Source organism: Rhinoderma darwinii, chromosome 4 (assembly GCF_050947455.1).
Source record: "Rhinoderma darwinii isolate aRhiDar2 chromosome 4, aRhiDar2.hap1, whole genome shotgun sequence".
NCBI lineage: Eukaryota > Metazoa > Chordata > Amphibia > Anura > Rhinodermatidae > Rhinoderma > Rhinoderma darwinii.
Window position 1 is genome coordinate 214,619,158 of NC_134690.1, and position 72,089 is coordinate 214,691,246.

The window sequence follows — 72,089 nt, forward strand, 5'->3', positions numbered from 1 at the left end:
GGCCAAAAATTTTACGAACACACTCCAAAATCTTGTAGAAAGCCTTCGGAGTAGAGTGGAAGCTATTTCAGCTGCAAGGGGCAGGGGGGCGACGACTCCATATTAATGACTATGGATTTAGAATGGGATGTCATAAAAGCCCCTGTTGATGTAATGTGTACAGTAGGTGTCCCAATACTTTTTTTCAAATAGCGTTTTTAGATTAATGATTGACTGTTTATGCAGTATATAATCACAACTATATTCTCTTTTGTAGAAATATATTTTTACTTACAATTAAACAAATACTTATATAAGAAACCATGGTAGAATATTCCTTATTTATATGTGCTGTATAATTATATTTTAGTCTTTTTTTTCATTTACTATATATGGGTAGAATGGGATATAAATTGTAACAAAGATTATCTGAGATTGCACTTTAACGCTTGAGAAGAGTTACACATAATGCACTTTATATTAGCATTAACATAAAGGTAGTCACATTTATTGCTTTTAGAGAGCACTTTTAATCTAGAGTTTATATGTGATAACACCTAATAGAACTGTATGTCCAATATTTGATAGCAAATTTCTTTAAACGCACAAGGGAACAGTAACTGTAGAATAAAATGATTCCCTTAGAGTATTTACAGTACATTTAAACACTTAAGTTATTGTAGACCCTTCTTCTTTACTGTTTGCTATTAACTGAGTGGCAGAGCAAATGTATTCTGCTTACAGCAGCAGTAAAATATGTTACCAAAAGCATAACACTTTGTTCTTTCTTTCCACACTAGTGAGCTTATTCAGAAAACAATGTGCAGCTATATCCATAGTTTAAAAACCTTGAAATGTGAGGTCATGATTGAAAGAGTTTTGACTTCCATTATTTCCAAAAAAGACTGAGGGCTATATTATACACCAGCAGATATTTCTTGAGCAAATAATGCAATTTTTGGTCAATAAAAAAGAACTGTAATAATGAATGGATAGAAAGAGAAACAATTTGTCTATTGGTAAACACATATAAAGCTAATTAAAAAATAAAATATATAAATTGTAAAGATGAGGCATGGAAATAAAAATTATACATTATGATATACAGTATATCCAAGCATATTGATGAAGCATTTTTAATGAAGTAATAGTATTTTAAAAAAAAAGTTTTATTTGTGCAAAAAAGAATATGTTAGTACCATATCTAAAACTATTATTGCGCTATCCATATATTTCAAAAGGCAGGTGTTAGGAAAATGCCTGTTCCGTTAAGATCACCATGACTATTGTTCTAGCTTCTGGGCGGTACTGTTTTACTTTGAGCCTATCTATTTTATCTGTCTTTCTGCCACTTAGGTGTGGGTTTGTATTTATATCTGGCTTCCTCCACCTGATCTTTGCTTGTGATTTTCCTAGTCTTCTGGTGTTCTGATCAAGCTCTAATTCTCCCTGTACTTCTGCACTTCTTGGAAACTGACCTCGGCTTGTCTCTCGTTAACCCCTTGTTTACCGATTTTGATTATCTGCTCCCGGCTGGTTCTAACCTCTGCTGTACCTGATTTCCGCTTGCTCTATTTTGGACTTTCTGTTTACCCTCTGGCTGGCTGATTCCTGTTCAGGTTTGCCTGCAGTGCACCTCTTTTCCAACACTGAACTCTGCTAAGACAACCTGGGTTCTATGCGGCAAAGACCATTCCACCTTGCGGTCGGCTCTGGCAAAAACCTTAGAGTAGCCTTAGACTCTGTCGATCAGAGTTGTGACAGATTTAAGGTATTTATAAAATAACTTTTCTTTATCTGATCTGATGCTACATAGAATTTAGTATTTAATTGAAGAATAGAAGCAAATCTTAGTAATTATTATTATTAATATTAATAACAATAAAATAATAAAAAAACAACTAAGTAAACGCATAAGGTTATATAATTCAGTGGGCTATGCAACTACTATGAAGCACCTATGGGGAGGGTACTGTACTCTGCAGGATCGAACAACTACTTTAGTAAGTGTTTGTCCATGTGACTTCACTGGTTAGCAAAGTCAACACCCCCTGCACCACATGTACGTAACTCCTGAATGGTAGAGTGGAATTGTCCCAGAACTTTAGAACCCGGATATTCTTGAAGTGAATGTCCATGCTTGAACACCATTTTTCTTTTTTATACCTGAACAGATCCAAAATCGTGTGCTGATTAATTGACATCAGTGCTCTGCAGCTATAGGCTGAAATTGACTCTGACTGTTTTGCACTTCATTAGATATATACAGTGTATATATTTATGTAATTCATGGCTGTAAATGAAAAAACATGCCCATAGTTTATTATTACCCAATCGTATGCCAAAATAGCATATGTCTAGTTGAACCCTGATTGATTGATTGATTGATTGATTGATTGATTGATTGATTGATATGAGCTGTTAGTTTTGATAAATGAGGCCCAGTGTATTTTTGAATGGTAGTCGATGGTAGGCATACACAACTGTATACTGATACAGTTGCATACATCTGGACATATATTCAAAAGACCCTGCCAAATGTAATTACTAAATGTGGTGTGAACCTACCCTTAACTTGAGTATGCTCAGAAAATAGTTTCCATAATATCAAAACCCTAAAGATGACATCATTATGTGTAAATAGGGTTACATCTGTGTACATCAGAAAACCTTATTCCTCAAATCAAACAACAATTCAGACACTTAGAACTCATGAACACGCAGGGCCAATAAAAGATTGGTAGAAGCTCCTGGGCAAAAAAAAATACTGGTGAGGCCACCTCCTTAGTAACTGTGTGGTTAACTTAAACTGGCCGTACACATTAGATAATTGTCAGTAGATTCCTCCAATAAATATGTGGGAGCACTTTACCCTGATGTCTACTGCAGGGGAAAACAAGGATTGGGAGGGTGGTGTTTTAACACATCTGGTCCATTGCTCCCCTGTAGGAAAGCAATGTGTAGGTGCATGGCAGTGGCTTATACCTCCTCTTCTTATGGCACAAATGCTTGGCCACTGTGTTTCTCCTACCCTTAGAAATATATGTTAATAAAAGCTACATAATCACATAATCATCTCTTCTGCTGCTATGTCTTGGTGCTGGGAATGTCTTGGAAGTGCTGTAAGAAACTAGGAGGTGAAGACCCATAGGCATTGGAGGCCATTTGGCAATCTTCCCTTTTGCTCTCCCTATAATCTTACCTGCAGACACACGTCCATGTGCTGCCGTATAGTGTCTTCATGAGGCACTGTATTGTCTCCTAATGGAAGAGCTACTAGGGGTGATTACCCTTGTAATACAGAATATGAACATGCCACAATTTTACTGAGTATATGGGCTCATAGCACACTACAGGCACTTTTTTTATGCATCCATACAACACAGACCTGTAATAAACCATGTGCATGAACGCTAAAGATCTTTACTTTATTGAAATTAACTTTTATTTCCAACATTTTTTTGCAATAAGTTACCAGTTAAACATACCTTAGAGGTGTGTAGACTGTTAGGGCCAGTTCACACAGAGTTTTTTGACACGTTTTTTGACGCGGAAACTGCGTCGGAAAACGCGCCAAAAAACATCCGAAAATGCCTCCCATTGATTTCAAAGGGAGGCGGAGGCGTTTCTCCCATGAGCGGAAAAACCGGCTCGCGGGAAAAAGAAGGGACATGCCCTATCTTTGGGCGTTTACGCCTCTGACCTCCCGTTGACGTTTTATGCCAGCGGCGCTCAATGACCGTGGGCGAAAATGCCGCAAAAACCGGCGTGCAGGCAGAGGAAAATCGGCCTCAAAATTCCAAACGGAATTTTGAGGTAGATTTTCCTTCTGCAAAAAACACTGTGTGTACCCAGCCTTAAAATACCTGCATATTGTAAACGTTACATAACAATATTTACATACAATCCGGGTCTGCCTCATTCATTTCCTAGATAAAGCAATTTAAAGTTTATTACCAGTGTGTAGTTAAATTATGTAATGTTAGCCCTGGGGAGATATTATATGTACATTCACTAATCTTGTTTCAATATTAATGTCATTTTGTGTTATTGGTGCTCACTATTACAATAAATAAGGCTTAACCATTGCAGATTGTGGAACATAAAGGCTAGTACTGTCTGACAACAACTAATGACATTTATAGCACAGCTCCTGAGGGTCATAATGACCATAATGTCAAGTTGAATGCACTTTTTATGTACCTCCCTGGCAAAGATTGAATGTTATGGAGGTTTCATCCTCGGTGAGAAAATGGCTATTATTCATATAAACTTTAAGAACAATTGAGTTGTTAGAGGGTAGATAATGAATGGTAAAATAAAATCAATACAAGACAGTAAATTATATAGCAAAAGATAAGTGAAAACTGTATTTATAATATAAATGACACCTTGTATAAGTTTTAGTTTGTTCAAAACATATTGCTTAATATAGATTTTTATGTGTTAAGAAAAAAAAATTATTCTGCCACAAAATAATGAATACAGTTGTGTTGTAGTACACTTTTAGCAATAAATAGGTAACTTTAATGCTTGAAACATTTTCAGTATAATAATTTAATGAGAATGAAAATGTCTCTGATGTATTAATAACAGCAAATTTGTTTCACAGAATAATGCAAAAATACATGTAAAGACATAATTATGGCGAAATCTAAAAACTCTTTGTGGAAGTCATTAATAAAATGTTTATTTTCAAAGAATATAGAAAATACTCTGTTACTCTGTATTTCATGTTCTTTAAGTATTTAAATGAAAGTTATAATATTATATGGAGAACACTGGAATAGAAGCATTTAAAAGACTTTTTGGTTTTAGAAAAAAAGAATTGGACAGTGTGTCCTATATATTTTTTTTAATTCTGAAGTTATTACAGCTAATTATCTGTTCTAAATGTTCATTTTACAGCTAAAGAGAAATTTTATTTAGCTTTTCAAATTGTGAAATATGAGCTGATATGGACTATGCAGTGTTTCTTAAAAGGGGTTGTCTAGTTTTGTATAAACCCTTTTTGTTAAATGAAAGCTCTGAAAATTAACTGATCACAGGTTTTCCTGCTGCAGGTACCCACAGTTTTATGCTGTAATCTGCAGGGAAACCTGGCAGGACTATGTGCTCAATTCTCCTTCATCACCGGCACAGGCAAAATCAAGCATTAAATGGTGCATTGAAATTCTTCAGAAAAAGAATGGTCTTTGTAGCTATTTTCTGCTCTGGCTAATTGATGTAGACCCTGAACCATGGACTCTCCACCTAATAGACAGGTTGCATAACCAGGAAGTGCCGTGCCCTGTGCCATCCCCTCCAGATCCTATATATATAGGTCCAGTAAAAAAATCTGTCGTTTTCTTTGCCCATGTCTAAAGCCAAGCGATGTTTCAGTTCCACCATGGAACTTTTTTCAAGCCATATATCCATATCTATAAAAAAGCTTTTACTCTTCGCTTGTCCGCAGGGGGTCTGCCCTGGATCCTCTCAGACCGCCACATCAGGTCTGGTATGTGCTGCAGCACATACAAGGTCCTGGTGCTGAACATTGTGTGGACAGTTGAGGTCTGCGTTTGGGGAAAAAATTATCAGCATGTTTGATTTTGTTTCTTCATTTAGCCAGGGACAGGCGTTCTTTGTTTACCTCCTACCAGGAAGGATATAATCGTTGCCACTGCAAGATTGTTCTAACTTAAGGATTCCTTTTGCCACTGCAAACTTGCTCTAATCGAGCTTTCCCTCGTGCAAGAAATGACAGCCGAGCAGCACATTGAAAACAACTGCTGCTTTGATTCAACATGCTCTAAGTTATTGAGCATTCCTCTCCATTAAGATTGACAGCCACATTTCAAGCAGCAAACCCTGACTTTGGACATCACTGCTTCATCGACCTATCTCCCCTGAGGAATTGCCTGGTCAGCAGGAAACGCGTAGGGAGAATTACCTGTCGTTTTCCACCATCCAAAGAGAGGATTCAATATATTTCGCTGGACACATTTACGTGGAGGACTACCAACCAAATACGGGGTAGGAGGGCAATTGCCCCACTGTTGTTTTTTACATTTTTTCCACATGTGATCCAAAAATCAAGCACCATTCATATTAGGAAACCACACAAAAGGCGGACTGATTTATTGCTGTTCATCGCTGTCAATAGAAATCTTGACAATATTCCGAAATGATGGAAAATAAATAAATATCTGTATGCAGTATTGGCAGATAGGATCCTCATGTTGTTTTACATGTTTGTTCATTATTTTTTACCTATACCAGTAAAAGTTATATTTTAGTACTCCGGATCTACTCTTTCTTTATTCTGATACTACGGAGAAGTGAATTTACAATAATCCAGGTGGGGGATATACAACACCACAAATAATCTATCAAATCTTTGATATGTCGTTAAATGAATACCTTGGGGGTCTACTTTCCATAAAATAATCTTTTTTGGGGTGTCAAAGGGGTTTTCCAGTCCACAAAAATTGATGGCCTATCCTCAGGATAAGTCATCAATATCTGATCGGTGGTGGCCCGTCTCACGCAGCCCCGCCGATCAGCTGTTTTGAAGGGGCCGTGATGCTTGTACGATCGTCGCTTCCCCTTCATTTCCTTTTCTGCTCACTCTGTGAATCGCGGCCCCACACTTGTAGCGGCGGTTGACAGTATTTTAGTATACACTTGAATGGGAGAAGGCTATAAAACTGTGAACTGCAGTAGGAGCGGAATACACGGCCAGATTGTTGCCGAAGCTGTGGCAGAGGATTCCTTGGTGACAGTGATGTCAGGGGCTACTCCTGGAGTGGAATGTTCTGCCAGAGCATTGGCAATGCTCTGGTTGGTGATTCCATTTCTAGAGGTAACCCCTGATGTCACTGTCTATAAGTCACCTCAGGGGCTCCCTCTAGGAGCAGAATCCCTGGCCAGAGCATCAGCATTCCGCTCCTAGAGGAAGCCCCTGACAACCCTGTCCATATGTGGACATTACATAAACAGAAGAGAAAAGGCAAATGCTACTAGAGTTGCAGATCCAAAACAATTTAAATTACTTTATTACAATAAACATGAAAAATTAGAAAGCGATCACAGCAGTATTCAAAGGGGAAAAAAGCATCTAAAATTAAAATCGAAGAAAAAAAAAAAAAAAGAGAGCACATGTCCCTGGCCTAAATATATACCAGTGGGACCCCCACTTTTGCCCTATAAGAATTTGAACAGAAAAAATGTCACTTAAAAGAAAGGACACTCGGAAAAATCTGCATTTGATAAATGAAAATGCAATGTCAAATATAGAATGCAAATGGATAAAGACAGTAAGAAAGATGGGAAAAGATGCGATTACCACACCATGCTGGTGGAATTAAAGACCGGGTCCTGTGAGGGCAAGAGTGGAGCTGAAACCCCATGCGCATCGCCGTTGGTACGGTGGGGCTGAGACCCCACACGTATCGCCATTGGTACAGCTTTGGGGTACGCGTGTAGTTGTTACACATTTGTTACGTCAGCACTCCAACCACATTTTTTTTACATATAGTGTCGTGCCCACCCTTTTTCTTTGTTTCCAATATATGGACATTGACGTCAGGGGCTTCTCCAGGAGGGGCGTTGGGTATCTACAGGTGGGCATGAGTGTCACTATATACAGGTGGGCATGGGCGGCAGCATCTACAGGGAGGCATGGGTGGCACAAACTACAGTAGGGGCATGGGTGGCACTATCTACAGGGGGCATGGCTGGCGCTATTTATACAGGGGCGTGGGTGGCGCTTTTCTACAAGAGGCTGTGTGGCACTATATACAGAGAACAGTGTGAAAGTATCTACAGAGGACACTGTGGCATTATCTACAGAGGGGTGGCATTATCTACAGAGGGCACAGTGGCATCTACAGAGGGCACTGTGGCACTATATACAGAGGGCACTGTGGGATTATCTACAGGGATTCTGTGGCACTATATACAGACAGCAGTATGGCACTATAGACAGAGGGCACTATGGCACTATCTACAGAGGGCACTATGGCATTATCTACACTATATACAGAGGAAAGTGTGGCACTATATACAGAGGGGAGTATGGCATTATCTACAGAGGGCACTGTGGCATTATCTACACATGAAAATCATCAATATTAAAAATGTACAGTGAAAACTGATGCACAACGGGTCACAACCGGCCGTCAAAAATGAAAACACAGACACGGAACGGATGCAAAACAGATGCAAAAGGCCATCAAAAAGGGACCGAGGTGGCCTTTTTAACGGCCCTACTGTGTGAATAGAAACAAAAGAAATCCCAGCATGGTGTGGGATATGTAGGAGATGTGGGGCCTCTGTATATAATGCCACAGTACCCCCTGTAGATAATGTCACACAGCCCCCCTGTAGATACGGGCACACAGCTCCCTTGTAGGTAGCGCCACACAGCCCCCTTGTAGATAACGCCACACAGCCCCCTTGTAGTTAGTGCCACACAACACAGTCCCATTGTAGGTAGCACCACACAACACAGTCCCCTTGTAGGTAGCACCACACAGCCCACAGCCCCCTTGTAGGTAGTGCCACAAAGCCCACAGCCCCCTTGTAGGTAGTGCCACATAGTCCCCTTGAAGATAGTGCCACACAGCCCACAGAAGGTAGTGCCACACAGCCCACATGTAGATAGCACCCTCTGACCCTTCCTGCAGACGGAGCAAAATCCCCATTTGGCCAGAGATTCCGCTCCTGGAGCGCTCCCCTTCATGTCTCTGTCCATATATGGACAGTGACATCAGGGGCAACTCCTGAAGCGGAATCCCCGTACAAAGCGTTGCTGACTCTGTGACCGGGGATTCCACTCCTGGAGAAGATTCATGCATATATGGACAGAGACATCAAGTGGAGCGCTCCAGAAGTGGAATCCCCAGCCACATGGGGACTCCGCTCCTTCAGGGAGCTACAGTGGCGCTAGTAGATAGCAGAGCAGGGAGGTACCTCCCTGCTCTGCTATAGTGGCTGCTATAGTGGCATCGCTACCGCTGTAGCAGCCACAGCGGCTGCTAGCGTCACCTCTGGCCATGGGGTGTCCCGTCCCGACGGGCACCCTCATGCCCGGTGTTGCCGCTAGCAGCCACGATGTCTGCTACAGCAGCAGCGACGTCACTGAGTGAAGAAGCGGCCTGGCGGAAAGGAGACTGCTGAGTCGTTGGGTCTGGGCGCTTCTGAAACAAGAAGGGGAAGGGAGCCAGCGCAGCACCCGCTTCCACCTGCTGGGGTGATGCGCCATGTGCAATGGCACAGGTCGCACACCCCTAAGGCCGGCCCTGGGTGGGAGGGTAGTCATCAGTGTCTCCGCCTGGAGCAGAATCCCCAGCAATGCAATGACCGTGGATTCCGTTCCTAGCTAGCATCCATCTTCCCGCCGGGAAGCACCCGTTGTTCATATGGCCACCATTAAAATAGATAGGATAGGGTGCCAGACCTCCCTGGGAGCCGGAACCAAAAACACTGCAGGTAACGTTTTTAGATCCGGCTCCCAGGGAGGTCTGGAGCCGTATAGCGCCACAACTGATGTCCTCCGTGACAGAACAGATCCCATAGAAACTATAGGATCCGTTCTAGCATCAGTTTGCCTCCGGCTTTTCTTCAACACGCCGGAGGTAAACTGAAGCACACGCCGGACATATGTGAACGGCTCCTAAAGAGACCGGCCCATAACCAGGAAGCACCAGAGAATCTATTTAGTCATCAGCGCGCTGTGTGGCAGTGGGGGCCCTGTGTGATGCACAAGTAAATTGGAGCAGTGATTAATAGACAGACAGACAGACAGATAAAACTTTATTCATCCCCTCAGGGAAATTAATTTGTAGTTGTGACCCCCAATTACAATATATCTCATACATTAACAAACCACAATACATCAACAATTAAAAAAAAGTACAAAAAACACAAATCAACATAACAACAACATTATGACAACATTGCAACATTTCTACACATACCCTCTATTCCATCATGCCCGTTAAAACCATAAAAATACCCAATTTAACTCTTTAATACGGACCTGTTATAAATTGTAATCACCGGCATAAAAGATCGTCTATATCTTTCCCTTCCACAACGAAATTGTAGGAGGCGATGACTAAAACAACTTTGGTTATTGATCAAAATATTATGCAATGGATGTGACTGCCAAAATAATTGCACTAATCTTCCCCAATATTATTTTTCTTAATACCTCATCAAATAACGGCACATTACTACCCATGATAGATCTTCACTTTTTAATCACCTTATTTAACTTATTCTTCTCAGCGTCCCTGATATTACCCCCCAGCAGACTGCACCATAAAAAAGAACACTCGCCACCTCAAACATTACCATCAGTTTGTTACACACATTAAAGGAGCACAAATTACGTAAAAAATACAACCGGCCCATTGCCTTTTTATACACCTTTTCCGTGTTCTCAATCTAATCAAAACTTTGATCCAAATATATACCCAAATATTTATACGATGCAACCCTTTTCACCGCCTGCCTGATAAAAAAAGAAAAAAATAGACACCGGCACCACTGTCTCTGCTTTTCTTCGTAAGTAAATAACCATTTTTTTTTTCATTTTACTATATTTAGGTCTAATTTATTTTCCAAACTCAAAATAACAAAAGCAGATATCAAATCCCTATATTCTTTTTCACAGCCCCCCTTTACCACCCCCATAATTACAGTATCATCAGAATACTTCTGTAGGTGACAGCTTTCTGACTGCTACCTAAAATCTGCCGTATATAACGCAAATAAAAATGGTGACAACACAGTCCCCTGTTGGTGATGGTGCCCCAATATCACTAATCTCCATCCGTGAAGTGCATGCTCCACTACGCACATACTGTGGGCGCCCCCTCAAGTAGTCAAATATCCAATTTGACACTCCACAATCAATATGCATTCTCTAAATTTTTTTCATTCGTTCAGGTCTTATTAAAGTGTAGCTAAACATTTGACAAACTTCTGATATGTTATAGTGACATGTCAGAAGTTTGTATTGGTGGGGGTCTGAGCACTGAGACCCCCGCCAATCGTTAGAACAAAGCAGCTGAAGGGCTCTTGCAAGTGCTCAGCCGCTTGGTGTCTGATCGGCTTTTTCCGGAAATAAATATATTGGTGTAAGGACTCAATAGAAAGTCTATGAGCCCGTACACCGATTCATACACTTCCTTACTTTCTCTGATTTTACGCCGCATTTCACATTGTACTATTTTAATCACCTCAACATCCCGTTCTCTATGGGCCTTTTCCTTTCTGTTCAACAACCCTTTAAGATTCTTTCCTACACACGGTTTGTTGTTTCCAGAACACTTCACCTGCACCTCAGGTACACAAAAGTCTGTGCAAAATTAATATAATCAATTACACAATCCGTAACGTCATTTAGATGACATCCATCAGCTCCTACTCTAAAAACTCCCCAGTCTGTTACCTCAAAGCAAGGGTAATAAGTGTTAAGAAGGTAAACCTTTTAAAGCCTCCCAACCCATGAGGAGTATGCCCATCATGAGCAGCAAACACTACTCTCATCATAACAAGCACACTCATCATGCTTTCATGCAGGCACTGTTACAGGCATAGTTACACCATCTATCAGGAGTGGAGGAACAGATGTAACACACAGCCGCAACCCCGTTCTGTCGGTGGAAATCAGAGAAACCTCTTATCTCTATTGTTTAATCCTTTATATGCTGTTAATCATGCATATAAAAAGGTATAGACTGCAGGGAATTTCTGTAATGCCATCTGCTTATTTTCCATATTTTTGTGAAAATTAAACTTAATATAAATTAAACACTAATGCAAACAATGGCACTTAAATAAAGTACAACTCTTCATGCAAAAACAAAGCCTCATACAGCTACGTCAAACAAAAAATAAAAAAGTTATGCAAATACGCAAAAAAAGGTGTTCTTGCCCTCAAGGTCAAAATTGTCCCAGTCCTTGAGGGGTTAATTGGGAAGAACATACTGGTATAGATAGACATATATACAAAGAAGAGCAGCATCAAGTAAAAATTAATTCCTTTTAAAGGAGGGTTGTGTGTGCAAGCCTCAGGGCCACGACCTCTGGTCCCACATTTTAGGCCCATGTTGTGGCTGAAAGGTTGCACTTTGCCATATGGGTAAATAAACTGTTTTTACTTTGATACTATGATGTGGATTGCTGCCTACCTTTTGAATTTATAGATAGATAGATAGATAGATAGATAGATAGATAGATAGATAGATAGATAGATGATAGATAGATAGATAGATAGATAGATAGATAGATAGATAGATAGATAGATAGATAGATAGATAGATAGATAGATAGATAGATAGATAGATAGATAGATAGATAGAGTTAGGACCAAATTATTTGGACAGTGACACAATTTTGGGCATTCTAGCGGTTTACCAAAACATATTAAATATACAGTTATATAATCAATATGGGCTTAAAGTGCAGACTCTCAGCTTTAATTTGAGGGTATTCACATCCTAATTTGAGGAAGGGTTTAGGAATTAAAGCTCTTTACTATGTAGCTGCCTCTTTTTCAAGGGACCAAAGGTAAATGGACAATTATCTCCAAAGCTATTTAATGGTCTGCATGGACTATTCCCTCGTTAATCCATCATCAATTAGGAAGGTAGAAGGTCTGGAGGTAATTCCAGGTGTGGCATTTGAATTTGGAAGCTGTTGCTGTGAACCCACAACATGAGGTCAAAGGAGCTCTCAATGCAAGTAAAACAGACCATCATTAGGCTGAAAAGAAAAAAAAAACATCAGAGAGAGGGCACAAATTTTAGGAGTGGCCAAATCAACAGTTTGGTACATTCTTGACAAAAAAAAAACCACCGCACTGGTGATCTCCAAAAGGCCTGGACGTCGAAAATAGAAAGGCCAGATTAGACTTTGCAAAACAACATCTAAATAAGCCAGCCCAATTCTGGAATGGCATGCTTTGGAAAGATGAAACTAGGATCAACCTGTACCAGAATGATGGGAGGAAGAATGTATGGAGAAGGCTTGGAACAGCTCATGATCCAAAGCACACCACATCCTCTGTAAAACATGGTGGAGGCAGTGTGATGGCATGCATGGCTGCCAAAGGCACTGGGTCGCTAGTGTTTATTGATGATGTGACTGAAGACCGAAGCCGGATGAATTCTGAAGTGTTCAGGGATATACTTTCTGCTCAGATTCAACTAAATGCAGCAAGGGTGATTGGACGTCGCTACACAGTACAGATGGACAATGAGCCAAGACATACTGCAAAAGCAACCCAGGAGTTTTTTTTTTAAGGCAAAGAAGTGGAATATTCTGCAATGGCCAAGTCAATCACCAGATCTCAACCCGATTGAGCTGCATTTCATTTGCTTAAGACAAAAAACTTAAGGCAGAAAGACCCACAAACAATCAACAACTGAAGACAGCTGCAGCAAAGGCCTGGCAAAGCATCACAAAGGAGGAAACCCAGTGTTTGGTGATGTCCATGGGTTCCAGACTTCAGACAGTCATTGCCTGCAAAGGATTCTCTACAAAGTATTTAAAAAAAAACCATTTTATTTATGGTAATGTTAATATGTCCAATTATTTTTGAGCCCCTAAAATGAAGAGGCTGTGTAGAAAAAATGGTTGCAATTAAACCTGAAAGTCTACACTTAAATTGCATCTCAGTTGTTTCATTTCAAAACAAATGTGGTGGCATGCAGAACCCAAATCATGAAGATTGTGTCACTGTCCAACTTATTTTGGACCAAACTGTAGATAGTTTGTTGGGAGTTGAAAGAGTTGGGGGATGGAGAAGATTTGTAAGTAGTATACAATGGTATATAGAATAAATTTATATAAGGGAAATGTGGATTTAGTAAAACTCGCAAAGTGAAGAAAAATAATTAGAATGGAAATTTACATTTCTTGACATTTGAACTTCACTGTTGTTTGAAGAGAACTTTTCCACCATTCTAGGAGGAATTCTCTGTTTGTATTCTGTTATCACATAGAGATGAGGGCAATTTGAATCAGTGTAAGAGGGCCATTTACAATCAGAACAGGTAAAAGAACATAATAGCTCTGTGTTTGCTCACAGAAATAATTCATCCAGTTCATCCTGCAGTATTCATTTGTTCCTGTGCCATCTTTTCTCTCAACCTTATCCATTTGTTGCCATTTAGACCACCTAGGCATGGGAATTCTCTTGGCTTCCCAGGGAAACAAACCTCATTTATTACTAGTGAAGCAAGACTGTCATGTCTTTATAACCCTATGCACAGCCAGAGGTGAAAGTAGTTGAACTATTAAACTTGGATCATGCAGATCCGCACAGTGTCTCATTTGCATGGCACTGCTTTTACCAATGTGTCTAATAATGTGCAAATTGTCTCATAGTCTGCAGAACATTAGTCAGTAATAGCTTCATAAATGTATTTATTTTGAGCTTTTACTTTCTGAACATCTGCTCTTTTTAAAGTAACCCTGTCGCCCAGAAATCTATTTTTATATGACAATGTATACTGTACACATAATTTAGTTCAGAAATGCTTAGGATTTGCTTCTGCGTCCAGAAGTAAAAACATTCTGCCTTCATTAGGTCACATTAATTCCACACAGAAATTCCCCTCATCCAGAGCCTGCTGTTCTGGCCCAACTTTTAAAGTGAAACTCTATTTTACAGGGACTTTAAATATTATATAAGGAATCTAATTGTCTAATATAATATTATTATTATTATCATCAAAATTGCTCCCTTCACAAGTGGAAGCATGTTGTAACAACCTCTGCAAGCAGTCAGATTGCGGACTACAGATTGGCGTGAAAATGTCCTGTGTGCTGCTCTTTGCACCTTTGGGCAGAAGTATTTTTTGGCTGCCCTGTGGGCTCAGAATCACTTTTGTAATGGAGACACTTTTAATAATAAAATAATTTAATTGTATAACTTCTTAATGTAATCATTAAAGTGTCCAATTAGAAAATAAATCAAAGCAAGTAAAGAGTCAATGAAAGTCCATGATTAAATATAGGGGAACATACTGTAAGTTTTCGAGATGTGTTAAATGGAATAATTGTTTAGTAGAATAATTAAATAAGAAAACAGAGTAGGAGAAAATGAATGTGCTATATATATATTTAGGCCGATTGTTGAATGTCAAAAATGTGATCGGATTTGGATTTTTTTGGCCAGCTGAAGTGTCAAGTGTATGGCATGAGCGTTCGAATTAGATTATTTACAATTTTGTCAGTCAACACCTTCAACTCTTTGTCATGATCCTCAAACCATTCCTTCCATTGCTCCATTGTCCAGTTCTGATGCTCATGTGGCCATTGTAGGCGCGTTTTGGAGTGGACAGGGACCAATGCAGGCACTCTGACCGTTCTGCTACTACGCAGCCCCAAATGCAGCAAGCTGCTATGCAATGTGTGTTCTGATACCTTTCTATCATAGCCATCATTAACATTTTTAGCAATTTGTGCTACAGTAGCTCTTCTGTGGGGTCTAACCTACGCTCCCCATGTGCATCGATGATCTTTGAGCGCCTATGACCCTGTCGCTGGTTGTCCTTCCTCTAACCATTTTTGGTAGGTACTAACCACTGCATACCGGAAACAGACCACAAGACCTGATGGTTTGTTAATGCTCTGGCCAAGTAGTCTAGCCATCACGATTTGGACCTTGTCAAACTCACTCAGATCCTTACTACTTGATTTGTCACATCTTATGACTGGGGAAGGCAGTCATTCTATTAACTAATGGTGGAAGACAGTTCTAGTAGAATTCTATTGGCCAAATATAAGCAATGTTTCAATTCACAGGGAACCTTTCCCAGGCAGAATTAAATAAATAAAAGCATTCCCTCCTACAGTGTAAAGAAGCATGTCGTGCTGAAGAGAAAAAAGGAAATGGAGATAGATCAACAGTTTCTTAATGCATAGTTATCATTATACTTCTTTTACAAGCAGAAGAGATTTGATAATAAGCTCTGCTTCTGGAGCATTATACTCATAGTGATACACTGAATAGTAAATTTATTAGAGACACCAGCACTTTCAAGATTGGAGCTTCCCCTTATGGAATTTAGGCACCAAAGTGCCTGCACAAAATCAAGTGAGGTCATTTTCTATGGATCAGTTTCAATGTGAATCCACATTACAATGGGAAAATCGAGCGATCTGAGTGACTTAGAGCGAGGCTTGGTCATCGCTACTATACTAGCTGGGGCGAGTATTTAAAAAACTGTAAACCTTGTGGGATTTTCTAATACAACAGTTTCGAGAATTTACCGATAATAGAGATTGAGAAAAAAGATCCAGCGAAAGGGGATCCTGTAGACGTAAACAACTGGTTGATGAAAGGAGTCAGAGTAGGATGTCAAGAATCATTCTGCCGAACAGACACTGCAAAGACAAGCAAATTGCAGCCAAATATAATGCTGGTGCTCCAACTAATATGTCTGAAGAAAAAAAACTCTTCATTCCTTAACTTGGATCGGCTAACAGCCAACGACCGGTTTGAGTGCCATTGCTGTCTAAACAGAAAGGCAAGACTACAGTGGGCAAAAGAATGCAAAATGAGCAGTGGAAAAACATCACTTGGTCAGATGAATCCAGATTTCTGTGGCACCATGCTGATAGGAGGACCAGAATTTGGCACAAGCAGCATAAATTGATAAACCATTCCTGTCAGGTGTTAATTCATTCCTGATCAGGCTGGCAGAGGTTTAGTAATGGTGTGGGAAATGTTTTCTTGGCACACCCTTGGTTCTCTGATATTTGTAAGTTTGAATCCTAGGACTTACTTAAGCATTTTGGCCGACCAAGCTGATCCGTTCTTGACCGCTGTTTACTTTATGGCACACGGACACTTTAGCGGCAATTGTAAGAAGCCATACTGTCCGCATGGGTCAATTTTCCTGCAGAACGATTGCAACATCTAGTAGAATCTATGCCACAGTGAATTGCTGTGGTTCGGATTCAGAACACACAGTGCATCGCAACTTGCAATATTATTAGCCTGAATATCCACAGAATGGTCAGAGTGCCCATGTTGACCCCTGTCCACAACCGAAAGCACCCACAATAGTCACGTGAGCTTCAGAACTGGACATTGGAGTAATTGAAGAAGGTAGTCTGAGTAATCTCGTTCTCATTTACATTATGTCGAAGACTGGGAAACGATGGCATAAGGATGCACTATAGGAAGAAGGCAAGCCAGTGAAGGCAGTGTGATGTCTGGGCACTGTTCTGTTGGGAAGCCTTGGACTCTGGCATACATGTGGATGTTACTTTGCCACATACCTACTACCTAAGCATTTCTGCATACCATATACACCCCTTCATGGCAATGCTATTCCCTAATATCAGTGGCCTCTTTCAGCAGGATAATGCACCCTATCACACTGCAAATATTGTTCAAGAATTGTTTTGGAACACAACAAAGATTTCAAGGTTTTGACTTTGCCTCCGAATTCCCCAGATTTCAATCCGATTTAGCATCTGTGTGATGTGCTGGAAAAACAAGTCCCCACCTCGCAGCTTACAGGACTTAACCCGTTAGTGACCGCCAATATGCCTTCCACTAACGGGCTTTATTCTGATGAATACGCCTTTTTAAAGCGCTACATCAGAATAAATCTGTGGCGCCGGTAGCATAGAGCTTGGGGCATCGCTGCTCGTGTGGGGGGATCGAAATCCGCTTGTTTAAGCCCTTAGATGCGGCGCTCAATAGCGAGCGCCGCATCTAAGTGGTTTTGGAGAGAAGGAGGGAGCTCCCTCTCTCACCCCACCAGCACCCTGCATGCGATCGTATTGTGCCAGTGTCTTCTATGGCAGCTGGGTTTCTAATAAAGGCCCCTAGGTCTGCCTGTAGTGAATTCCTGCTAGGCCATACCTCTGGCATGACTTAGCAGATGCCTGTCCGTTGTAAACGGACAGGCAGTAATACACCGCAATACAGAAATATTGCAGTGTATTATAAAAGTGATCGGACGATTGCATAGTGAAATTCCCTAGTGGGACTAGTAAAAAAGTTAAAAAAAAGTTAAACAAAGTTATTAATAAATAAATGGGAAAAAAATGAAAAACACACTTTGTCCTCTTACAAAATGCTTTATTATGAAAGAAAAAAGTAAAAAAGTTACACATATTTGGTATCGCCGCATCCGTAACGACCCCAACTATAAAGCTGTTATGTTATTTAACCTGCTCGGCGAAAGCTGTACAAAATAAAATAAAAAATAATGGCTTAAATTTTTTTCAATAAAAAGTGATCAAAAAGTCGCATGTGCTCTAAAATGGTACTGATAGAAACTACAAGTCGTCCCACAAAAGCAAAAGCCCTCATACAGCTGCATCGGTGGAAAAATAAAAAATAAATGGCTCTTCAAATACAGAGAGGCAAAAACACAATTTTTAAAAAAAAAAGTGTTTTTACTGTGTAAAAGTCGTAAAACATAAGAAAACCATATAGATTTGGTATCGTCGCAATCGTAATAGCCCCCTGAATAAAGTTGGTTTTAATGTTTTGATTGATTGGCATATATAATATATATATATATAAATACATACACATATAGTATGCATATACTGTATATTCTGTACATATACATTTGGATTTTTATTTTAGGTAAAAATATAGTATGCAGGAAAACATCTTAAGGGTGTGAGACCTGTGCCATTGTACAGGGCGCATCACTCCAGCAGGTGGAAGGGGGCGCTGCGCTTGCTCCCTTCCCCTGCTTGTGTTTCAGAAGCAGCGGGCCGGCGACTCAGCAGTGCTAGGTCGGCTCCTTCCCGACGGCGGCGCCAAATGTAATTATTTTTTTACAACCCCGTTCCTTGATTGCCGCTGGCCTAAGTAAAAAGGGGGCGGGGAGGGGGTTCACATACAGGCCACACATCAGAGAGGAGAAATGTTCCTTCATCTCCTTTGCATTGTGAAGTGAGCGCTGATTGGTGGAGCAGCAGGGGCCTCTGTCTGCTCCACCAATCAGCATGGCCTGTACTGCACAGCCACACAGACTCAGCGCCTCCCGCAGCTCTCCTCTGCTGCTGTCACAGTGAAGACTCCTCCACGGAGCTCCGGACTCTGGTAAGAGCAGCAGCTTTAGTGTAATCCATGTTCATGTATGTGCTGTGTGTGGGAGGAGGAAAGAGGGAGCTACAAATGATGTGTAACAGGATGGTTGTTTTTTTTTTGCATAGATCGATTTTGTAGGGGAGTGGATACTTGTTTATAGGTGCTATGTGGGGATTCTTTATAGATCGATTTTGTGGGGGAGGGGACATTGATTTTGTGGGGGAGGGGACATTGTCTAAATACTATAGGAGTTTGGGGGGGATTCTTTACAAATCTATTTTGTGGGGGAGGGGGACTTCTGTATAGTTTATTTTGTTGTGTAGGAGCTTATTATAAATGATATGTGGGGGCAGGGAAGTTGGCTGCAAATGTTATGCGTGGGGAGAAAGGATTCTTTTGAGATCATTTTTGTTGGGGAGAGCAACTTGATTATAGGGGTAAAGACACACAGGGCAGATACACGGCATAAAACTACACAGAGTATCTGTCCTGGAAACCGCAGGGAATTCCACCTGAAAAAACCGCACCAAATATTGGTGCAGTTTTTCGGGCGGCATGTCCGCTGCGGAAAGACTGCAGAAATAAAAATAAAAAAAGCTAATACTCTCAGCCGTATTCATAGCGATGCGTATTCTCTTCTGAGTTTATTCTGGCCTCCTGGGATGACGCTGCAGTCCATGTGACCGCTGCAGCCTTTGATCGGCTGCAGCAGTCACACAACTGAACAACTGAAAAGATGCAGCAGTCACATGGGATGAATTGTCATCCTGGGAGGCCGGGCTGTGCTTAGAAGAGAATATGTATCGCTATGACTACAGCCGGGAGTAAGAATAAACTTTTTTCTTCACATTTGAGATTTTCGGGGCGGAATCGCAGCATTTCTACCTCCCATTGAATTCAATGGGTAACTACTACAATACAAGAGCAGCGATTCCACAGCATAAATTGACATGCTGCAGATTATTAAAAAAAAACACCGCAGGTCAATTTATGTACAGTTTCTGTGTAGAGATGAGACTTGTTAAAATCTCATCCAATCTGCTGCTACTGTATTATGCTGCAAACTTTCCGCAATTAAATCCGTTGCGGAAAATCCACAGTGTTTACTCTATGTGCAACCGTATTGCAGCTTTATTTAATTTTGTGGAAATTGCATCAAAATATGAACGCAAAGTGTGAATACATCTTAAACAAAATATGTGGCGGATCGGGGTTTAGTTATAGTCTGCTTGTGTGTGTGGGGGGGAACTTGGCTATAAGGCTAGTTTTTATCATTAGGATGACATGCGCATCAATTTCAATGTTTCCCTATCAGACATTTTGAAATGTTTGCATGGTTGCGCACAACTTTTTTCTTCCCATAGTGTTATATAGTCATTTTATGGTGGTATTATTCAGTGTTTGAATAATACCACCATACTGTGACTAGATAATACCACCATACACTGACTGAATAATACCACCATATTGTGACTAGATACCACCACCATACACTGAATAATACCACCATGCTGTGACTAAATAATACCACCAAACACTGAATAATACGACCATACTGTGACTAGATAATACCACCAGTGTATGGTGGTATTATTCAGTGTATGGTGGTATTATTTAGTCACAGTATGGTGGTATTATTCAGTGTATGGTGGTGTTATCTAGTCACAGTATGGTGGTATTATTCAGTGTATGGCGGTGTTATCTCATCACAGTATGGTGGTATTATTTAGTGTATGGTGGTATTATCTAGACACAGTATGGTGGTATTATTCAGTCAGTGTATGGTGGTGTTATCTAGTCACAGTATTGTGGTATTATTCAGTCAGTGTATGGCGGTGTTATCTAGTCACAGTATGGTGGTATTATTCAGTGTATGGTGGTATTATCCAGTCAGTGTATGGTGGTGTTATCTCGTCACAGTATGGTGGTATTATTCAGTGTATGATGGTATTATTTAGTCACAGTATGGTGGTATAATTCAGTCAGTGTATGGCGTGTTATCTAGTTACATTATAGTGGTTTTATATAGTCATAGTGGTAATATTTAGTTATTGTAGTATTATAATAATTTGGGGGGTAAGGCTAATATATGTATGCAGATTTCATATTCTGGTACAGCGTAGTGTGCCCTGCATTTCCCAGTACAACTCATGAGTTTTGGGGAACTCAGTCTACACTACCTGACACCAGGACCGGACTGTGCACTAGGGAGCAATGCTGAGTGTAAATTTCACTATGAGCGGCATTTACATCTATCAATTGTGTCACTGATAACAATTATTTTACATCCCAATTGCAGAGCAACAATAAACAACGGTTTTATCATTGATCTTCTCCTTTGTTAACACTGACCAAATATCAGTATAATTGGTCAGAAAATAGGGCTTTAATGGGGGCGTATTCAGGCTTAGTGCCTAGGGCAGCGTGAGCTGTAAATACGGCCCTGCTAAGGACACAGATACTATTGAACACTATAGCAGAGCAGGGAGGTATCTCCCTGCTCTGATATTTACTAGGCCAGTGGTTCCCAACCAGGGTGCCGTGAAAACCCTCTGGGGGTGCCGCGACACTCTTCTGAACCACTGCCACGACCATGCTGTCTCTCCTCCTCATAGCGCAAAGTGGATGTGAGGAGGAGGAGATTTTTTGCAGCCCCCTTGTAGATAGCCCCACACCCCCCTTCCTGCACTGTGTACAAGGAGAATGTGGGAGGCTGTATGGCACTGTCTGCAAGGGGGAGGTGGGGTATGTACAAAATTGTCTACAAGGGGGAGGTGGGAGCTACTGTCTACAAGGCGGAGGTGGGGTGCACTGTGTACAAGGAGGAGGTGGGTGGCACTCTGTACAAGGGTGAGGTGGGGGGCACTGTGTACAAGGGGGAGTTGGGGGGCTGTATGGCACTGTCTACAAGGCAGAGGTGGGGGCTGTATGGCACGGTCTACTAGGGGGAGGAGGGGGCTGCATGGCACTCTCTACAAGGGGGAGGTGGGGACTGTATGACACTGTCTACACAGGGGAGATGGGGGCACTGTGTACAAGGAGGAGGTGGGGGCTGTATGGCACTGTCTACATGAGGGAGGTGGGGGGCCGTATGGCACTGTCTACAAGGGAGGTGGGGGCTGTATGGAACTGTCTACAAGGGGGAGGTGGGGGCTTTATGGCACTGTCTACAAGGTGGAGGTGGGGGCTGTATGGCACTGTCTACAAGGAGGAAGTGGGGGATTATGGCACTGTCTACAGGGAGACTGTATGGCATAATCTACAGGGGGGCACTATCTACAAGTGGGGCTGTGTGTGGCACCCAGGGCAGGGGGGCATTATATTGTGTGGGGGCCACTAAGTGGACATTATACTGTGTAGGGCTACTATAGGGTGCAATATAATGTGTGTGGCTTAGGGGGCATAATACTGTGTGGGCACAATTAGAGGACAAAATACTGTGTCCTTGAAGGGGTTATAATATATTATATTATTAAATATTATTATTATACTGTATGGGGGGCACTAAAGGGGCATTATACTGTGTGTGTGTGTGTGTGTGTGTGTGTGTGTGTGTGTGTGTGTGTGTGTGTATGTGTGTGTGTGGCACTAAAGGGGCTTGAATAGCAAGTGGTTTGTATATTAAGTGGAGTTCCAAAAACCGGATTGATTTACTGTGTTGTGTGTGACAAAGTGGGGGGTCATTGTATGTGATATATGTATTGATTGCTTGCTTGCTACAAAGTTTGCAAAAGTGACATAATTTGTAACCATTTTTCCTTTGCAGTTTCCTGAGTAGCTGAGTAAGGGGGAGGGGTTAGCTGCTACCAGGTGGTATAAATCAGGCCTCACTACTCTGTAGAGCCTGCTCTGTGGCTTGAATAGCAAGTGGTTTGTATATTAAGTGGAGTTCCAAAAACCGGATTGATTTACTGTGTTGTGTGTGACAAAGTGGGGGGCCATTGTATGTGATATATGTATTGATTGCTTGCTTGCTACAAAGTTTGCAAAAGTGACATAATTTGTAACCATTTTTCCTTTGCAGTTTCCTGAGTAGCTGAGTAAGGGGGAGGGGTTAGCTGCTACCAGGTGGTATAAATCAGGCCTCACTACTCTGTAGAGCCTGCTCTGTGGCTTGAAAAAACAAGTGGTTTGTATATTAAGTGGAGTTCCAAAAACCGGAGTTCAAAAGAGGAGTTAAAGCCCAAGTAAGTGCTCTTCTACTTCTTTATCTTTTTGATTAACACCTGTTCGCTGTTTTTTTTGTAACTGGGATAATGGACAGCAAGATTGGAGGTTTTCTTCAGTGCACAGTTTGCCATATGTATGCACGACTGGAGCCGGAGTTCCAGGGTGAATATCTCTGTGGCAGATGTGAGCATATTGTTCACCTGGAAGCTCGTATTAGAGATCTGGAGGAGCAGAATGCAACACTGAGGAGGATAGACAATTTTGGACGGAGCTTGCTGCTCACAGAGCATGCAGTTAGTGGGTTACAACTGGAGGGTGAAGACATGGGTGAGCAGGATCAGGTAAGTAGCTGGGTTAATGTAGTTAGGGGCAGTAGAAAGGGGTCAAAGACAAGGAAGGCCGATCCGGTTTCTGACATTCCAGGCAAAATTGCCAAGTTGGGTGATGATGCAAGGGTGTCAGTCTCAGAAATGGCAGCCCTAGTGGATACTGATCTCCCTAACAGCCGGGAGAACAGCCCAGCTAGTAGTCGGCGGGATGGTAATGCAGGTAAGCCAAGACAATTGATAGTCGTAGGGGATTCTATAATCAGGAAGACGGATAGAATTATTTGTCGCCAAGACCACCTCAACCGAATGGTTTGCTGTCTCCCTGGTGCCAGGGTTCGGCATGTGGTGGAACGGGTGGACAAATTGCTGGGAGGGGCTGGTGATGATCCAGCTGTCGTGGTCCATGTCGGTACCAACGACAGAATAAATGGTAGGTGGAGGAGCCTTAAGAATAATTTTAAAGAACTAGGCTACAAGCTGAAGGGAAGGACCTCCAAGGTTGTATTCTCAGGAATACTGCCTGTGCCATGCGCATCACAGGAAAGACAGCGGGAGCTTAGGGAGTTAAATGCATGGCTGAAGTCTTGGTGTAGAGGAGAAGGATTTGGGTTCCTAGAGCACTGGGCTGACTTTTCATTGGGGTACAAACTGTATTCTGCAGATGATTTGCACCTAAATGGAAGGGGGTCCGCTGTGCTGGGGGAGAGAATTCTAGCTGGGGTGGCGGAGTATTTAAACTAGGGCTGAGGAGGGAGGTCAATGTAGAAAAAAAAGGGGTAGCCAGGTTAGAGAGGGGTCAGACTATATTGGTGGGGGGAGAAACAGAATGTGGGGAGAGGACTAGACAACAAGATAAGGAGATCCTTTCGTTACAAAACATCAGTGTAAATAAAAAGGACCGATTAATGTCAAATCACATTTCTGATAATAAAAGTGAAAAACTGACAGGCAAGTTAAAGTGTATGTTCACAAATGCCAGAAGTCTAGCAAGCAAAATGGGGGAGCTGGAGGCCTTGATACTGGAAGAAAATATAGATATAGTTGGTGTTGCTGAAACATGGCTGGACTCTTCACATGACTGGGCTGTAAATCTACAGGGTTTTACACTTTTTCGTAAAGACAGGACAAATAGGAAAGGTGGTGGTGTATGTCTGTATGTGAGAAGTGATATGAAGGCGAGTGTGAAAGAGACAATAGTGGGTGAAGACTGTGAGGAGGTTGAAACCTTGTGGGTGGAACTAGAAAGGGAGGTAAACACTGAAAAAATTACTTTTGGTGTAATCTATAGACCCCCCAATATAACTGAGGAGATGGAAGGTCAGATATATAAACAGATGGAGCGGGCTGCACAGGCGGGTACTGTAGTGATAATGGGAGATTTTAATTTCCGGGATATTAATTGGTGTCATGGTTCGGCTTCAACTGCAAAGGGGAGACATTTCCTCAACCTGTTGCAGGAAAATTTTATGGGCCAGTTTGTGGAAGACCCGACTAGAGGTGAAGCCCTGTTGGATCTGGTCATTTCTAATAATGCAGATCTTGTTGGGAATGTCAATGTTCGTGAAAACCTCGGTAACAGTGATCACAATATAGTTACATTTTACCTATACTGTAAAAAACAAACGCAGGCTGGGAGGGCAAAAACATTTAATTTTAAGAAAGCCAATTTCCCCAGGATGAGGGCTGCAATTCAGGATATAGACTGGGAAGAACTAATGTCAAATAATGGAACAAATGATAAATGGGAGATTTTCAAATCTACTTTGAGTTATTATAGTGCAAAATTTATTCCTACAGGTAATAAGTATAAACGACTCAAATTAAACCCCACATGGCTTACACCTTCTGTGAAAGGGGCAATACATGACAAAAAAAGGGCATTTAAAAAATACAAATCTGAGGGTACAGCTGTAGCCTTTGTAAAATATAAAGAGCTTAATAAAATCTGTAAAAATGTAATAAAATTAGCAAAAATACAAAATGAAAGGCAGGTGGCCAAGGATAGTAAAACAAATCCTAAAAAATTCTTCAAGCATATAAATGCAAAAAAGCCAAGGTCTGAACATGTAGGACCCCTAGATAATGGTAATGGGTAGTTGATCACAGGGGATCAAGAGAAGGCAGAGTTACTAAATGGGTTCTTTAGCTCTGTATATACAACAGAAGAAAGAGCAGCTGATGTAGCCGGTGCCAGTGCTGTTAATATATCAGTTGATATACTGAATTGGATGAATGTAGAGATGGTCCAAGCTAAATTAAATAAAATAAATGTGCACAAGGCTCCGGGACCAGATGGGTTACACCCTAGAATTCTTAAAGAGCTTAGTTCAGTTATTTCTGTCCCCCTTTTCATAATATTCAGAGAATCTCTAGTGACTGGTATAGTGCCAAGGGACTGGCGCAGGGCAAATGTGGTGCCTATTTTCAAAAAGGGCTCTAGGTCTTCCCCGGGTAATTATAGACCAGTAAGCTTAACATCCATCGTGGGGAAAATGTTTGAGGGGCTATTGAGGGACTATATACAGGATTATGTGACAATAAATAGCATTATAAGTGACAGCCAGCACGGTTTTACTAAGGACAGAAGTTGTCAAACTAACCTAATCTGTTTTTATGAAGAGGTGAGCAGAAGTCTAGACAGAGGGGCCGCTGTGGATTTAGTGTTTTTGGACTTTGCAAAGGCATTTGACACTGTCCCCCATAGACGCCTAATGGGTAAATTAAGGACTATAGGTTTAGAAAATATAGTTTGTAATTGGATTGAGAATTGGCTCAAGGACCGTATCCAGAGAGTTGTGGTCAATGATTCCTTCTCTGAATGGTCACCGGTTATAAGTGGTGTACCCCAGGGTTCAGTGCTGGGACCACTATTATTCAACTTATTTATTAATGATATAGAGGAAGGGATTAATAGCACTATTTCTATTTTTGCAGATGACACCAATCTATGTAATATAGTTCAGACTATGGAAGATGTTCATGAATTACAGGCAGATTTAAACAAACTAAGTGTTTGGGCGTCCACTTGGCAAATGAAGTTTAATGTAGATAAATGTAAAGTTATGCATCTGGGTACCAACAACCTGCATGCATCATATGTCCTAGGGGGCGCTACACTGGCGGATTCACTTGTTGAGAAGGATCTGGGTGTACTTGTAAATCATAAACTCAATAACAGCATGCAGTGTCAATCAGCTGCTTCAAAGGCCAGCAGGATATTGTCGTGTATTAAAAGAGGCATGGACTCGCGGGACAGGGATGTAATAATGCCACTTTACAAAGCATTAGTGAGGCCTCATCTAGAATATGCAGTTCAGTTCTGGGCTCCAGTTCATAGAAAGGATGCCCTGGAGTTGGAAAAAATACAAAGAAGAGCAACGAAGCTAATAAGGGGCATGGAGAATTTAAGTTATGAGGAAAGATTGAAAGAATTAAACCTATTTAGCCTTGAAAAAAGACGACTAAGGGGGGACATGATTAACTTATATAAATATATTAATGGCACATACAAAAAATATGGTGATATCCTGTTCCTTGTAAAACCCGCTCAAAAAACAAGGGGGCACTCCCTCCGTCTGGAGAAAAAAAGGTTCAAGCTGCAGAGGCGACAAGGCTTCTTTACAGTAAGAACGGTGAATTTATGGAATAGCCTACCGCAGGAGCTGGTCACAGCAGGGACAGTAGATGGCTTTAAAAAAGGGTTAGATAATTTCCTAGAACAAAAAAATATTAGCTCCTATGTGTAGAAATTTTTCCTTCCCTTTTCCCTTCCCTTGGTTGAACTTGATGGACATGTGTCTTTTTTCAGCCGTACTAACTATGTAACTATGTAACTATGTAACTATACTGTGTGGGGGCACTATACTTTTTTATGGGGCATTTTTTTATGATGGGGTGGGTCGCCGAAAAATAAGACGGGGCACCATCTATCCTAAGGCCGGCTCTGACTGTGGGTGATAGGTAGAAGAGAAGTCCAGATTCACTTCCAAAAGAATACACAGGGCTCTCCAGAATTTAGATGTGAACTGTACACCCCGGTCAGAAACAAAATGAAGAGGTAGTCCATGAAGACGAAAGATGTGTTTGAATGAACAGATCTGCCAGACGAGGAGCTGAGGGAAGGCCCGTAAAAGGAACAAAATGTGCCATCTTTGAGAAACTATCCACTTCTACCCAGATCTTGGTACATCCAGCAGAAGGGGTAATGTCAGTGATAAAGTCCATAGCTATGTGTTGCCAGGGACCAGCAGCGGTGGAGTAACTACCGCTGTAGCAGCCATAGCGGCAGCTAATGGGCCCGGGGAATGAGGTGGCACGTGCAAGGTGGCTCCGCTAGCAGCTGCTATGGCTGCTACAGCGGTAACGACACCACAATCAATAGTATCTGCGTCCTTAGGATGCAGATACTATTGAACACTATGACAGAGCAGGGAGGTATCTCCCTGCTCTGCCATAGACTACAGGCCACATTCTGTCTGCAGCCTATCAGGCACAGGATCAGGATCCCTGCGCAGGCCGGAGTGATGACTTCATTGGATCACATCGGCGTTGAGGAGCTGGTCCGTTCGTCGGGCGTACGGGGCCTAGGTGGCTATATTTTTTTGTTTGTTAGGGGTGATATATCATACTATATAGAAGGGAGGTGGGAGGGCTATGTACAGGGGGCTGTATAGCACTGTTTGGGGGGTCTGTATAGCACTGTATGGGTGGGCTGTATAGCACTGTATGGGGGCTCTATAGCACTGTCTACAAGGGGGTTTGTATAGCACTGTCTATAGGGGGCTGTAAAGCACTGTTTACAGGGGGCTGTAAAGCACTGTCTACAGGGGGGCTGTAAGCACTGTCTACAGGGGGGCTGTATAGAACTGTCTACAGGGGGCTGTATAGCACTGTCTACAGGGCTGTAAAGCATTGTCTATAGGAGGGGCTATATAGCACAGTCTACAGGGGGGCCTTTATAGCACTGCCTACATGGGGGGCTGTATAGCAGTGTCTACAGGGGGGCCTGTATAGCACTGTCTACAGGGGGGGACTGCATAGCACTGTCTACAGTGGGGCTGTATAGCAATGTCTACAGGGGGGCTGTATGGCACAATCTACAGTGGGAGCTGTATGGCACAATCTACAGTGGGGGCTGTACAGAACTATCTACAGGGGGGCACTATCTAAAGGGGGCACTATCTACAAGGGGGGCTGTGTGTGGCACCCAGGGGAGGGGGGCTTAGTCAAAAGTTTGCTATGGGGCCCAGTGCATCAGGTTTAGATTAAGAGAACTTGTTTAGGGCACAGGAGGAATCACAGTCCAAGACATCTCTAGGTAGCGAGGGCCACCAATAATGACGAGTAATAAAGTCCCAAGTCTTGCGGGCACCAGAATGGCGGCCACTTTGCAATTATGGCCCTAGCGGAAAATTATTTTTCTGTCAGCAGGACAGACAAAACTCTTTCCAGGAGGAATGTCCTTGATCTGAAGAGGATTTACAGCAATAATCCTAGAAGGATCAATAATGTGTTGAGGTTTTTCTTCGGAGTCATCAGTTTCAAATGACCAAGACAGGGAAATCGAAATCTAGCGAAGAACAGTAACCATCTAGCGTGACGAGGCTCAGTCGCTTTGCAGACTGCAGATATGTACGATTTTTGAGATCGTGTAGATAATGATGAGGTGAGCAGACGCCTCTAGCAGGTGTCTCCATTCTTTCAAAGCCAACTTGACAGCGAGCAATTCTCGATCCCCAATCGAGTAGTTGCGCTCAGCAGGAGAGAAAAGTTTTGAGAAGAATTCGCAGGATACTGCCTTAGCCTTAGAATTCTTTTGAAACAAGAGTGCTCCAGCACCAATGGAAGAGGTATTAACCTCTACGGAAAACTGTTGAGTAATATCAGGATGACAAAGAGCAGAGGCAGACGTGAAGGCGCACTTGAGGTTGGAGAATGCTGACTCTTCTTCAGGGGTCCAGCCCTTGGCGTTCACTCCGATTATGGTAAGAGCCGAGATGGGAGCGGTAAGAGATAAGAAATTTGGGATAAAAATTAGCGAATCCAAGAAATCTCTGTATAGCACGGAGACCCTGAGTACGTGGCCACTCCAAGACGGCCTTCACCTTTTCCGGATCCATTTGAAGACCAAGATAAGAGAATATATAGCCCAAGAAGGCCAAGGACCTCTTTTCAAATACGCACTTCTCCAGTTATGCATACATTTTATTCCCCCTTAGCCGCAACATGTTTGGCGTACATGCTTCCGATACCTTGTCAGATCAGGTGAGTAGATCAAGATGTCGTCCATATACACCACCACACAGACATACAGAAGATCACGGAAGAAGTCGTTCACTAATTCATGGAACAAAGCTGGAGTGTTACACAGACCAAAGGGCATGACAAGGTACTCATAGTGACCGTCTCGGGTGTTAAATGCGTTTTTACATTCCTCACCCTTGCGTATACGAATCAGGTTATAGGCCCTGCGTAGATCCAGCTTAGTGAAAACCTTGGCTCCACGAATCCTGTAGAAGAGCTCGGAGATAATGGGGTACTTATTTTTTACCCTGACTTGGTTTAACCCACGGTAATCTATTCACGGTCGGCGTGACCTATCTTTTTGCTCCACAAAGAAGAAGACGGCTCCGGAAGACTTCCTGACGGTTGGGAAATGGATTCAAATTTTCAGACACATTGATGCAAAATAGCTATAAAAAACTGACAGTTGATCCGTTGTTGACTGACATATTTTTCAAGGTCGTGCATAAATAGCCCTCTTCACTGTCCCCTCACAGTGATCCAGGGTGAAAGAGAAAGAAGAGGAATAATTGTTACAGAGCTGTACAGTGTATGTATATGTATATATATATATATATATATATATATATACATACTTTATAGATAGATAGATAGATAGATAGATAGATAGATAGATAGATAGATAGATAGATAGATAGATAGATAGATAGATAGATAGATAGATAGATAGATAGATAGATAGACAGACAGACATTTTTAGTGATTTGTCTGCTCATGATAAAAATCAAAAAACACTGAATTAACTAAACTAATCTGGAAAATGAAAACCTCACAATTCTTGTAAAAACAAAACAAAGTAAAAATAGTTGTGATATTCAAAGCGGTTCCAAAGATATTATGGTTTAAAGAAGTGCATATGAAAAATGGAAAATTTGACCTATACACAGGGGCATCAATGACCCTTGGTCATGAAAGGGTTAATCTGCGGTCTGTGTACAAACAAAATCACTCAGAATAAATTTACTGTATGTCATACTATCCCGATCATATGCCTAAAATATATTGAAAGAATGATAGATTTATACCTTAGATTTATACCATGGATTCTCTTGTTAAAGGGGTTTTCCTGCTTCTGACAACTGATGACCTATCCACTGGATAGGTCATGAGTACATGACCTGCGGGGGTCCGACACCCGGGCCCCGCACAGATCAGCTGGTCCGGTGCCTCTGTGCACCGGACGTACAAGCCGGATGTAGTTCGCTCCGGCCTTGGAGTAGCGGCCGAGCTGCAGTACTGCAGCTCTGCTCCTATTCAAGTGAATAGGAGCAGACCTGCAGTTCTCCAGCATGGCCGATATGCTATGTACGGAGCCAACTGCTTCCGGGCTCCGTCCATAGCATTATGTGCCACAACATCCGGTGCCTGCAGACCACCGGAGCGGCTTACCCGCACCGAAGACATACTGATGACCTATCCGGTGGATAGGTCATCAGTTGCCAGAAGTTGTACAATCCCTTTAATCAGTATTTGCAGAAATGTAACACATGCAATAGGATTTCTGGAATATGATACCACTAAATACGTCAAATCTAATGTAAAATAATGATTTAACTTAAATTGAATCCAGCAGCACAGGCTTAAATGAAAGGTGGTACAAACCTTAGGGAACTGACCACTGTCTCTCTAGACAAAAAGTAGTAAATAGGCAGCACTCACAAAGGCTTATGGTGAAAGAAGAGGGTGCTTTAAATCCCCCCCCCCCCCCCCCCATTTTTCCTAACTGGCCAGATAAAATAAAGCAGCCGCAGCCTAGCATTACCGGGACGGGAAGGGCCACGGTTTTTGTCCCTTCCCAGCCTGATAATAGCAGCCTGCGGCCGTCCCTGGCAGTCACTTCAGATGATCATACCCAGCTCTTCCCGATACCCCTGGTGGCGATGGGTACCAGGGTAATGATGGGGGGTTAGTGCTAGCCTTTTTACTGGCCACCACTAAGCCCCAGCTTTAGTAATGGAATGCTGTCGATCAGACAACTGCCATTACCAAGGCGTTAATAAAGTATTAAAAAAAAAGCCAGACACATAAAAAAAAATTTATTGAAGTGGTCACCGCAATCCGGGCTCTGAAAAGATCCACGTAACACATGCTTTATAAACCATGGCTTGTCTTGTAGCACCATGCTTGAGAAAGATCCCAATGTGGGATTGAATCGTTGCACCTTTTTGATACTGTCTGATTAAAAAACAGTTTTATACATTGAATTTGTAGTGCTGCAAGATCTTCTTCATGTATATACTGTATATCTATATATCTATAGATATATATATTGTAGCAGCGCAGCTACTAAGGGCAGGATTTGGGCCCAGAATTATATATTTAAAAGGTCTGGGTTGCTGGAGTGGAAGAGAATAATAAGGCTGGATTCACACGAGCATGTTCAGTCCATAAAGGACGGAACGTATTTCGGCCGCAAGTCCCGGATCGAACACTCTGTAGGGAGCCGGGCTCCTAGCATCATAGTTATGTACGACGCTAGGAGTCCCTGCCTCTTCGTGGAACTTCTGCCCCTTACTGAAAACATGATTACAGTACGGCACAGTTGACCCACAGCGAGGCAGGGGCTCCTAGCGTCATACATAACGATTATGCTAGGAGCCCGGCTCCATGCAGTGTGTTCGGGACTTGCGGCCGAAATACGTTCCGTCCTTTATGGAACGAACATGCTCGTGTGAATCCCGCCTAAAAGTTCCACTCTGTCTTCAGGAAAGTCCAGGGTTTGGGCTGCCTTATGAGTCTCATTAGCTGCCAGCTGTGAGGACTCCTTTAACCCCTTAATGACCAGCCTATTTTGGACCTTAATGACCAAGCTATTATTTACGTTTTTCAATCGTCGCATTCCAAGAGCTATAACCTTCTTATTTTTGCGTCGACATAGCTGTATAAGGTCTTGTTTTTTGCGGGACAAGTTGTATTTTTTAATAGCACCATTTTTAGGTACATATTATTTATTGATTAACTTTTATTAACTTTTTTTTGGGGGGGAATAGAAAAAAATCTGAAATTTTGCCACTCTTTTTTGCGTCCTAAATCTACGTCGTTTACCGTGTGGTATAAATAACACAATAACTTTATTCAGCGGGTTGTTACGATTGCAACGATACCAAATTTGTACAGTTTTTGTATGTTTTACTACTTTTACACACTAAAAACGCTTTTTTTTCAAAATTATTTGTTTTTGTGTCTCCGTATTTGAAGAGCCGTAACGTTTTTATTTTTTCGCCGATGCGGTTGTATGAGGGCTTTTTTTTTGCGGGACGACTTTTAGTTTTTATTGGTACCATTTTGGAGTAGATGCGACTTTTTGATCACTTTTTATTACATTTTTTTAAAGTCAGTATTCACAGAAAACAGCAATTTTTCCATAGTTTTTTATTATTTTTTTTACGGCGTTCACCGTGCGGGTTAAATAATGTTATAGATTTATAGTCGGGGTCGTTACGGACGCGGCGATACCAAATATGTGTAACTTTTTAACTTTATTTTGTTTTTTTAATAGTAAAGCATTTTGTAAGGGGAAAAGCTGGGTTTTTCATTTTTTCACATTTTTTTTTAAATTAACTTTATTAAACTTTATTTTCACTTTTTTACTAGTTCCATTAGGGGACTATAATATGCGATTCTGCGATCGCATTTATAATACACTGCAATACTTTTGTATTGCAGTGTATTACTGCCTGTCCGTTTAACATGGACAGGCATCTGCTAGGTCATGCCTGCGGCATGATCTAGCAGGCATTCGCTCCAGGCAGCCTGGGGGCCTTTATTAGACACCCGGCTGCCATTAGAGACCCAGACACTCGGCGATCGTATCGCCGGGTGTCGGTGGGAGAGAGAGGGAGCTCCCTCCCTCTCTCCAAAACCACTCAGATGCGGTGCTCGTTATTGAGCACCGCATCTGAGGGGTTAAACGTGTGAGATCGATACTAATATCGATCTCACACGGCAGAGCAGGGACGCTCCCAGCCCTCAGCTGCCTCTAGCAGCTGAGAGCAGGGAGATCTGACAGCTCCCTGCTCTGTAAACTTATTCCGATGCCGCGACGTAAAAAGTCTATGGCATCGGAATAAGGCCCGTTGGTGACCGACGTAGAAACACGATGGGTCGGTCACTAACGGGTTAAGAAAGGTGTTATCTATTCACACAATGCTCCCAGTCTGAGGAAGACAGGCATTGCCAGCCTGTGGGAGTCAGAAGCTCTGGTCAGCACATGTCTGTTGTGAGGTGCTGGGCAGAAGGCCTAGGGAAGCTATATGTTTAATTAGAGGCTGGACGGCCTAGGGTTTATTTTGACTGTTTTGTAAAACTGCTTGATGTATTGAAGACAATTGTTAAGGATCTGCCAGGCACAGCTTCTGTATCTACGCCCATAGGTAATCAGTCTGCACCTGCTTCTATGTCGGTGAGACTGACTCCATCTTCCACCACTCAGGATGGCAGGCTTAGGAGTGGGAGAGCCTATCACAGCCTGGCCAGACGGAGCTAGCTCCCGCCCTCTGTCTATTTATACCTGCCTTTCCTGTTCCTCCTTGCTTGTGATTCTTCTCGTGTGGTTTCCTGGCCCTACTGCAGCTTCTTGATCTATTTGACCCTGCTTCATATTGACCCTTGCTTACTGACTACTCTCCTGCTCTATGTTTGGTACCTCGTACACTCCTGGTTTGACTCGGCTTGTTCACTACTCTCCTGCTCTGCGTTTGGTACTTCGTACACTCCTGGTTTGACTCGGCTCGTTCACCACTCTTGTTGCTCACGGTGTTGCCGTGGGCAACTGCCCCTTTTCCCTTGCTTCTGTTTACCCTTGTCTGTTTGTCTGTCGTGCACTTATTGAGCGTAGGGACCGTCGCCAAGTTGTACCCCGTCGCCTAGGGCGGGTCGTTGCAAGTAGGCAGAGACTAAGTGGCGGGTAGATTAGGGATCACTTGTCTGTTTCCTTACCCCCATCATTGCAACAATAAAGTGGATTGCGGCCAGTTTCATACCGAATCCTCTGTGTTGCAGTGGAAATTCTTGTGTGCCAACCATCTTTCCCTGGAGATGGCGATCCTGTGAGCTAAATTACCCCAAGTTGTCACAATATATATATATACATACTGTCACGTTAGGTACGTGGACCCACTGGGCCGTACCGCCTTAACGGTATGGCAGCTGGCCAACAGGACACAGGTAAAAGTCTATAGTTCATATAGGTGTACCTGTGGTTGCTTCAGACAGTAGCAAGGCAGGTTCAGAAGGGACTTTGGCAGCAGGCAGACACCAGGCGTGGTGTAACAGGACAGGTGTGGTACACAGCACAGCACGACTCCAACTCAATACGGTACTTGACCAGGACAGCACGGGTTACAGGTAGAAGGAACAGAAAACACTGGGAACTGGAAGACACTAAGAGACCATATGCAGAGACAAACTAGGGTAACGACAACAAGGCTCAGGCAATACAGGGAGGGTCAGAGCCCTTCCTATAGTCCATGGTGCTCTGGGAGCAATCAGCTCATTCACACCTGGCTCTTTAAGGCTGGACTGAGCTCGCGAGCGCAGGGTGGAAAAGGACGGCCGTATGTGCAGACATCTCTGGAAAGTAGGACGTCAGCGACCACGGACGTTACACAAACACCGTATATTTAATATCATAATTCAAGTTTCTAATTGTCAACAAAGGGACATATTTTTCAGCTTCTAAAATGCTGATGGTTTGCACATATAATTAGTCTGTTACGCAAAGGCCCTGCGGCAGACATACAAAGCACATTTCATCTATAGCACACCACAAGTGTGCGATTATAAAGCTAAATAATTGAGGACTTGACTCAATAGTCTTGCTGTCAGTGTATGACTGGCAGCTCTAATACACTGCACTACATAGGTAGTGAAGTATTATTATAGAAGTGCAGGCCTTCAAGACCCCTAATGGGACAAAAACAAAAGTTCAAAAAAGTTGATAAAAAATGTTGTAAAAATATAAAAGTTTTAAGTTGAAAAACCCCAAATTGCCTGTTTCCCATAATAAGTCTTTTATTATTGGAAAAAATAATAATTATATAAAGTTGGTATCTCCGCGTCCGTAACGACCCAAACTATAAAACTATTACGTCATTTATCCAGCATGGTGAATGCCATAAAAAAAACTAGAATCACTGTTTTTAGGTCCCATCTCCTCCCAAAACATGGAATAAAAAGTGATCAAAAAGTCACATTTACCCCAAAATAGTACCAATAAAAATAACAGCCTATCCCGCAAAAAAAAACAACCTGACACAGCTTTGTCCACGCAAAAATAAAAAAGTTATTGGTCTTAGAATATAGCGTCAAATATTGCTGTCAATCGTATCCGCAGAATAAAGTTAAAATGTAATTTATGGTTGGGCAATGGAAATCCTTGGTTGACAACAATGTTGTCCCATTTGAGAGAGTGGTGTACAGAAATAGGAAATGTGTTAATAAATTTGGGAAGATCTGGGATGGTTGGCTTGCATCATCAGGGACCTTAGGTATGGGAAACAATATGCATTCTCTATTAGGGCAGATTCAGACGAAAGTTGCGTTTTTGCGCGCGCAAACAACGCAGCGTTTTGCGCGCGCAAAAAACACTTGACAGCTGCGTGTGTCATCCGTGTATGATGCGCGGCTGCGTGATTTTCGCGCAGCCGCCATCATAGAGATGAGGCTAGTCGACGCCCGTCACTGTCCAAGGTGCTGAAAGAGCTAACTGATCGGCAGTAACTCTTTCAGCACCCTCGACAGTGAATGCCGAACACAATATCGAGAAACCTGTTAAAAAAAAAGAAAAAGTTCGTACTTACCGAGAACTTCCCTCCCGGCCGTTGCCTTGGTGACGCGTCCTTGGTGACGCGCCTCTCTTGACATCGGGCCCCACCTCCCTGGATGACGCGGCAGTCCATGTGACCGCTGCAGCCTGTGCTTGGCCTGTGATTGGCTGGAGCTGTCACTTGGACTGAATTGTCATCCCGGGAGGTCAGACTGGAGGAAGAAGCCGGGAGTTATCGGTAAGTCAGAACTTCTTTTTTTTTTTACACGTCCATGTATATTGGGATCGGAAGTCACTGTCCATGGTGCTGAAACAGTTTAACTCTTTCAGCACCCTGGACAGTGACTATCTCCTGACGTCGCGTACCGGAAATTTTTTTGCCGGGTTCGGCCAAAACGAGTTCGGCCGAACCCGGTGAAGTTCGGTTCGGTTGTCCGGGTTCGCTCATCTCAAAAGACACTCCGTTTGGATGTTTGGAAACAGAAAAGCACGTGGTGCTTTTCTGTTTACATTCATCCTTTTGACAGCTGGTGCGCTGTTTCAGTCGGTTCGCACGGAAGTGCTTCCGTGCGACCTGCGTGGTTTTCACGCACCCATTGACTTCAATGGGTGCGTGATGAGCGAAATACGCGGCGATATTGAGCATGTCGCGCTTTTTGCGCAGCTGACAAACGCTGCGGAAAAAGCACGGACTGTCTGTACTGCCCCATAGACTTGTATTGGTCTGTGCGTGGCGCGTGAAAACCACGCGGCCCGCACGGACCCAATACACGTTCGTGTGAATCCCCCCTTACATTGATCGTCGAGGAGGAGAGGAGAGAGAGGAAGGAGATATAGTGAACTAATGTGGTAAACAATTCAACGTTTGTACTTCTATTATCAATGTATGTATAATTGGTACTAACTTGACCTATATCATAAACACCTACCCATATAAGGGAAGATGCAATGTTTGAATTGTAATTTGTGATGTATATCATGTATGGAATACCATGTAACTACTTTGTATTCAATGTTCTGAGATATATAATACCAATGAAAAGTTATTTATTTTACTCTTGTACTGCAAGCTTGGAGTTCAATAAAACGAGTTTAAAAAAAAAAAAATAATTTAATTTATGGCACATGGTGAATGCCGAAAAAAAAAGCAATTAAAACAATTCCAAATTTGCTTGTTTTTGGTCATTTCCTCTTCCAAAAAATTGAAATAAAAAGTGATCAAAAAGTCATATGCGTCCCAAAATGGTACCAATATAATCTACAGCTTGTCTTGCAAATAAATAAGCCCTCATACATCTCCATCAACCAAAAATAATAATAATAATTAAGGCACTAGTAATGTGGGGATGAAAAAAATCCTGATGTGCAGGTATTGCCCTAGCATCTTATGAACTAGGAAGGGAAGGGACATAGCACATCTGCTGGAAGTAAGGGCATTATACCAGGGCAACACTTTCCCAGCAAAATTTCCCAAACTACAAACGAAGAAAAGTCCCCAAAAGTTGCAGAGTGTTACAAAAGGGGGATAAGCTAGAACCCGTTCTTCATCAGTGCAACACTGGCCTGTGCATAACTGATTGCTTCTCAGCATACCACACGTCTATGGATAGTTTTATTATTTACCCCATTATTATACCCTCTTATTATGCTCTGATGTACTTCGCACAGATTACATATGCCCCCTAATTATAAGCTGAAATACCAGTAATACTCAAACAAAACTACTAACAAGCAAATTCCACGCTCCAAATGGGGCTCCTTCCCTTCTAAGCCCTACAGTGTGCCAAAACAGCAGTTTACGTCCACATGTAAGGCATTGCCATACCCGAGAGAACTCACTTAACAATTTATGGGGTAAGATGCTCCAGTGGCACAAGCTGTGTACAACATATTGAGCGGTGAAATGGCATATCTGTGGAAAAATTGCAATTTTCACTTCTAAATGCTCACTACACCCCTTGATAAATGTCGTTTCTAAAATGGGGTAATTTTTTTGGGTACATCAGGGGTTTTGCAAATGTGATATGGGGTCTGCAAACCATTCCAGCAAAATCTACGCTCCAAAAGTCAAATACCACTCCTTTTCTTCTGACCCTCCCATATGTCCAAACAGCAGTTTATAACAACATATGGGGTATTACTATATTTAAAAGACATTTCTTTACAAATGTTGTGGTGTTTTTTTCTTCTTTATTCCTTGTGAAAATGAAAAATGTTGATCTGAAACTACATCTAATGGAAAAATAATAAATTTTTCCTTTTAACAGCTTAATTCTAATTAATTCAGCAAAAAACCTTTGGGGTCACAATTCTCACTATACCCCTAGATGATTCCTCAAGAGGTGTAGTTTCCCAAATGGAGTCCCTTTTGGGGTGTTTCCACTGTACTAGTACTACAGGGGCTCAGCAAATGAGACATGGCGCCCAGAAACCATTACAAAATGCAAATGGCGCTCTTTCCATTCTAAGCCCTACCATGTGTCCAAACAGCAGTTTATTGCCGCATATGGGGTATTTCTGTACTCAGGAGAAATTGCTTTATAAATGTTGGGGTGGTTTTTGTCCTTTAGTTATTGTGGAAATTAAAAAAAAAAAATTAAACCTACATTTTATGGGAAAAATGTAGATTTTCATTTGCACGGCGTGTTCCAATAATTTCTGCAAAAAAAACGTCGGGTCAAAATGCTCACTATACCACTAGATAATTTCCTTAAGTGATGTAGTTTTCCATTAACATGGTACCATGATCAGGGGCGTAGCTAAAGGCTCATGGGCCCCGATGCAAAAATTCTTACTGGGCCCCCCCCTGCAAACTTCTCATGGCCGATGGTCCGCAGCTTTCAGCTGCATCGCTGGGTCTCCTAAGTGATCCAACAATGCAGCACTAGCAGCCGGGGGCGTCACTAAGGCTGGGTTCACACACCTTATTTACGGACGTAATTCGGGCGTTTTAGCATTGAATTACGTCCGAAAATGCGGCTCAAAAGCGTTGGCAAACATCTGCCCATTCATTTGAATGGGTCTTACGATGTTCTCCATGACTAACCTCTGACTCCCGGCGTCTGCGCAGCTGAATAAAAATGAAAGGAGCGCTGGTCACGCATGCGCACAAGCGCGACCGGCGCTCCATTCATTTCTACGGAGCTGCCGACACAGACACCGGAAATCCGAGGTTTGTGATGGAGAACTTCAGGGGACTTTTGGTCCCCCGTTCTCCCTATTGCTGCCAGCGATCACACATGTATCCCCTATCCTGTGGATAGGGGATACATGTCTTTTGTAGGAACAACCCCTTTAATGGCAGAGCGGGGAGATACTTCCCTGCTCTGCCGTAGTGTTCAGTGGCGTCGCGCTGTAGTAGCCATAGCGGCAGCTAGCGGAGCCTCCGGCCATGGTGGGGGAGCGTGCCGGCGGACGACACGGGCCCCCTCTTGCCGCGGGCCCCGTAGCAGCCGCTACGGCTGCTACAGCGGTAGTTACGCCACTGGCTCTATCCTTATCTTTTAATCTTTACCCACCATTTCTAAGATTTCTGAATGTATCTTAAAGCTTCTAAGAAATTCCCTTGAAGTTTGATGATATTTAACAACTAGAGGTGAATAATGTGAAATCCCCCTAGTTGTATATTCTACTGTTTGAATCATTTACATACAAGTGTTATCGACTAGAGCCATATCTATACGGGAGAATGTGTTACAAGATTTTGAATAGCAAGAATATTGTTTAATTGAACGATTATACTGTATACTCTCCATACATCATCCCAACCAAATTCATATATAAGTCTAGAGAATGAAGAATGATATTTAGATAGCCCAGATGTATTCCATCTATCCAATTGATGGTCGAGCACAGTATTATAATCTCCTACCCCCGATATGGGACAACAGTTTTTCTCACACCATATAGTTTATCCCCTTCCCGAAACTTTCAGATTTAAATTTTAGTTTTTTCCACTCCACCTTACAAAAGGTTTATTTTTCCGTCGATATAGTCATATGAGGGCTTGATTGACAATTATATGTGGGGTAGAAAATGAAAAAAACAGCGATTCCTCCATTGTTTTTTGCGCTTTGTCTTTACGGAATTCATTGTGCAATTAAAACAACATGTTAACTTTATTCTGTGGGTCAATATAATTACGGCGATACCAACTATATATTGTTTTTTCTATATTTTACTACTTTTACAAGTAAAAAACGAAGTCTAAAATATAAAATTAATTTTGTGTCGCCAAATTCTGAGAGCCATAAGTTTTTTATTTTTCCATCGATTAAGTGATATGAGGGCTTATTTTTTGCGTGATAAGCTGACATTTTTAATGATATCATTTTGGTGTATATGCGACGTTTTGATCACTTTTTATTCCATTTTTTGTGGGAGATTAGGTGACCAAAAAATAGTGATTCTGGTGTTTACAAGTTATTTTTTCTACGGCGTACACCGTCCGGGTTAAATAATGATATATTGTAATACAGTAGATCAGACTTTTATGGATGCGGCGATACCATTTATGTTTATTTTATTTTTTACTATGCTCTAGGGTGAAAATGGGAAAAGTGGGTTTTTTGAATTTTGAATATTTTTTTTTTACTTTATTTTTCTCATTTTTACTTTTTTTATTAGTCCCCCCAGGGGACTTCAACCAGCGACCGTTGGATCGCTTGCACGATATATTGCAATAACAATGTATTGCAGTATATTGTCTTTCTGACAGTCTGCTATTAAGCCCTGCTGGAGGCAGCGCTTCATAGGAGCACAAAGATGGCGGACCTGGGGGCCTTCATTAGGTCCCCAGGCAGCCATAGCAACCATCGCCCCCCCATTAATTGCATTGCGGGGGCACGATGAGCTGCTAAAGGGGTTTGCCCCCTCTTTCTAATGATTTAAATGCCACGGTCGCTACTGACAGCGGCATTTAACAGGTTAAACGAACCGTCTCGCGCGCGAGCACGATAACGCTCGTTGCTCTGAAGTTGCTCTGAAGTGTCGGCTATAACATACAGCCGACACCCACATCGTGTGGAGTGGGTTCACTCCATGAGCCTGTTCCATACTTCTCCTACCCGGCTATGACATAACCATACGTCAAATGTCGGGAAGGGGTTAAATAAAATTTTTGGGTTGTATGGGGGAGGAATGTATATATTAGCTATTACCATAACCGTTCCACACACTCTCCAGTGTAGACAATGGCGAATCATCTTATGGGTGTTTTGGGCGGCCGCCTGGGGCCTGAGGCTCCCGGGGGGCCCATGGTTGCCCAAAGTACAATGCAGTTTTGTGGCGTTTATGCTGCGAATCGTGGCAAAAACCCAGAGAGAACTGCATTATGTATGTCCTGCAAAAGGACCTGCAAACATAAGGTCACATGACCTTATGTCTGCAGTTCTTGTTACTGATTAGAGACCTGCTGGTCACATGACCGCAGGTCCTAGAACAGCAGCAGGACCCCAGAGAGAAGACTGTGAGGTGAGCTGCTGATGCAAGTATTGGTATTAGTTTAAGGGGTATGTATTTAAGGGTTCTGGTCTGTTGGTCTGTATTCATTTAAGGGGTCTGGGGTCTGTATTTAAGGGGTCTGGCCTGGGGTCTGCATTAGTTTAAGGGGTCTCTATTTAGGGGCCTGTATTAATTTAGGGGTCTATTTTAGGGGGTCTGTATTAGTTTAGGGGTTCTGCCCTGGGGTCTGTACTTAGGGGTCTTGGGTCTGTATTCGTTTAGGGAGTCAGATCTGGTGGTCATTATTAGTTTAGGGGTCAGGTCTAGGGTCTGTATTTAGGGGGTCTGGTCCGAGGTCTCTATTTAGGGGGTTTGGTCTAGGGTGTGTATTTATTTAGGGTGTTTGTTCTGGGCCTGTATTTATTTAGGGTGCTTGTTCTGGGGTCTGTATTTGTTTAGGGGGATCAGGTTTTGGGACTGCAATAGTTTAGAAGGTCTGGGGTCTGCATGTATTCTTTCTAGGATTTGGTCTGGGGTCCAAATTTATTAGTCTGAGTAAAAGGGTTTGTCCGGCACATGGATAGGTCATCAGTATGAAAAACCAGTCTGTGCCCGGACTACCCCTTTAAAATATAGACCTGGGCCTTGGTGTCCGAATTTTTGTGTTTCTATAGAGGCTGGAAATTGCTGCAGAAGCGAGGGGCACAGTTGTCTCATCCGGAGAACTCACCATAATGGTCTGTGTCATATGGAGAAAAAAAGAGAACGAGTCCCAGCAGGGAAGACATCACTTGTGAGTCACTGAATCTATAGAGGATTTGTCCCCTCTTCTGACATGTCTGTTTTAGGAATTCCTTGTATTCCACATAAAGACTTTGTGTACCCAGGACTAATAGACAAATGCATGTTACCATTTCCATTTTCAAGAGGATGTGTCCTTACGCAGTGTGATACTGTGAGCGATGGATAGAGTCTGTCAGTATGTAGGGACACAGCCCTTTAACAAGGGGAATCGTAACACCCATTTGTCAATGCTCACACAGAAATGTTGTGTTCACTATAAACACAGCAGAGCGACGGTGCCCAAGTTTGAGGAACAGCCCAGGGCCTTTGGTCTACTTAATATGTCACGGCATGTAGAAATATATAACTGCCCTTCATATTGATTAACTTTGTATATAATTCAAATTGAAGGTTTTTATGAACCAGGATACATGCACTTCTACAGAAATTATATAAATTAGAAAATAAACTTTGACCAACCTATTTTTATATAACAAGATGTTCCATATTCTTTACCAAATGTGTTTCAAGCAAGCAGATTATTGTAGAAAGGTTGCAAGAAATTATTGAAGACTGCTAAACTTTTCAGTCTATCACTATGACCTCAGACGTTCCAAGACAGAACCTTAAGGCCCCATGCACACAACCATATTCGCAAATACTGACCGTAAATACGGTTCCGTATTGCTTTATAGTCATCAGCAAATCATCAGCAACATACCAATTTCTGCTGAATGGTATGGTCTGTAGTGCATCCGTATTGCATCCGTATATATACGGATCCACAACAAAAAAGAGGCCTGGTTGATGGGAAATCCCCTTTGTGTCGCTTAACAACACTTCTGTATTTGCGGATGGCTATCCGCAATTTTGGCTTCCCCCGTAGACTTCTATGGAGGAGTCCGTGCCGCAATTGCGGACCAAGAACAGACATGCTCCATAATTCCCGGCACAGCTCTGCGGTGATACGGAAAGGTTTACGCGTTCAATGTCAGTGAATGAGTCAGTTTTTACCTAAGGCCCCATGCACACGAACATGCTTTTGCGGCCACAATTCCCCCGAAAATCCACGGTTGAATTGCGGCCTCATTCATTCCTATGGGGCCATGCACACGACCGTGGTTTTCACGGTCCGTTCATGGTCTATGCTCATTAAAAATAATGGCCGCGGCCATGTGCGGGCGGCTCGCGGCTGACAGTCCGCTGCCGGCTGACCCGAAAATCACGGCCGTGCACATGGCTACGGTCGTGTGCATGAGGCCTAAGTATCATAATTTAATATAATATAAAACAAAATTAAAAAAATTAAAAACAAAAAAAAACACATCCTCCTCTAACTCCCCCTCTCTTGCATCCTCACCTTCAACCAAACCATTCCCCTCCCCATCACCCCCACTTTCAATTAATCAATTAATCAATCAATCAATCCAGGATTGAAATCCCTCAACCTGATTCCTAATCAAACACAGCTGCCATTCAGTTACCAAGCAATATAACTAAATTGAGTATTTCACTTCATTATCCTATACAGAATTAATCAAAGAAAAAAAAAGAAACAAGAGAAAAAAAAATAAAACAAAGAAGAAAAAGAAGAAAAAAATATCCACGTGTCTTTAAAATCCAGCCAGTCTGTAGCCTTCTTGACTGATACAAAAAAAACAGTCTCTGCTTTGTACACAATGCACAATTTTGCTGGAAAAAGTAGAGAATATTTCTTATCTGCTCTCCTCAATCTTTTTTTCACTTCTCAGTTTGTCATATGTTTTTTGGGGGGATTTCCCCAGCATAACCAAGAAAAGCCATGATTTGCTGGTCATTGTAGATAGGAGAATTATTATTTCTAAATGTTCTCAATAAAATGTCTCAACCTATAGAGCACAGAATCTTAATTACCAAATCCCTTGTCGGCCTCCTTGGTGGTAAAGACCCCTTTGGCACTTGATGTGCCCTCTCGCTCGATCCCATAAATTGTGACAACAAATCTCTCGTGACATGTATGAGTAACCAGTTCTGTATAAATTTTACTGTATCATCTCCTTCGCATTTTTCTGGGACCACCAGTCTTAAATTTGCTCTCCAAGAGTGATTTTCCAAGTCAGTGACTTTATCCTCCAGTGATCTATTTGTGTGTACAACATCAGGCACTTTCTTTTCCATACCAGCCAAATTGTCTTCATTGGCAGAAATTCTCGCCTCAGCCTCTGTTAGCCTCCCTCTAATTTGGACTAGGTAGGCTCTCATTATTAATACATCTATTCTTATACTCCCACACTGTTGTGACAAGTCAAAAAATTGAACATTGCAGATGTTTATTGCCTCAGTAATATCTGACAGGCTAGGTTCATTAGACACAGGCAAATCCAGCCGTGTGGGGGGGGGGGGGCATCAACATTAGTCAAATCATCATTTAAGTTGATCCAGTTCCACGGGTACACCTCCTGCAATAATACTATCTTTTAGTTGATTTGTCAACTCTATATTCAGCTAAATCGGCAGACATATTACTATCTGTTTTACTGTGTTGGCCAGATTTTCCGTCCTTTTAGTTATTGAAGGTAATTTCATGTGCTCCTCCATCTTTGTATCTGTTTTACTCTTTGTAGTATCTCTTGAAGTTTGAGTTGAAAAAAGGCCAAAAGACTTTCTTTCGTTGCCACCAAATATTTGGCTACCAGTATATTTCTTAGGCATTTTCTTTTCCTTTTCTTTTCCCTTTTGTCTTTTTCTTTCCCTGTTTCTTTGTTTTTACCTTCCCTCTCTCGCCTTTCTTTTTTTCTCTCGTCCTTATACTCCTCTTATAACAGCAAAGATGACCGCAGCCAGTTCCCAATCAATATAGATCAAAAATCTGTATATACACAGGTCCAGCTGTACAGTTCTTATATATACACCTGCTAATATGCAGAGATAGCAGCGACTAATTCTCGGTCAATTGATATATTGATACAAGTTGATTCAGAATTCATATGTATACACAGATCCAGAAACGCAGTACATATATATACGCCAATTAATAAGCAGAAGTCTCAGCATCTAGACAATTCATATATAGAGACCAGGCCTGCTAGAGGATGGAGCGGGACCGTGATCAAGTGAGTATGTAAAGTTGTGTTTTTTCTGTTAACAATGTGTGTGGCTCTATCTACAAGGGGCTATATGTGGGCCACTATCTACAGAGGATCTATCTGGGCCACTATATACAGGGGGACATATGGGGGCCACTATCTACTATCAAATATTCCGCTGTATGTTTTTTTCAGATGCAGCAAAATCTATAATATCAACTTTTAAAACGGAGCACGCTATATGTTAATTACTCTTTAAATGGTCATGCGGCGGTGCCTCTATCCTGAAGAGTCACATAGTCCTGCCTCCGCACCCACCTTTCCATGCTTGATTGACATCTTCCTTGCTGTTCTACATCACTACCAGTTTCCACCAACTTTCTCGGATGCACCATTGCCTTGTACTCTATGGGCACGGACCGTGCAGCTACGTGTACTCTGCCTGGCTTCATCGCTGCACCGCACATGTCAGAGCAGTACAAGGCAACGGAGCATCCGCAAGAGTTGGAGGAGGCTGCTAGTAATGTACAACAGCCAGGGGGATCTCAGTCAAGATCTGGGGGGTGCCATTTAAATTTTCCCTTTAGGCAGCAGAAAAGATAGAATTGGCCCTGTACAAACCTGCTAGTCAACAAAGCAGCAAAAAATTTAATTTCAGTTATGTTCAAACAGCTTTATCAAGACCAGCAAAATAGAATAGTTGAAAGTTATCTAATGTAAATTTACAGTATGTAAAAGGCCTTTAATTGATGTATGTAGAAGGTGTTTTACACAGGATTTCAGGCTGGGTAATATTTAAATGCTAAATAGAGGCAGGTAAATAACGTGTACAAAAAGCAAGTTGTTTTTTTTTTTATCAGTCACCACTCATGCAGCTGTTAGGGTATGTGCACACACACTAATTACGTCCGTAATTGACGGACGTATTTCGGCCGCAAGTACCGGACCGAACACAGTGCAGGGAGCCGGGCTCCTAGCATCATAGTTATGTACGATGCTAGGAGTCCCTGCCTCTCTGCAGGACAACTGTCCCGTACTGTAATCATGTTTTCAGTACGGGACAGTAGTTCCACGGAGAGGCAGGGGCTCCTAGCATCGTACATAAGTATGATGCTAGGAGCCCGGCTCCCTGCACTGTGTTCGGTCCGGTACTTGCAGCCGAAATACGTCCGTCAATTACGGACGTAATTAGTGTGTGTGCACATACCCTTAGATTGCAGTGCCTTGCCTTGATTTTTTTATCTCAACATTTTTAAATGATCACTAACATTTCAACAAACTTTGATTAATCATACATGTACATGTAAATATAAGAAACTTTGTAACTGATAGTATTAAAGGCAATGTACACCTTAGTAATTAATATTTTTTTTTATTTCATAAAATTGTGCATCAGTGTGATTGGTGCAACTTCTGAAACACTGTTTATTAAAAAATATTTGTACTATTTGAAATACAGCTGCTTTGTATTCTGTATACAGAGCAGCTGTATAGTTTGTGAAGACCTAAAACTGTCAGGTCCATAGGACTGACGGTTCAATGACTGTGGTGTCTCTGACATGAACATGGGTTATGAACTTAGATGTGATCGTTAACAGCTCGATCCTGCATGCCAGAGACACGCAGGACCTTCTGACACTGAACCCGTCAGTCCCGAGGACCTGGCGGATACAGGATTCAGCGCAATATACAGCTGCTCTGTATACAGAATACAAAGCTGCTGTATCTCAAAAAGTTAAAATAATTTTTAATAAAAATGTATTTATAAAATTGCACCAATCACACTGATGGACAATTTTATTAAAAAAATGAATAAATAAATCGATTTCAAAGGTGTACAAAAATAAATGTAAATTTTAAATTCTACTTATCCAGCACTGGTGACTCAATAACTGCAGAATTATTCACTCTCAATTTAAAGCTAAAATCCATTTTGAGAAACAAGGCAAATTATCAGATCACTGAGGGATCAGATTACAGCTGCCCATAAAAGGCTATGGAGAGGGGAGAGTGGGAGGAGCAGCTGCAGAAAGAGGCAGAGAGAGACACACAGAGATGCTGCCCTGGTGCTTGATTCACAGCTACACTGCTCAGTACTACTTATCACCTCGGTTCACTGTTAAAACATAATGAAAAGTAATGGTAGAAGACAAGCAAGCAAATCAAAATGTGTCTCTTTTCCATGCTGCTGCCGCTGCTGCTGCTTCTGAGTGTGTTCTACAAAGAGATTGGTGAGAAGGATTTTCTTTTCTCAGTGTTCAATGTATGGGAGACATGATAGCAGTTAGCCTCCACCCACTAACTCAGGGAAAAGTGAGAATTAGAGAGAGAGCATACAGAGGCAAAAACTGGTGAAAAATGCTATATATACAAGTCACATAATGGCCAGATATAGTGTTATTTTTTTATGTACACATATATGACAGCTTATTCTGAAAAGTTACGCTTTAACTCCTTAACGCCAAAGGACGGATATATCCGTCCTCAGCAGCTGCTAGTTCGCGCAGGAGGACGGATATATCCGTCCTGTGATGGCGCGGGTACTGAGACTGTACCCACGTGATCAGCGGCAGGAGCACGGCTGTTATACACAGCCTGGCTCCTGCTGCAACTGCCGGAATCGAAGAGCGCGCCGATTCCGGCAGTTTAACCCATTAAATGCCGCTGTCAATAGTGACAGCGGCATCTAATGTGTTTGACAGAGGGGGGAGCTCCCTCTGTCACCCGATCGGCGCCCCCGCAAACAAATCGCGGGTCGCCGTCGGGTTTCCATGACAGCCGGGGGTCTAACAAAGACCCCCAGGTCTGCCTTCAGCATCTGCCTGTTAGGCGATGCCGGAGGCATGACCTAACAGATTGCCTGTCAGTATTACACTGACAGGCAATAATGCTTTGGTATACGAAGTATACCAAAGCATTATATATGCGATCGGCACATTGCATAGTGAAGTCCCCTGGTGGGACTAAAAAAAATGTCAATCAGTTAAATAAAGTTTGTGAAATAAAGAAATAAATAATTACAGTCAAAGTCAAATAAAACTACTTTTTTGGCCCAAAAAGTGGTTTTATTTAGTAAAACGGTCAAAATAAATCACACATACACATATATGGTATCCCCGCGATCGTAACAACTTGACCAATAAAATGAACATATTAATTAAACCGCCAGATGAACGGCGTCCAAAGAAAACGCAAAAAACAACATCAAAATTCTCTCTTTTCTCCCATTCCCCCCATAAAAAATAAAATAAAAGTTAATCTATAAGTCCTATGTACCCCAAAATAGTACTAATAAAAACTACACATTGTCCCGCAAAAATCAAGCCCACATACGGCCACATCGACGGAAAAATAAAAACGTTACGGCTCTTGGAATGCGGCGATGCAAAAACAAGTAATTTTTTTCTAAAAGGCTTTTTATTGTGCAAACGTAGGAAAACATATAAAACCTTTACATATTTGGTATCCCCGTAATCGTGCCGACCCATAGAATAAAGTTAACATGTTATTTACGCTGCATAGTAAACGTCGTAAATTTATAACGTGAAAATTAATGCTGGAATAGCTGCTTATTTTCAATTCTCTCCTAAAATAAAGTTAATAAAAGTTAATCAATATATTACATGCATCTAAAAATGGTACAATTACAAAATACAACTCGTCCCGCAAAAAACAAGCCCTTATACGGCTATGTAGACGGAATAAAAAAAAAGTTACGACTCTTGGAATGCGACCGTGAAAAAACAAAAAATAATCCTTGGTCATTAACGTGCAAAATGGCCCGGTCATTAAGGGGTTAAGCTACTAGAAAGTAAATAGAGCTGGAGCTGAGTACAGCAAGTACAGTTGATAGCTTTAAAAAAGGCTTAGATAATTTCTTAGAACAAAAAAATTTCAGCGACATTTCATAGTACAGAATCCTTATTTAAATGTTGATCCAGTTTGGAATCAGGGGGGAAATTTTTCCTTTTTAGGCAAGATTGTTTAACTCCTTATGGTTATTTTTAAAAAAAAATACTTCTGGATTAACAGGGGCAAACAAAAGTTCTATATCCATATTCCATATCCCTTCCCATTCTCCTATCCGTTGGTTGAACTTCATGGACCTTTTTTAATAGTACTATCTATGTAACTATGTAATTCGATTTTGTGAGAAATATACATATTTCATACCCAAGAGATATTATTATGTAAACATTTCCAAATTACATAACATTTCCTCTCATCCTCTCAGATCGGCATGCAAAAAAAAAACAACTATCCAAACCTAAACTCAACCTAGAATCCACCATTACACTATCTTCAGGATCCATTGCTCATCAGTTATGCAACAACTCTGTGAAGTACACTACTACCCTCTATCAGACGACCTGCATCCTTCAACAAGTATTTTTGTAATCTTACACACGGGGTATTTTGCCGAGTTTTTTGACGCGGAAACCGCGTCACAAAACTCGGCAGAAACGGCCCGAGAACGCCTCCCATTGATTTCAATGGGAGGCGTCGGCGTCTTTTTCCCGCGAGCAGTAAAACTGCCTAGCGGGAAAAAGAAGCGACATGCCCTATCTTCGGGCGCTTCCGCCTCGGACCTCCCATTGACTTCAATGGGAGGCAGGAGAAAGCGTATATCTCGCTGTTTTATGCCCGCGGCGCTCAATGGCCGCGGGCGAAAAACGGCGCGATAATTGCCGCGAAAATCGGCGTGCAGGGAGAGGAATATCTGCCTCAAAGTTCCAAACGGAATTTTGAGGCAGATATTCCTCCCCCAAAATACTCCGTGTGAACATAGCCTTACAAGTTGCCTCAACAAGTAATTTCTTTAATTTATTTTCCAAATGTCTCTTTTCAGAAAAATAACATATTTTCCATAACGAACATGAAACCAGACTAATTTATTTATGTTACTTTTGGACTGCAGTTTGAGTCCCCTGGGAGAAAAGCACATTATACTTGTTTGTTGTTGCTGTTTTGTGATTTATTTCATTTTAGTAAATATATTATACTTTTCATATATTAACTCCAACACCACCTGTGTAGGAAAAATATTTCTGTCAGCAGCACATTCCGGCATCATATTTTCCAGACGGTTGTATGATTACTACAGGTTGTCATCTCTAACACATGTATCAAAATTAAAAACATTCTGGTTGTTAAATATATAATATATTTTTTTTATCTCTTCTCCTCACTTACTCAACATACAGATGTGTCCACCCTTACCTTTGCTTGAATTTGGTAAGGACTCCATCCAACATGCTAGCGAAAGCCTTGACAGGCTGATATTCACACCGCAACCACTGGATGGCCACACATAGACACATATAGCATAGACATCTCATGACCAAGAATCGCAAAATCTTGTGTTTGTTTTTTTTCAAAGCTGGTTATCTTGCATCACACATCTCAGGATATGTTGCGATAAAAGAAAAGGTATGAAAGGACATACGGTATCTGTACTAAGAAACAGAAACTCCAGCGAACTGTTTTAGATTAAATATTATATTTTGTTATTAAAACTTTGTGTAGAACATGTGTCAAAAAGGATGCTGAACACAGCAGCCTTTGTGATAGCAAAGTGATCATCATCTCTGTGTTTAGGTTTTGGTGTAATGTGGTAGTCACCTTGTTAGAAGAAATATTACATTATTTTGTCCTCAAAAGACAATTTACAGATAGTACAGCCTCCCTGCCTGTCCTGTAAATCATGTATGTACAGATAGGACTATCTACCTGTCTCTCTCTATAAAGATGTAGATACGGATAATACTGTCTCCCTGTCTCTTCCTTTTTTTTAAATATCTTTATTTTGTTCTACAGCAGTACAAAAGGGAAAGAAGTACATAGTACATACAAACATGTAATAAGAAAAAATATGCAATGCTATAGATACCCTTGGGGGGAGAGGAGGTCGGAGGGAGGGGGGAGGGAAATGAAGGAAAAAAAAACTAAAAAAAACAAAAAAAAAAAAAACTCATAATAAATAAAAATATGCCTCTTATCTCCATCTTACTTTTTACTCTGAGAACTTACCCTAGCCTATAGCCAGGTTCGTTCCCATTTAGCGATGTTGTTGGCATTGCCATACCATACCCTTTCATATTTCTTAATTTTACCAACCAAGCCCAGCCAGTTTTGCAGTGTTGGGTGAGAGCTAGACCCCCACAGTCTAGCAATCAGAAGACGGGCCAAGAAGAGCAATTTCCCCAATAAAGCTCTTTTGTCCTTTGACATCTGCAAATCACTTAAATTGCCCAAAATCAGGTACTCAACCTCTAATGGGACAACCAGTCCATAAGAACCACTGATCTCCGAGCAGATCTCCCTCCAAAATTGGGCTATTCCAGGGCAAGCCCAAATTAAATGCAAAAAGGCCGCCTGAGGGTGTTGGCAACGTAGGCAGAAAGAGTTTGCCTTCAAATTCATTGACTGAAGGGATATAGGCGTATAATACAATCTATGCGTTATATTGAATTGAACCATCCTATGGGCGGCACTGAGAGAGACCGTGCTAATACTCCTATAACAATGATCCCAGTGAGATTCATCCTTTGGTCCTAGATCTCTTTCCCATTTGGCTTGTGCTCTAAAGTGAATTTGCTTTCCAAATGTGCTCATAATAGAGCGGTAAATATGTGAAAGTGATTTTTTCCTTTGTAAAACTACTAATAAATAATCAATTACCCTGTGAGATTCAAGTTGAATCCGTGCTACATCAATTTGCTTACATGCGTGCTGAATCTGGTAATATCTAAATAAATACTTGTCTTCAATATGATACCATTCTTTTAAATTATCAAAAGTGACTATTTGTTTATCCATAATAATCTGTGAGATAAAAAAAATCCCTCTTTTTTTCCAGAAATTTATATCCGGAATTGTCCCAAATTCTCTAAAATTATAATTATCCCAAATTGGAGTAAACTTGAGAATTCCTTTAAAACCTAACATCTCTCTCAGTGCTCGCCATGAACGGGACAACATCAGACTCAGGGGCCATTTATTCAGTGGTTCCATCTCCAGTAGGCCTGTCTCCAATAACTCAAAAATATTTCCAGCTTTCTTTCCCACTGAATCAAGCAACCTCCTGAGGGCCGGGTCCTTCTCCCATTGAATCAGAAGCCTCAATCCGGTGGCCATAAGGTACCCCCGGAAGTAAGGAAAGGATAGTCCCCCTTCAGACGTATTCTTGCACAAATAAACCTGTTTCATCCTAACACGTTTTCTTCCCCAAATCAATTCATTTAGTAAAGATTCCAACATCTTAAATGTATTGTTGTCTATCCACACTGGTGTTGCGGTCAGTACATATAAGACCTGTGGGAGCACCGCCATTTTACCCAGACCAATCCTATCAGCCCTGGATAAGGGAAGTTTCTGCCATACCGCTATTTTTGATCTGACCTTCTTGATTACTGGTAGCATATTCAAGGCATTAAATCTCTCAACAACTCCTGGGACAGTTATACCCAGATATTCAAATGGCTGGCCAAATCTTAGGATAGTAAGATCTCCAAAAGGGGAGTCCTGTTCCTGATCCAATGGGAGAAGACATGATTTGGACCAATTGATTCTAAGACCCGAAAATCTACCATAGGTCTCCAGTACCTGCATCGTTCTATGAACGGAAGTTGGGGTTTCTTTCAAGCATAATAAAATATCATCAGCATACAGAACCATTTTATCCCCTTCACCACCACAGCCGCATCCCTTAATCTCTTTATCGCCCCTAATCAACATGGCTAATGGTTCTATAAAAATAGCAAATAGAAGCGGAGAGAGGGGGCAGCCCTGCCGTGTTCCCCGAGACAACATAATTGGTTCAGATAGTTCACCATTTACATTTACCCTGGCCAATGGGGCAGAATACATTATTTTAACCCAATTTATAAATGTATCCCCTATACCAAACCTTGTCATTACTCTCCATAGGAACCGCCACTCCACCCTGTCAAACGCCTTGATAGCGTCTAAAGACAGGATGGAGCCGAGCTCCCCCTCTCCCATTTGTATATTAGTGTACAGTCTATGCAGACAATTACTAGTACTTCGACCCGGAATAAAACCGTTCTGATCTGGTTGAATGATTCCTGGGATCACCTGCTGTAGCCTCCTTGCCAACACCTTAGTTAACAGCTTCACATCTGTATTTAATAAAGATATGGGCCTGTACGACCCTGTATCCGTCAAATCCTTATCCTTCTTAGGAATCAATACGATCGTGGCTTCCGACATAGATCTAGATACTCCCCCTACCGCATAGGACTCCTTAAAGACTTCCAAAAGACAGGGGAGAAGCAACTCTCCATAACGTCTGTACAGCTCAAAAGGTAATCCATCCTGACCGGGTGAGGAGTCCCCTCCAATCGACCCAAGTGCCTCCCTCACTTCCTCAACCATCAGGGGGGCATCCAATTGTACCCTCTGCACCTCCGTCAATCTTTCAAAATTCAGACCACCCAAAAATTCGTCTATGGACGCATCATCCTCAAGCAGTGTGGAGGTATAGACCTCAGAAAAAAAAGAGTTAAATTCCTTTTGTACAACGTGTGATTTATTAGAGAGAGTGCTCCGGCGAGTCCTGATCACTGAGATGTTATGATTACCTTTTTGATTCTGGACAATAGATACCAGAAATTTACCTGGTTTCCCAGACTCACAGAAATACTTCTGCCCAGAGAAGTAGATCCTCTGCTGGGCTTTATTAAACAGAAATTCCTTATAGCTTTGTTGGTTTTTATATAATTGTTGTTGGTTCAGCGCAGTCGGGTCGCCGGTGAACTCTCTCTCCGCATGAGAAGATTCCTCTCTCAATCTAGTTTCCTCTTTAGAAAAGTTTTTATGCAGGTGCTGGATTTTGTATCTAAACAAGACTCTTATATATGCCTTAAAGGCATCCCAGACAAAGTGAATATGGGCCGATTTCAAATTAATATCCAAGAACATAGCCAGCTCTTGTTTAATCTCGTCATGATCTTGGATTATCGAAAACCAATGTGCATTAAGTTTAAACCTAGGCAAGGAGTCTACAACAGTTCCAGAACCATTCCGAATGGTAACCACAACTGGAGAGTGGTCAGAGACTGTGTGTGGTTCATATGTCATCTTATCAATATCCGGCAAGAAGAAATCATTAGCCAAAGCCAAGTCAATCCTAGACATAACGTTCAAAGAACGACTAAAACACGAGAAAACCTTCTTGTCATGATATTTCATCCTCCAAATGTCTGATAATCCTACCTCCTCACAGAATATTGCAAGCCGAGATTTCCCCGGATTCCTGCCGGCCTGAACTCCCTGAAGGCTAAACCGATCCATACGACTATCCATAACGTTATTCAAATCACCAATAACCAACATCGGACAATCCTCATGATCATTCCTAAACTTTACCAAATTACTTAAAACATCTAATGAGAAAGGGGGGGGGGGGATATAAACAAAAGCCAGAAGGCAAGTACGCCGCTCCAGCTCTCCATACAAAAAAACAAACCTTCCATCCCTATCTATCCACTTTGAGGAGACCTGAAAATTAATTTTATTATGAATCAAGACGGTGACCCCACGAGAAAAAGTTGAAAAATAAGAGTGAAACTCCTGACCCACCCAACCCCTTCTAACCCATGACTTACGTTCCGCAATTAAATGAGTTTCCAATAAACAAATAATTGCTGGGAGATGTTTATTAATAATATCAAAGACCACCACTCTCTTAATTCTGTCTGCCAAACCTCTTATATTCCAAACCATTATTTTAGTCACTGCCATTTATAGTAAGAAAAGAGAAGGTGAAAAAAAGAGGAGAGAAAAAAAAAAAATATATAAAAAAAATTGGAAAAAATAAATTGGAAAAAAAAATAAAAAAATAATAAAAAATATATAAAAAAATAAATGAAAAAAACAAAAAAAAAACAAAAGCAACCGCCCCCTCCACGACCTCCCCACTGACCACCCATTCCTCTAATGACCTGCGATAATTCAGATCGCAGCTCCCTTCCTAGATCATACCTCACTCTCCCCAATCACCCCGCCCCGGCTACCCCGATGCACAGATAGTACCCAACTTAACCCAAACCCTTGGAGTCCAGCCAGACCCCAACTTTCTCCGTTGAATCAAAAAAGAATGTTTTTTCTTGGTATATAACCCGGAGTTTTGCAGGAAACAATAATAAATACGCCAGACCGGCCGAAATCAGCCGTTTCTTGATTGCCTTATAGCTACTCGTTTTCTTTTGGGTTTCATATGAATAGTCCGGATATAGTGCCACCTCTGCCCCATTAAACATCAGTGTGCCCAGCTCTCTTGTACTCCTCAGAATAATGTCCCGGTCTCTTGAACAATGAAGCTTCATCAAAATGGTGCGTGGGTGGGCGCCCGGGACAGGTCTTTTGGCTGGGACTCTATGAGCTCTCTCTATATGAAACACTTTGGAGAGAATCCGCTCTCCAAGAAGACCCCCAAGCCACTTTTGTATCCCTTCTGCCAGATCTCTTTCATCCTGCCCCTCCGGGCAGCCCACCATCCTGATGTTAGAGCGTCGGGATCTGTCCTCCATATCCACCATTTTGTTTTTCAAAATCTCCATCTCAATTAAAGCTCCTGCTAATCCCTTCTTCGCCTCCTTAACTTCTTTCTCCATGTTGTTAATTTTGCATTCAGCTTCTAGTTGTTTCTCCCGGATATTCTTAAGGTCATTCCTCATCAGTACCATCTCGGACTGAACTGCCCCCATCTGTGCTGTCACGTCCTCCAAACAGGCGTTAGATCTTGTAACAGCTACTAGAATTTCCGCCAGCATGCCTCCTGGATCTCCCAGAGTTCCTGTCGGTACTGAGGTTTCTTGGCAGCCAGGGGGTTCCTCACTCCTCCCTGCCCCCTTTAAGCCCTTCTCGGCCAAACGCGTTTTAACGGAGGGGGATTTCCATATTATCTCAAGTTTATTATTGAGATCACCTCTGCCCCCAGCGGCTTTTGGGGATTTGCCCCCAAATGAGCTTCTCTGTGAACCTTTCGGTGGCATAATCACAGACTTTATAGAGAGAGTTCAGACAGAAATAATACTTCAAAATAGATTGGTTCTTTGGATAAACCTGAGGGTTACCCAAGACAATACACCTCCGTCAATACAATTAATTATAAATGAGAACCACATAACAAATCATATCAAAATAGTGCTTTGCAGAAGTCCCGCATCTTACCCCTCCACGCATAGAACCTCAGGGAATAATCCTCCTATTCTCAACGCCAGGGGTGTGAATCCATTCTGGACGGCCGACTGCAAGCAGCCGAGTTCACTTTATAGAATAGTGCAGCAGAGGGGAGTAGCAAATCGACCAGCAACTGACTGGAGCTACTGGTCAGTGCAATATGAAAAAAGTTATACAGAAGCTGGAGACATCGTTAGCAACATCAGCAGGACAGCAGGGGCCAGAGAGGTCAGTCCAGAGCAGGGCTGGAGCAGCTGTAACAGACAGGCCAGCAGGATGCAAAGAGACAGAGCAGTCAATTCACCCCTCACAGTTCACAGTAGAGTCAACACCCGACAGCATCACTGAAGGCATCGGAGGGACGTCAGTAGTACAGCCAGGGTCTAACAGCTCGGTCATAGCAGCGGAGCCACAGAAACAGGTAAGCCGACGGGGTGGAGGGAACAGACCAGCTGACTAAGGGCTCACAGCTGAGGCCTGTGCTCAAGGCCGTCCTCTCACACTGGAAAGCAGCTTGTTACCACAGGGGGCCTGGAGAGAAGCTGAGTTGCTGACAGCTTTGCAAACTTCCTCCTGTCTGAGCAGTGTAGTCAGTGGAGTCAAGCAGGCAGGGGGCGCCTAAACATCGGCGTCTTCAATACAACGATGGCGCATCGAGGCGAGGTGCAGGAGAGAGGCGGCCAGCACGTCTTGACGTGGCTACGTCATACCGGAAGTGAACCACACCCGACTCAAAACCTGTCTCTTCCTTTAAATAATGTATACACAGACAGTATTGTCTCTCACAGTAAATTATATAGGCATGGATAGTTCGGTCTCCACGTCTCGACAAGTAAGGCTTCGTTCACATCTGCGTTAGGGTTCCATCTGAGCTTTCCGTTGGAACAGAGCCCTGACAGACACGTAGGAAACAATAGGTTTCCGTTTCCATCACTGTTGATTTCAATGGTGACGGATCCAGTGCGAATGGTTTCTGTTCGTCTCAGTTGTGCAAGGGCTCCGTCGTTTTGATGGAATCAATAGCGCAGTCGACAATGGTATTGTTCCATCAAAATGATGGAACCCTTAAACAACGATGACAAACAGAAACCATTTGCACCAGATCCGTCACCATTGAAATCAGTCAGGGTTCCGTTTGTTTCAGTCAGGATTCCGTTCAAGGGTTCCCCTGACGGAAAGCTCCAACGGAAACCATGAACGGAGCCCTGATGAAAATGTGAACAAAGTCTTAGTACTTCAACCCAAATTGCAGTGGTTCAATTGGTTCTTTACCTGTGAATCAAAGGAACTGCATCATCAAATGGGGACACTTAATTAGAGATGAGCGAACTTATCAAAAGTTCGGTTCGGCTAGTTCGCCGAATTTCACAGAAAAGTTCGGTTCGGACCGAACTAGTTCTGACCGAACCTGTCACTTACGTGCGCCGAGCATGCTACTGTCCGGGGTGCTGATAGAGTTAATGGGCTGCACTAACTCTTTCAGCAACCTTCACAGTACATGCTCGGCGCGCGGAAAATACAATTTTAATAAATGTAATAAAAAAATAAAAATTATACGTTCGTACTTACTTTCCTCCTGTCCGGCCTCCAGCGATGACGTTTCATCCCTTTCGCCGCTGCAGCCAATCACAGGCTGTAGTGGCAGTCACGCACGCCAGGATGACGCTTCATCCCACGTGACCGCCTCTGCAGCCAATCACAGGCTGCAGCGGCGACATGGATGAAACGTCATCGCTGGAGGCCGGACAGGAGGAAAGTAAGTATGAACGTATTATTATTTTTTTTGGCATGTATGTATGTATGTATGTTGGCATGTATGTATATCTGTGCATGTATGTTGGCATGTATGTATATATGTGCATGTTTCTATGTATATTTGCATGTATATATTTGCATGTATGTATGTATTTTTGCATGTATGTTGTCATGTATGTATGTATGTTGTCATGTATGTATGTATATATGTGCATGTGTGTATGTATATATGTATGTATGTATGTTTGCATGAATGTATGTATGTTTGCATGTATGTGTGTTTGCATGAATGTATGTTTGCATGTATGTATGTATGCATGTTTGTATGTATATTTGCATGTGTGTATATATATATGTATGTTGTCATGTATGTATGTATGTTGTCATGTATGTATATATGTGCATGTATGTTGGCATGTATGTATATATGTGCATGTGTGTATGTATGTATATTTGCATGTATATATTTGCATGTATGTATGTTATGTATGTATGTATATATGTGCATGTATGTTTGCATGTATGTTGGCATGTATGTATACATGTGCATGTTTGTATGTATATTTGCATGTATATATGTTTGCATGTGTGTATGTATGTTTGCATGTATGTATGTATGTTTGCATGTATGTATGTATGTATGTATGTTTGCATGTATGTATGTTGTCATGTATGTTTGTATGTATGTTGTCATGTATGTATGTATATATGTGCATGTATGTATGTTTGCATGGTTTTTTTTTGCATGTATGTTTGCATGTATGTTTATATATATATGTGCATGTATGTAATTATGTTTGCATGTATATTTGTGCATGCTTGTATATATGTATGTATGTATGTATCTTTGCATGTTTGTTTGTATGAATGTTGTCGTGTGTGTGTGTGTGTGTATTCATGTATGTATGATAGTTTGCATGTATATATGTGTGTATGTTTGCATGTATGTATATTTGCATGTATATATGTGCATGCTTGTATGTATGTTTGTATATATGTATGTATGGCCATGTATGATACTGTCTGCTGGCGCCCTGTATCTAAGTCAACTTCACGGCAGGCTTCTATACATGGTATAACAGTCAGTATCACACATTAAACTGAATCTAAGCCTACGACATGTTTTATTTAATTATTTTTTTCCACAGGTTTGGTGTTTGGACTACGTCGGTTTCGAGGACTACTTAGATGAAGTTTTTTTTCTACAATAAAATGGTTAATGAGGGTTGTGTTGGGGGTGCTTTATTTCAATAAAATATTTTATCTATATCTTTGTCTTTTTCTTTTCAAATTTTATTACTACCACTTTAGTAATGGCCGCTGTCTGAGTGACAACATCCATTACTAAGGCGAGGCTTAGTGTTAGCCGGTGCAGAGGCTACACTAACCACCATTATTACCCCGGTACCCACCACCACCAGGGGTGCCGGGAAGAGCCAGGTACGATCCAGTACCCGACCATCTGTTGTGACGGTCGGGCTCTGGGGCGGCCGCAGGCTGGTATTATGAGGCTGGGAAGGGCCAAAAAAAGTGGACCTTCCCACCCTTGTAATGCTAGGCTGCTGCTGCTGTGTTGTATCTGGCTGGTTATAAAAGTGGGGGGGACCCCACGTCATTTTTTTAAATTATTTATTTAAATTTATTTTTTTTTTAAAGACATGGGGTTCCACCCAATTTATCATAACCAGCCACATACAACACAGTGTTATTAGCCTGGGAATGGACAAAACCAGTGGCCCCCCCACCCGTGTAATGCCAGACTGCTGCGGCCTTGTATATGGCTGGTTATTAAAAATGTGGGGGACCCGTCTATTGCTAAATTTGTTAAATTCAAAAAAAAAAACGACGTGGGGGTCCCCCCCATTTTTATAACCAGCCCGATACAACACAGCAGCAGCAGCCTAGCATTACAAGGGTGGGAAGGTCCACTGTTTTTGGCCCTTCCCAGCCTCATAATACCAGCCTACGGCCGCCCCAGTACCCGACCATCACAACAGATGGTCGGGTACTGGATCGTACCAAGCTCTTCCCGGCACCCCTGGTGGTGGTGGGTACCGGAGTAATAATGGGTGGTTAGTGCTAGCCTCTGCACCGGCTAACACTAAGTACCGCCTTAATAATGGACGCTGTCAATCAGCCAACTGCCATTATCTAGGCACTAATAAAGTTTAAAAAAAAAACACAAAGACAATTCTTTTTTATTGAAATAAGAAATCCCCAACAAAACCCTCGTTAACCATTTTATTAAAATTTGAAAAAACGTAGATCTACGCAGTAGTCCAACGAATCGAAGATGTAGTCCAATCAGTACATCAAAATCTGCAACAACATAAAAAAACAGTTATCAATGTGAACAATAACAATACTTCTACTCACCTACACACATATATACACGCACACACAAACAAACAACCATACACAAACACACATATATACACAAACACAACAAGATATACAAACACACACACACACACACACACACATACATAAACAGACAAACACACACATATACACGAACTCACACATATACAAACAAAAACACACATATCCAAACACACACACACACACACACACACACAGTTATACACACACATACACACACATATACACGAACTCACACATATACAAACAAAAACACACATACCCAAACACACATATACACAAACACATATACACAAACACACCCATATATACACACAAACACACACCCAGATACACACATATACACAAACACACACATATACAAAAACACACACAAACATCTACACACAAACATATACACAAATACACCCATATATACACAAACATATACACAAACGCATATACACAAACACACCCATATATACACACACACACATATACACAAACACACATATAAAAACAAAAACAGACAAAGTCACATACCCAAACACACATATATACACAAACACACACATACACAAACACGGTTTCTTTTAAATGCTGCTGGGGAACCCGCTCGATCCACTATATAAGGCTGCGCTACAGTGCAGCATTTAAAAGAAACAGGATCCTGACCTGTCCATAGAGTTTAAGGCAGCACAGAGTATTTCAGGAGATGAGCATGCAGATTCAGTGCTGCTGTGAACTCTGCTCTTACCATTACGTAGCTCTCAGTCTGTTACCTCTCCTCCACTCCTGTCCTCCAGAACACCTTCACATGATTGGCAAGTCACCACGTAATGGTAAGAGCAGAGTTCACAGCAGCACAGAGTATTTCAGGAGATGAGCGTGCAGATCTTGTGCGGGGTGGTGACTTGCCAATCATGTGAAGGTGTTATTGAGGACAGGAGTGGAGGAGAGGTAACAGACTGAGCTACGTAATGGTAAGAGCAGAGTTCACAGCAGCACTGAATCTGCAAGCTCCTCTCCTGAAATACTCTGTGCTGCTGTGAACTCTGTTCTTACCATTACGTAGCTCAGTCTGTTACATCTCCTCCACTCCTGTCCTCTATAACACGTTCACATGATTGGCAAGTCACCACCACGCACAAGATCCGCATGCTCATCTCCTGAAATACTCTGTGCTGCTGTGAACTCTGCTCTTACCATTACGTGGTGACTTGCCAATCATGTGAAGGTGTTCTTGAGGACAGGAGTGGAGGAGAGGTAACAGACTGAGAGCAACGTAATGGTAAGAGCAGAGTTCACAGCAGCACTGAATCTGCACGCTCATCTCCTGAAATACTCTGTGCTGCCTTAAACTCTGTGGACAGGTCAGGATCCTGTTTCTTTTAAATGCTGCACTGTAGCGTAGCCTTATATAGTGGATCGAGCGGGTTCCCTAGCAGCATTTAAAATAAACAGGATCCTGACCTGTCCACAGAGTTTAAGGCAGCACAGAGTATTTCAGGAGATGAGCACGGGCAGCCGTTCGTTTTTCCGAGCCGTGCTCCCATTATGCACACGACCGTAAAAACACCCGTTATTGCGGGTCGGAATTACGACCCGCAATAACGGGCTCATAGACTTCTGTTACCCACGGGTACCTTTCCGTTTTCTCACGGGAAGGTGCCCGTGCCGTTAAAAAAATAGAACATGTTCTATTTTTCTATTTTACGGGCCGTGCTGCTATAATTATAATGACAGCACGGTTCGCAAAAGCGGCCGGCTGCCCGTGGCCGGCCGGCCGTGCTCGTAGTTACGAGTCGTAATTACGAGCACGGCCCGTAAAATAAAAAAATAGAACATGTTCTATCTTTTTAACGGCACGGGCACCTTCTCGTGAGAAAACGGGAAGGTACCCGTGGCTAACAGAAGTCTATGGGCCCGCTATTTCGGGTCGTAATTACGACCCGTGATAACGGGTGTTTTTATGGTCGTGTGCATGAGGCCCCGTAATGACGGGTGGCTACATGTGTGCACCCGTCATTACGGCAGCGTTGCTAGGCGACGTCAGTAAGGGTATGTGCACACACACTAATTACGTCCGTAACTGACGGACGTATTTCGGCCGCAAGTACCGGACCGAACACACTGCAGGGAGCCGGGCTCCTAGCATCATACTTATGTACGATGCTAGGAGTCCCTGCCTCTCCGTGGAACTACTGTCCCGTGCTGAAAACATGATTACAGTACGGGACAGTTGTCCTGCAGAGAGGCAGGGACTCCTAGCATCGTACATAACTATGATGCTAGGAGCCCGGCTCCCTGCACTGTGTTCGGTCCGGTACTTGCGGCCGAAATACGTCCGTCAATTACGGACGTAATTAGTGTGTGTGCACATACCCTAAATAGTCATTGTTCAGGGTGCTGAAAGAGTTAACTGATCGGCAGTTACTGTTTCAGTACCCTAGACAGTGACTACCGATCACAGTACCTGTAAAAAAAAAGACGTTCATACTTACCGGGAACTCCCTGCTTCCTCCAGTCCGGTCTCCTGGCCGTTGCCTTGGTGACGCGTCCCTCTCGACATCCCTTGATGACGATGCAGCCCATGTGAGCGCTGCAGCCAATCACAGGCTGCCGCGGCCTCTGCAGCCAATCACAGGCTGCAGAGGCCTCTGCAGCCAATCACAGGCTGCCGCGTCAGAAAAGGTCGGACTGGAGGAAGAAGAGGGACTCGTCACCAAGACAACGACCGGGTACGTATGAAATGCTTTTTATTTTATTTTTAATCAGCAGCCTCTTTTCTCTATCAGTGATTGATAGAGACAAGTGGCTGCCGATTTGTATAATGTTTTTGACCGGGTTCGGTCAAAACGGGTTCGGCCGAACCCGGTGAAGTTCGGATTCGCTGCGAACCGAACTTTTCCGGAAGTTCGGACCGAAACCGGGTTCGGTTGTCCCGGTTCGCTCATCTCTACACTTAATGACGCAGCTCAGACCGGTATATGGAAACAAATAAAATTAAGAAATATTGAAGGTTTTAAGGCAACATCCTAGAGAACTTTCTTAAAGAAAGCAAGAGCTAAAATCAATGTAATGAGATCCAAAGAATGATGAATCAGGCTCTAAGGATAAAAAATGATTAAGCAGTTACTGCAAAATAGAAAATACTGAAGTTAAGTGGAACTTAACAAAGCTACAACATCAGCACATTTGTGGATGCATTGAATTAAACAGCAACTGCAAAATATTTGACCTCTAGATAAAGTCATAATACATCTTCCTTCGTATGCTGTCACAGGATAGGGCACAGAAACCCAATTGATTCTTTAGTGAAGAAGCGGGAAAATGTATGATTTTTTTTCAACTCAGGGGCAGAAACACATAGAAAGTAAAAAAAAAAAAGGTTGTTGAATTACGGTCAAAAGCCAGTTTATTTTTTCTCACCCATATTATCGGTCTCTTCAAAGCAGTAAACCACTTTATCTTCTTGACAGAACAAATTGACTGGAAAATTACATAAACCCATCAGCAGATGTTCTACTATATATTGTTTGAAAATCCACCAATTGCAGCGCGATTTCAGAACCGTTTACAGTCTATCTGGATATTGTTTACTCCAACCTTAAGGTTTCTGCACATCATCACTTATTCTCTTGTGCCACAACCCACCTAATGTGTAAAACAAACAGTCTATGACATGGAGTGCTATTTTTTAAAATATAAAGTAGTCCTGTTTTATGTTATTTAATACAATATGGAAATTCCTCTGAATCAAAGCCAGTTTTTCTGTAATAGCAAAAGTCAAAGTACAGACCTCAAGAAATTATGTTTGCCATTATGAATAGCCCTTGGAGTCAAACCTGTCAGACAACAAATAACAGAAAAAAACACTATTCTGCTTCCCCGTTCTTGGCAGTATGTCTGTAGCTGCTTGGAATACTAATCTGAAAAAATCAGATGGCTTCTTCAAAATTACAATGCACAAGAGTGAGTTAAGCATCTGTACAACAATAAGGTTTGTCATCCATCATTTAGTGAATAGCATAAGGCAACTTATTGTCATTTAGTGCCAAGTAACATTCATCTAGATTGTCTGCTTGTCCACCTAATAAAAAATATCTGCAGAGTCTCTGATCCATTTCTGAATTTCTCATAAATTATCACCTTGGTTCACTGTTGAAACATAATGAAAAGTAATGGTGGAAGACAATCAAGCAAATCAAAATGTAAGCAATCCCTAAAGAGGTATTGTTTACTATGACTGCACGTCTTAATTTAACAGTCAGCACACGTTTACATAAAACTACTGTAACGCTCAGATATGGTTATGTTTGATATAATGAATTACCCTGTACTGTAGACTTACAGCATTGTAGATTTACCCACGAGCCCAAAATACGTACCAAAAAAATTGTTTCAACTAGCACCCAATAATACAAAAAATTCTGAACATGTTAAACTCTGTATTAACATTTTATTACTTTTCTATAACCCTACAATAATCCAACATATCTGGCACCCGATAGGTCCCATTAATGCTGGATTAAGTTAATTTACTCTATATATAATGTGTTATGTTATTGGGAAGCAGTCACCTGTCTTTTCTACAATTTTAGATCATTGTATTGTAATTTTATATTGAAATCAGCAGTGGTATAACTATAGAGGGTGCAGTGGTTGCAGTCAGACCCAGGTACTGGTGCCTCTAGGGGCTCCAAAAAAAATATTTGTCACATAAGAGGACAGCAGTTCTTTAAATGATGAGTAATGATTTGGAGGACTCTGCTACATCAGTTTCTCATTACACTTCTGTTTAAATTTATTTTATGCAACACACGTTTTCAGAGTGATGATCCCACACTTCTTAAAGCTAAAGGGGTTGCCCAGCCCCCCTACTGACCTAATTTGACCATTAGGTCCCTTGACGCATTATCACGTAAATGCACGTGATACGTGTCATAGGAAAGTATGGAGGGCGCTGTGTTTTACGGCTGACAGCCAAGACTAACGGCCGAGAACAGCGATCAAGCTGTTCCTGGCTGATTAACCCCTCAAATGCTGCAGTCAATCGCGATCGCAGCACCTGAGGCATTATAGAGAGGGTGGCGCCCCCCTCCGACAGCTCATCTGCACCCCCACACTGCGATTGGGGGGCGCCGGTGGTTGTCATAGCAGTCCGAGGGCCTGATGATGGCCCACAGGTCTGCCTTTTGTCTGCCTCTGTTAAGACGTGTCTCTGGCATGGCTTAACATAAGCCTGTGAAAATGAGGCTATACTGCAATACATTAAAAATATTAAAGTTAAAACCAAAAAAACAATATAGGAATCACAGTTTTTTCCCATTTCAGCACGCAAATAATTTTTTTTCAGTTTCCCAGTACATTATATGGTACTTTAAATGGTGCTATTAGAAACTACAACTCCTCCCGCAAATCATAAGCCCTCACACTGCTCCATTAACGGAAAAATAAAAAATGTATGGCTCTTGGAACGTAGGGAGTTCGAAAATGAAAAAATGGCTAGGTCGTTAAGGGGTTAAAGAGATTTTGCTGATCGCCGGACAGGACAGTTGCTGAAGCAACTGTCCTATTCCCAACAAGTGTCCTATACTAATTAATAAAACACGTGCACAATATTAGCTGGGTGTCAGACTGTTGCTTTGACAACTGTTCTACCTGGGTTGCAGCAGAGTATCTCCTTGCCTAATGCTCAGATTGGGCAGAAAGGAGAGGGGATGGACAACCCCTTTAAAAACATTCCATTATTCATAGGAAATATTTAAAAGCAGACATCCTAGAAAATGTTCGCTTATGCGTTTCGATCTTAGCAACAGCTCCCAATTAGAATTTTCATTAGGAGGACATATGGCTAAGTAGAAATTTTATTTGTATTTTGCACATTTCTATTGAATTAAATATAATGTTGCACTCTGTACTGATTTCTGGAGTTGCATTTGAAATCAGGGATAGTTTGGAGTTGGTGGCTGTGGCCGTTGGTATATATCGTTAATAGCTAAAGAAAATAGCATATATAATGGAGAAAGACACTAGCTTGACACTAAACTTCACAGGTTCACTGAAACACACACAATTAGAGAGTCGATTTGTCAGGTTCAAGACTTTTAGACAAAGTAACCATGACTGGACTGTTGCTCAACTGTATCTGCAACACGGTAGACAATGATCAACATCTTCCTGTTAGTGAATCACGAAGAATGAGAGGTCCGCAGTACACATGGCTGAGGTTTGAGCAGAAAGGCTTCACAACGGTACTGTACATGAGATTCTGTATACTGTATGCTATATACTAATTTATGATACCAGAAAACTCCTCACACTAATGGCTTATGCACATGGCATTGCTCTATAGGGTGGTACACGGTGTGACTTAGGGTCCATAATAGGCACTCTGTGTGCCGCTACAGGGTGCCTTTGTAATTCACCATACTTTGTCTCTATGAGCTAATATCTCTAGTATAAAATATACCGCTGCCTGCCACATTTTTGTTCTCATGGTATTTACATGGAGTCCATGAGAATACAGCACTGTGAATGAAGTCTTTACAATGTTACAACACTATAAGTTACTAAATAACTTTGAACACATGATACAACTTATTTTAATAACATGAAAAGCTATGCATTTCATCACTATAACTTCATGAGCTGCCAATAGCAACCCTTTTGGGTCTTGGTTTAAATTTTTCATCAATCTTGACTATTGCTATTTTCATGTGTATTCTTTAGAAGTTTTTCATAAAGAATAATAAAATCAAATTAATCCCTTGTCAGGCTGTACTCTATCTTAAATTAAAGCACAGAAATAATCTTTTTTGTTGTAATGCTGTAAAATGACTGCTGTATGTTGTTTTTATTTTAGCTTCTGGAGCATTATTTTTTAACTATTCTTATGATGAACCATAGAAGTAAAGAGAAAGGTGGACCTCCGTTGTGACAGAAGAAAAATATTTTCGTGATAATAATAAAGGAAATGTGGGTATACTCTGGCAAGCATGTGCTTCTGGATGCTCCAGCTGTGAAAGTGAATAAGAACTGTAAGTGGCTTAAAGATCATCTATATAGAACTAGTTTCCAGGTAAAGGCAACCATCTTAGTCCAAAGTGTTTATATATTAAATTGATAGTACGAATCAATATCTTAGTATTTTTTTATCATCTTTTGACATGACTTTTTTATATTTACTAAAATAACACTTTCCATGAGCAATATTATAAAAACAAATAGATGGTTATAACACAAAATATCACCATTACTGATTCCACATTTTAGCATATGTAATTACCACCCATCAAAAAATAATAAAAAATAATAAAAATGAAAGAATACTAAAGAATTCCCAACATATATCTATATAAAGTTAAGCTGACTAGTACTCAGCCCCCCCTTATTGCAGCTCGCTGGGTCACAGGTCCATTGTAGCCCAGTTGCCCTCCCAAGCCAAGCCATCACTCTGACACAGAATGCTAGCACCCCTCAGCCATACATTAATCACTGTCCCAGACAAGTCAGCCTATTTACACCTGTCTGTTAGAATGGCTGTCACAACACAGAAAGGTAGAACGGGGTTTAGGGGGCCCCGTTCTAGAGATAGGTGCAGGTCCCAGACGTGGGACCCGCATCTATCTGACATTTATGACATATCCCGTGAATACATCATAAATGTCCCTGATGGGAAAACCCCTTAAACCTAGTCTTATTCCGGCTCTGCTCAGCATCTGACTTTATTAACTATCCTCTCCCGCTCTGTGATCACAACCAAATTTTTTTTTTGTCTCCTCAGGTAATGCCTACCCATCAGACATACAGAAATCTACAATGCCATTAACATTCAGAAACTCATAAAAAAATATATAATGCCATAATAAAAAACAATTCCAATATTGCTGCTTTTTGTTCTGCCGCCTCCCCAAAAGCCGAATAAAAATTAATCAAAATGTTATACCCCACATGTACTCCAAAATAGTACCAATGAAAACTTTGAATCATCATGCAAAAGAAAAGCCCCTTGGATGAGCTCTTGAATGGGTGCAACGTCTGATGACGTGGCATGCTCTGATTGGGTGTTTGAGGCAATCGTCCAGCCTTCCAAAGGGCAGGACTAAAAGCTTAAATAGCTGGCGTTCTGTTGCATCGCTACGGTCAGATACCAGAACCGTGATGTTGCGAGAAAAGCTCTAGCAGATACAGGGCGGATAGACAATATTGCACGAGAAACTGATGTACTAATCTGCCCTGTCAATATACATGCCTCTGAAGAAACGTTCTATATAAAATAAGGACGTGGAAACGCGTTTGGCGTTCAATTTTTGTTCAGTGTGAATACAGACTCTTGTTATCAGCTGGACAATATTTATCAGGTGTGAATGCACACTACCAATATATGTGTTACGCTGAATTGAGGAGTGCCAATGCACACTACCCAATGTGCTGATGCTTATTTCAGAGATAATGTACTCTGTGTTGTAGATTTTGCTGACTAGTGTGAATGCACACTTAGTATACCATATCTATTTAGTGTGAATGCACACTTAGTATATTATATCTATCTAGTGTGAATGCACACTTTTGTTTAACTGTACAGTCCCTTGTAAGTGTGAATGCACAATACTGGTAGAGGTGCTGCACTGCTGTTTATGGGGGCTAATGCACAAGAAATTTAGGTGCTGTGGCTCATTTCAGTGTGAATGCACACTGTGTCGCAGTTGTTGCATTTTTGCTACTGAGTGTTCACACACTCTGCTGTTAGGTATCAGATCTTTACTCGGAGTGAATGCACACTTTGCTATCTAGTCCAGGTAGGGACAGAATTTATATGTTTCAACTAGATATTTGGAGTAGTTCCATACTAATTTAAATCAATATGTTGGCACTCTTATCTAGTCCGACCTACCTGGTTAGCCTGGTATCTATAGGAATTATTGGCTTGATTAGCCCATTTTAAAGATTTAATAAAAATAAAAATATTTATGAAGCGTTCTTGTCCAGGCAATATTTTCTACTTCTCTTACGTGAACGCAAAAACTTCAAAAATTATACTTCTTTATCTACAATGCCATTAATACTCAGAAACTCATTAAAAAATATATAATGCCATAATAAAAAGCAATTCCAAAATTTCAGTTTTTTGTTCTGCCACCTCCCCAAAAACAGAATAAAAAGCAATCAAAATGTTATACCCCACATGTGCCCCAAAATGGTACCAATGAAAACTTTGAATCGTCATGCAAAAGAAAAGCCCTTACAGTATTTGTAATTTATGGCTCCTGAAACGCAGTGATGAAAAACTTGTTGTACCCTCAAGGACCAAAACAGCTGCGTCCTTAAGAGGTTATCCCATTCAAGAAACAATAATCCTTTACAGGGTAGCTAAACTTTCAGAAAACTCCTGACATGTCATCGTGGCTTGTCAGACGATTTGATCAATGGGGGTCCAAGCACTGAGACCCCCACTGATCGCTAAAATGAAGCGGGAGGAGCGCTTGGGTGGGCAGTGAGCCGCTTAGTTTCTGATCGGCTTTTCTTGGATAGCTGAGCAGTTGGTGTATGGGCTCATAGACTTTCTATTAAGTCTGTACAACAACTGATTGACTTTCCAAAAAAAGACGATCAGAAACCAAGCCGCTCAGCGCTCACTCGAGCGCTTCTGCCGCTTAGTTTTAGCGATCAGTGGGGGTCTCATTGCTCAGACCCCCACCGATCTAAACTTCTGACATGTCACTATACATGACAGAAGTTTTCTGAAAATTTAGTTACCCTTTAATTTAAAATCCATTAGTCCTTTTCTTACATACTATTCCTCTTCACAATTAGGGTTCTAGATCTCTATGTTGTACTTTTTAAATGCAATATAGTATATCATTCATTGCTTTCCTTTTAATTTATTATTTTGTTTATTGCTTATGTATTCGTTTGTACTCTTTCTAACTTGCATTATAATATGTGCTATGTGTTACCTAGTTAAGAAAGTTGAAAAAAGACACAGATCTATCAAATCCAACCTATAATTCTACCATGTTGATCCAGACAAAGGCAAAAACCTCCATGTGGCGGATGTCAATTGCCACATTAGGGGGAAAAATTCTCCTAGGCTCTAAATATGGCAATTAGAATAAATCGCTGGACCAACTTCCTATCTCCAGAATCTAGTGCCCATAACTCGTATTATTATATTTTTCAAGAAAGGTGTCCAGGCCCTTCTTGAACTTTCTCAATGAATCAACCAACACGACCAACCAACACAACATCCTGTGGCAGAGAGCTTCAAAGTCTCACGGCAACTACAGAAAAGAATCCCCATATATGATTATGGTAAAACCTATTTTCCTCTAGGCATAGAGGATGCCCCCTTGTCATGGTTATAGGCCTAGGTGTAAAAATATCATTAGAAAGATATCTGTAATGTTCATTCATATATTTGTAAATTACATTGTAATAAGATCACCCATAAGCTGTCTTTTCTTCTAAACTGAATAACCTCAAGTTTGATAACCTTTCTTGGTACTGCAATCCACCCATTCCCTTAATTACCTTGGTCGCCCTACTTTGCACTCACTCTAGTTCAGATATGTCCTTCTTATACATAGGTGCCCAAAATTGTAGACAATATTCCATGAGTGGTCTGACTAGTGATTTGTATAGAGGCAAAAATATAGCCTTGTCATGAGCATCTATGCCTCTTTTAAAGCATCCCATGATTTTATTTGACTTGGTAGCAGTTGCCGGGCACTAGTTGCTAAAGGTAAATTTACTGTCCACCAATAACCATAAGTCCTTTTCAGCTGTAATTTTTCCCAGTGTTTTACCATTTAATGCATAATTATAGAATTAATTTCTTGGGCTGAACAGAATAACCT